The following is a 72089-nucleotide window of genomic DNA, read 5'->3' on the forward strand; positions in this document are numbered from 1 at the left end:
TGTTAGCCCTTTCCACAAGGCTGTACCCATGGTGGAGAGGAGGGTTTGCTTTGGGTTTGTTGCCACATCTGTGCTTCCAGAAGTAAACATGAATGAGCTCAGGAGAAGCTCTCACACCTCACTGTGGAAAGCTGGACAGCTGATTCACAACAGGCAGAAGCACACACAAGGCTGTACCAGGTCAGCTGGGAAGGTGCTGTGCTGCCAGTGTCTGTGTTCCAGCGAGGGCAGGTCAGGGACTGCTTTGAGAATATATTTTTTCTGACATTGAATTTTATTCGCTAGGAGTTTGTCGTCTAGATTTCTACTCTGTGAGCACAGACACTATCTGAGGAGACAGCTAGGTCCTGTCTGCGCTGTGCAAGCAACTAAATGTAGCACAATTTTTTTTTCTTTTCTTCAGGTAGGATGTGGCTGCTTTATGTTTACACATCAGCCAACCCCATCGTTCTGGATGTAATAAAACACTGTTTGAAATGGTCTGCTAAATCTTGCTCTGCTTTAAGCTACTAAAACAATTTTATCCAAACTATAATGTAACAGGCAGGATTTACAGAAGGACTTTAACTAAGAACAATTGTTTCTTTTACAACTATATTTGCTGTTAAAATACAGATGGAGACAATTGACAGAAAAGCTTAAAATCTCAATGGTCATAGAAAGGCTCAGATTTAGTGGAAATAAAAGAATTACATTAACAGCAAATAAGAATCTGGATCATGTTCATTTTTCAGTTACTGAAATATAACATGAGAGAAGCTCCAAAGGTCCATGTAGTTAGTTGTTGTTCTTCTGCAGTTCTGAAAAGTCACAAATGGCATCATATGAATTTTTCCATAAACTATTCAAATCCGATTTCAAAATTGTTAGGATGTTTTGCATCTGATATCCTTTTTGGGAGACTATTTAGGTAGCTCAGGCTGCCTGTGGTTGGAAACATATCTTTTTGCTTGAATTTGTTATCAGATGCTGCCCATCCATTTGCTTTTATGACAACACTGTTTTTAAATTGCATAACGATTTGTCTCTTCCATTCGCTGTATTTATAGAGATCAGCCACCATCACTTTCAGCCTTTCCTCACAGTGCTAAGCAAGCCAAGCCTTTCAGGACCTCTTGGCAGATGTGCTTTTTGGTCTTCTGTCTGTCCATGCAGCCAGTTCTCACCATCATACTCTTCCCAAGAACAAATCTGAGCTGAGCTGTGTATAATGGGCCAGGGGACCATCTACAAAGACATTAACATTTTTCTGACTGTTGGCATACATAACAGGATTCATCATTTTCTTTTTCACAGCCTGGACAGTGGCAGCTCTTGAGAAACCTTTTGTTTAGTGAGATTTCTTGTGTTCTCCACTTCTTTTAGTATTTTCAGAAGATAATCTTTCAATTTACAGTGTGTTTCTATTACTTGCTCTTCAATCCATGGGCTTGCATCTAGTGATGTTTATATGTTTTATTCATGTAGTTCTCAAAGCTACAAAGTTATTAGTTCATCCTCTTCTGTTTTGTGCTTGTCTCTGACTTTGTGCTACAAAAAAATTTCATTGCAGACATCTTTCTTAGTATGTAGGACATATCAAATCTGTCTGGATTCTGGTCTGCATCTTTAGATACAGAGATGTGCTTCAAAATCTTGAAAGGGAACAAGCTCTCCCCAGACAAATGCTAGATGGGGCATTACCTGGGGCAGATACTGTAACCAAAAACTGGACACCCCAATTAAAGGAAAGAATGTATTTAGTTAAATTTCTGAGAAAAAGGTTTGTAGAGAAAAAAGGCATTTGGTCACAACAAGGAGAGCTGCTCCCAGAATACTGGTAAAATGCAGAAGATACTCATTGCTACAGAAATGTGATTCTTATTAAAAAGATGGTTTGGGTTTCAGTGTGGTGGGTAAGACATGTTTCACTGAAAACTGACTGCACCAAGTAGGTGGAAGAAGTAGAAACTGTTCAGAAACATAAAATGTGCTATAGTTAGTGTCTTGAAGGAAGGCATTTTTCTCACAGTTGAAAAGGTTACTTGAAGCTACTATTTTCTGTTCCACGTAATTCTTTGAAGTTGGAACATACAGAACATGTGGATGATATACCAGGCCACACTGAAAGAATATTATTAAAATTCAAAAGTTTGGTTGTGCTACCACTGTGACTGCTTTGTTACTCGAGCCAGTTCCCTTACATACAAGCATTATTGCAGAGGAATTAATGGCTTAAAGGCTCTGTTTTTTCCAAAGGGCACTTTTTTCTTTGGCACTCCTGGAGCAGGATGGGCAGCGCTCAGGGCGCAGGCAGGGAGCCCGTGGCTTGTTTTCGGCTGGTTGTTCTGTGTGTGGCTGCATGCCTTATAACCCTCCTTTAAAGGCAGAATTACTTGTTTCCATCTGGGCTTCCCTCACTGCTCTGTGAGACTGTTTTTTCGGCACAGGCTTGTGGATCTGGATGGTTTGCTTTTGCTAAAGCACAGAAAAATTAAACTGAAAATATTCACTGATCAAATGGAATTCTGAAGGAACTGGTTTTTGACAGTATCTTACAAAACTTTCTATGTTCGAAGTGCAGCTCCTCACTAACTTAATTCACAAGTCATGACATTTTTTTTGAAATCTGATCCCCAGTACTTGTTTTGGACAGTCGGACTTCCAGCTGTCAGTGGGGCAACCCCCTTGCCTCAGAAGAGCCCAGGGTGGTGGGAGGACCACAGGAAACTCTGGGTTTGGCTTTTTGCTGCCTTTCCCTGCAGTACACATGCTTTCATTAGCACCAGCTTTATGCAAGGGTGGAGAGGAAATGTTTACTGCCTTTCTCTTCAGAGATCTCCATTTTTTCCTGGTGTGCACATAACAGGGTGTTTTGCAGATCTTAAAAAAAAATGACTTAGAGCAGTAAAATGCTCCGTGGCCAGGCCTAGTCCTGATTTACACCTTCAACACTAGTAACAAGGGGAGACTCAATGTATATATTAAAGTTTGCTTCTAACTGCAATGGGTTGCTTCATTTCAATTGTCCCCATTTTCCCTTCCTCCCTTTCTCAATTCCTCCCTATGAAAGCATGTTCTCTGCTTATGCATATAAGGGAAAGTTTTCTTTTTTAAATTCCCTTTTGAAAGTCTTTTGGGTTCTGTGTTTGAGGTATGTCATATTTGGAAAATTTTCAGAATTTCCCATATTTCAGTACCATGTATATTTTTTTTTACTATTAAGCCTTCCTATGAGAGTTAAAATTCTTACATTTTGCAGTTTTTTAAAGGAGATAACTTTGTCATTAATCCAAGAACCATGCAGCAGGCTGTTTTTTATACCACATCACAATTCTCCTCCTACTCATTCTTAAAGGAAATCAAAAATTCCAGATGTTTTCCCTGCAACATCTGGCTTCCTGGCACAGGCTTCTGAAACAGTGTTTGCAGCCTTAAAGTCATGTCTTGGTTTTGTCATTTAGTTTACTGATGGGTTGTTGGAGTCACTGGTGACACAGGGACTGGTTTGCTTTGACAGCTCTTTCAGTCTGAAAGGAGATAGCCTGGCAGGTCCATTGGGATTCTGCTCAGAATTTTTTGGTGCTCAGGAATGTGACGAGCTCAGCCACCTTGGCTTCCTGTCTTGCGGAAATACGTGCAGCAGTTTAATGCACGTGGACTCAGCAGTGTTCCCTGCTCAGCCTCAAAAATGAGGCTACTCATGTCTCAGCAATGAGCTGTATTCCTGCAGAACACACTGTCAGGCGTTCAGAGCCACTCTGCCAGACTGTCCTGAGGGAAGGAAACAAAACATAATGGGAGGGAGCTAGAAAGGGCCATTCTGACATGATTTTAATCTTTTTTCATATGTCTCTTTTTGGGACCTTTATGCATAAAATTTTGCTTTTCTCACGTCCTCCACACTGCTTCAATCAACAAGTTATATCTTTCAACATGCTTCTCATGGGGGTGTACATAATGCAACAGGCCCCATAGTATACCTGCTTTCCCTATAGTTACTAATTGGCTGATTGATAAGGTGACTCTCATTTAGGATTTAAGTGCTGTATGTACTGGGAGCCATGACAACTAAGGTGAAATTCCAGATGAGTGTCCTAACTATTAACTTTTGCCTGTTTCAGGAGAGGAGAAGATCTTTTTACTTCTTCCCTTAAAGATCTAAAAAAAATTCCTTGTTCATCCCAAAAGGGAGAGAAACAAACATTGTGCTGGTTTTCCTGGTGTGGAAAAAACCCCTTTCTCCCTACTTGAATGGTAAAGCTGTTTTTATCAAATGCATATGCTCCTGCTAGAAATATGTCTCAGCCAGGGGCACAAGCTGCTCACTTTTCATCAAAGAAGCTGAGGGAAATGGTTCCATGGAGCTTGCTTTACAGTTGCCTGCTGAGACCTCTGAGACTGGATCTGAATTTCCTGCTTTGAAACATTTTGCTGCCCCAGCAGAATGGTTCATGGAGCTGTCATGAGGCAACCACACCTCTCTTCTGGGTTCCAGCATGTTTTCCCATATGGGCAGGATGTGGCTCTCTATGTCCTGTCTCCTCCTAGTTGTTTGTTTGTGTTATTAAATCTTCTACACTGACATAGAGTTCTTGCATGCTTTTATGTAAGACATGATTTATGGTCTGGAAATACCATCATCCCCTCATTTTGCAACGTGTACGTGTCCCTCATGTCATAGTTGGTACTACCTGGGCAATGTCATAAGGCATGCAGAGAGGGGTTATTCTGCTGCTTTTAACCTTCATGGGTGGCTGGTGCTGGGGTACATGTTTTCCAAAGTAACTGGGGATTTTAGCTTACACATATTGAGGGATTATAAATGGGATGGACAAAGCAACAACCTCATCTGCCCATCATGTTTGTTGAAAGTTGGTCCCCTTTGTAGAGTTCTCTGAAGTACTCATGAGGCAGGCCTTGAAATTAGTCTGCTTTAATAAATTTGCTATAAATATTACAGCATCACCAGGTCTGCTCCAAGAGTTGCTCAGTTTTCCCTGTGAGGGCAGCACCCCCTGCTCCTCTAAGAAAGGGTAAGACTGATGACAGAACATCATGCATCTTTCAACCATCTGACTTTAATCCCCTGCCACATGGAAGTGAAAACCCTTAGATGTTTTACAGGGTCATTTAGTTTGATGCCAAAAAGCACAAGACAATCTTTTAATGTACTAAATAAATTGTCACTAATAAGACTTCTGGTATCTTGGAATGGGAAAATGGTGTAGTGAAATGGAAAAGTAGAACATGAGAAAATGAATCTAGAGACCAGATTCATTTGTAATGTATCAGATGTAAAAGAGTAGGGAATGAAAAAAAAAAAAAGGAGAAGACAGCAAACGTAAATCAGAGGTGAGGCTGTAGCCGTGAGGTCTGCTGCTCGTAGGTGTAAACTTGTTCCACACTCCTCATCCTCTGGTCAGGTGAGGCCCCACTAAAGGTTGCTACTTTTCAACCTAGACAAAAGCATTTGGAGGAAAAGTGGATGCATTTTTTCCAGCTCTGAATCAGCAGAAGCAGAATTCATCCTCTGACAACGGAAGTTAACCAAGCATTTTGTCTTGAGGGATGGTTTAATGTCCTATTCCTCATTTAGTGTCAGGAGTCTAAAGCCAAAATTCCACTGCCTTGCAATTTTTTGTGTGCTGAACAAAATGGAGTGGAACACAGACTGGGACCCAGGCTGGACTATTACAAAAGGCACAGTAAAACATACAGGGTACAAGTATCTTTACTAACAACATTTTCTAACAGCACTGTCAATGAATCCATGCAAAAGAATGGGAAGGATAGGAAGACTAAGAAGACAAGGATTCTGTGCAAGTGAATGCTGCAATGTAGATCTGAGCAAAGGCTGTGAGTAATGTTTTGTGCTATTTTACAGTAGTTAGAGCTTTGGTAGAAGCATTTGTGCACTGTAGTATCTGTGTCATTGTGAGATGTGTGAAATGGACTGCTTGTTTTACTCCAGCACATAAATTCAATACTGAATACAGTTTTTTGTTCTGACCAGTACAGATAAGGAGCCTGCCACTGATATGTCCTGGGGATGAGTCAGGGTGGTGGTGTGACAAATTCTTTATCTGATCCACAAACACATAAAAATGTCCATTTCTTCTGACTCACAGTTACCAATATTGGGAGTCCTGCTCGTTCACTCTCAGTACTGTGTCAATGAGGAAAATCTCTTACTTTCAGCAGATTTAATTGTTATCTTGCTCAATATGATACTATGGCAACATGCCTGCCCCAGGATTCCCTTTGCTGCTAGGCCTGGTGCAGCTGAACTAATAGAAAAGGCTAATGGGAAAGTCTAATGACCATTTTTAAAGCTTAAATACCAGTCATTTAATCTGACACTCTACAGGCTGCCAGTTATTTCCTTGGGATGTTCACAGAGCAGTTAAATGCAAAATAAAATTTGCAGTCAGTTGAGCTGGTTTATAATTGTTGTGTAATGCAGGAAATCTTCAAAACTCCTTGAATACAATATTCAGAAAATGATACCTGACTGGCTTTGCCCCTCCCCCTCCAAAAAATTTAATGTGCACATGCACTGCCACGATGCATAGGAAAAAATCCTATGGAGCAATCCAGCATACACAATCTGTCAGACCAAGAAGAAATAAAGGTCTGTTGTTAATTCAGAGAAATGGTCAGCAGCTGCAAAATAGTTTCCACAAGAAAAAGAGCAGAACCCTCTCCGTTAAGGATAGAATTTTTTATGATTTTCTGTTGCCTTTTCTAGGGCCAAAATCTACTGCAAATATTCCTATGTAACATTTATTTGTATTATCAGCTATTCCAGTGCTGTAAGCCATAGCAACAAAAAGTCCCTTTGAAAGTGAGAAAAGCCCAGTAATTTTTATACTGTTTTTCAATATCTTAAAACCAATGAATTGCCACAGAGATATCATTGCAGAGAGTAAATCTGATCCAGCAGCATCACTGAATGTTGGTATTTTGCATCATAAGAGTTCAGCTATGGTGATGAGCATGGGTGCACTTGCCAGCTGAGGGTGCCTCTCTGATGGCAGTGGGAATATGGTCACCAAGTCAGGGAATCTCATCATTACATTCCAGGATATCTATCACTCTCATTGTAACAGCATTCCTCAGCTGAGTCACTTTTTGTGTGACTCATAAGGTTAACTTACATTTCTAATATTTTGCTACTTAGGAGAACAGGGAGAATTGTAAGAGTTCAAATTCAAAACATGTAACAAAAACTCCCCCTTAAACACACTGTTATTCAGAATCTTTGCTGCTGTTATGATGAATTCCCAGTTTCTGATGCAGATTTCTGTACCTGAGGGATAGTTAACAGGACCTCAGCAGTATCACAACTTTAATCTCTCCTTGTGACTTTACAGGTACTGGCAGAAGTGGCTGCCAGGAAGATGGGCTGGATCAGATGGTCCTTTCTTGACCTATTAAGGTCAGTGTTTGAGTCTGTGTTACTCAGGTCTGCATTTTCAGGTGATGTAGAAGCAAAAGCCTCATAAATACCATTTAACTCCTACAACCTGAGTGGCTGTTTCTAGGAATTTTGTTAGAACAGTGTGAGTGTTCCCCTGCACAAATTCCAGAGTGCAGTCTAGGCCTATGTTATTTAAATTACACACAGCAAGCTGAGTTTTATTCTGCAAGGTATACTGAACTAAATCTATTTTGGGTATGTCTTTTCTTAAATCGTGATTTAGCCAATAGGCCAGGAGTAACCTGAAAGACTGTAAAGTCATTGGAGATTTAAATATTCATATTGTTGATGGTAATCTAACAAAGAGCACTGCAATGTTTCACTCTTTCAAGAAAAAAACCCCAAAAACCAAGCAACAAGAAAATAGTCTTCATTTGTCCACCTGAGATATGTTCAGTAGAGCTCAGGTGTGAATTTGGCTGTTGAATAATCATACATGTCCTCCAAGTTTAGAAACTGTGGTCTCTTACCCTTGCCCACTGCTGACTACAGTGCCTGGCAAATTTTAGAGTTTCTACATAAACCACAGGATGTAATTGTTTCGCTCTCATCTGTGTCAAAATTTTACAGGAGAGTTCTCTGAGCTGAGTGTGTTGATTCAGCCTCAGAGCCATGCAGTCTGTGAGAACTGCATGGAGCAATGAAGTAAGAGGATTTAAAGAGAGCTTAACATTTAATAGAGGCAGAAGCAAGTGAGCTGCAAGCACAAAACATTTCCTGAACTGCATCTCCAGCATCCCAAAGCTGCTTTTACCAGTTATCATCAGCTATTTTGAAGACCATAATTTCTATATAAATGAAATTACATCATATAAGCTACAAGAGTATCAGAGACCTAATCACACATACATGTTTATGGCTGAAATTAAATACTTGAGACTAGTCCCTCAAGAGCTGTGGGTGTGTGAGGATGTGTAGTCCCCTCAATTCAATAGGATTTATGTTGACATAAGTTCAGCCTTGTGGTTTGGTACTGCTGAGCTGATGGGCATTTTGCTTCTGAAACAGAGGTGGTTACGGGCAAGGTCTCTTATAGGTGATCTCACAAGGAAGGTGAACTTTGATATGTGCAGTCCTTGTTTAAGTGTCTTAAAAGGTCTCAAGGTGTGAATGGTTTCAATGCCATTCTCGGGAAAGGGTCAGCCTCCTCCCCTGAAAGGTTTGAATTAAAGTGTGTTGTTAGATCCTCATGTCAAGAAATCCTTTAACTCCTCTGGACTTTTCCATGCATTTTAGTCTCTCTTACTACACATGCCTCTGCAGGATAGCAGCCTTTGATTCTTCACTGCTTCCACTGTATGCAGTCACACACATTCTGGCACAGAGAGAAAAAAAGAGTATAGAAGAGAATGCTGATGAAATAACACATATTCAAGTGGAAGATAAAGTTCTGTGTAAAGCACTCATCCCAACTCCAAATCAGACATAGGGAGTGCTTTAGGTGGCTCAGAGGGTTATGTCAAGAACATGATTCAATTTCTTTCCCACAGTTATGTGTGTTTTTCACATTCTTGAAATACTAAAATATTCTGTTGCCTATGTTTTAAAGGGAAAAAATATGTTACCATTCTGATAAAAAAATTTATGAAATGCTTTTGCATATAAGAGTAATGAGCCAGAATGGGACTTGAGCAAAATAATGATGATTAAGCTTAAAAGTTTGTTGTCTGTCTCCAAAGATGGGGTTTATACTGATGGATTCCCTGTGCTTTGCATGCGGGGGAGCCTGTGGTTTGTAAGGAGGATTTGCAAATGATAGGATACTGTATGGAGGAAATGCTGGAGACAGCTCTGCCCCTGAAGGTCTGTCCCTCAGAAGTTTAACTCAGTGCTAATACAGATATCTCTGTGAAAATGGATTCCCTGCCCAAAACCACTTTTGGCACTTTGGTATGTAAGGCTCCTTTTCAAGGTGGCAGTAGTAGAGTAAAGGTGTGCGAAAGTAATGGACAACTTTTTATCTTTCTGGGAGCTGTCATGAGCAGTCACCTTAATGATAAGTTGTGTCTGTGAATTATTGCTTGGAGACATGCAAATGCCACCTCCTGAAACTTGTGAGCAAATATTCTCTCCAGCTGTTGAAGTGGGCTGAGTTCCCTCTAACTTCTTGTGTTTCTTCCTTCCTCTCTCTGTAGATGCTGCATGTTTATAACATGGAATTTCCCATTTCTCAGTTGAGCACAAAAGACCAAAAAAAAAAGTGGAAATGTTCATTTTTGTTTCTCTGCTGAGCAAGCAGTAATAATTTTTCTTATTTCTTTACAGAAAAAAAATTAGAAGTTAACCAACCTTTACTTGTTTCATGGGAAACTGCAGCTTTTTAGGCAATTTCGTGGCTTCATATGTTCCTTCTCTTTAACATGGTACAAGACAGAGTATAATATTTTTCTCCCTCCTTTCCCAGCAATAAAATAAGAACATTTCATTTTTTTTAAACTACTGCTCCACTTAAGTATTTCTTAATTTTGTTAGAAGGGGTAGAGATATTTTTTCTGAGATTGTGACTTTACCCAGAAAGGGCAGTGCACCTAATCCTGCCTATGTGTGGTGTGCTGGGAACATGTGTCCAGTGTGCTATGTTTTTTTCCTTCTGTCAAAGAATGGAGGTATCTGTTTGAAGCCTTGAGTCAAATAAACAGTGATCCTGCAGCAGGTCAAATTGTGGCTTCTGTAAATCAGTCTAAAGCAATGGGACCTCACGCCGTGGCTGTGCATCCAGGGCAGGACATTAGCAGGGATGCCATGTGGCAGGGCTGGTTTGGAATTTCCCACAGAACAGCTAGAAATGAAACAGGAAAATTCAGGATGGAATTCTAAAATGAAAATTAAGTAGAAAGCTCAGAACAAGGCTATAACGCATCCCTCTTTTAAGTGAAATTTCTTTAAAATTCTGAGTTTATTTTTCCTCAGACACATTTTCCTGCCCTTAGTAAATTCCAACTCGTGTAAGCAGACTTTGGAACTTAATCAGCCCTAGTTGTAAAATCTCATTGAAGACATAGTTCTAATTCTTCTACAGTGATATGTTTGGAGCTGATAGACACAGATATTTTTGTCTGATGCTTTACCCTTCTAAGGAGTTTGCTATCACTTTATTCCAAGTGTTTTATAAAACGTGCATTTGTAAAACAACCTGTGGGATTTTAAACGTGCCTTCCCCCACCAGCCCCCAAATTCCTCAATCCCTGAGCTACAGGTTAAAATGAATAAATATGATAATTGTTCTACCATATAAATGGCTTCTGGATTTAGTAAATAAATGTTGTTGTAGTTTTCAGTATGGGTGAGCAATAGATGCAGTTATTTGGAGATAATCACATTAGACATCTTTCAGAATCTACTCCATCAAAAAACCCTCCAAGACCAGCATGAACCTAATTAAGCATAAATAATACTCTTAATTAAATCTATTGTGATTCTAAAATAGTTTTATAACATCTGCTATAGTGTGATTGCTGCCTTAGTACAGAGCATGAGAAGTGATTCTAGCTAGCATCTACAGAGGAATTCTGTCTGGAGTTAAATAAAGCAGGCCCCAAAAATGGGCAGGTTGTGAGCCACAGCAGCTCAAAGCATCTCTAAGCATACTAACATTTGATAGAGGGCTTTGCATGTTCATATGCATCTCTGCTTTACAGGACTTTGGCAGATGAACTTGCCTGGTCTTCCCATGGCGGTTTTGGACACTTTTTGCCCCAAACTATTTGGTTGGCCCCTGTGTTGGATCCTGTTTCTCCAGCAAGGAGCCAGCATCTGGGAATTCCAGACACTGCACTGCCAGTCTCACAGGTTAGAGAAAGCTGTCTCACTATCCATCAAATTAGGCCAAACTTTCAACAAAATGGCTGTGACACAGCCATATGGTCTGGTTCTGTTGTCTGGGGGAAGGGTCTTGGACACTGGAGCAAAGTAAACTTCTGGGGAGATGATTAAAATCTATATGTTTTCCAGAGCTGACCCCTTAATTACCTGATGGTGCTTTATACTTCTTTATGAATTTTTATTTTCTGTTCATTATTTTTCTATTACTTATTTCTCCCTTATTTCCCAGCAGGCATATTAGATCTGAGCCTTCTCTTACATACCCTTACACTGATGTGATTCTACTGAGTTCATATTATTATGGACTCATGAAAGTTAAAGCAAAGAGCCTGGAAACTGTGTGGCTTCCATTTCTATTTTTATCTTGGTAGTTTTAATTGGAGGAGATATTTTCCTAAGTAAGACAAAATTCTCTTTATAACAACCAAAATAGCAGCATCCTACATCAGTGGCCTTTTCTATCTGAAACTATACTTTCCATAAAAGTGTCACAAGACACTGACATATTAGTGTTTTCCCTGTGACAGCATAAAAAAGTTGAAAAGTCCTATTTACTTATCCTTGCTAATTTTGTGCTCTACATTGTTTCCCCCCCACCCAAAAAAGGGAAACGTGCTGAATGTTAATGGACCCTGAAGGAAAATGTATTTTTATTTGTGAGACCTCTTAGAAAGTTAGAAGTCAGCCTTAAAAAGCAGACCTTTTGAAACTCCTTATGAAAAGAAAACAAGATTTTTTTTTTAGCCTTCATGGATATCAAAGGAATTTTGTACGTGATTGAGAGCATCTGGCTCTAATTGTATTAAATAGCCTTAAGCATCTGACTTTAACTAGAGAAGCTGAGAAATTCCACTATGGGTACCACTTTTTCATATACCTTTCACATATAGAAGAAATCAGGATGCTGTTTTCATTTCAACAATCAACCTTAAAAAAGGGAAAAACATGACAGAAGCAGAACGTAGCAGTAACTTTTTTATTTTGGGAAAATATTTTCTGTTTGGAACAACAGGAAATCAGAGCCTCTTTTTAAAACAAATTGTTTTGGCCTAATTATTTTGCATTTTCAGTCACAGACACTATGAATGCAGAGTATTATGTATATATTCACATTTTTTTATTAGCAGTATGAGCAGCATAGCCTATATTGCACTCAGTGTAGTTTTCAGTTCCCACACATTACAGCACTACCAAGGTGCTTTAGACAATAGTATTTCTTTAGAACATACCTGCAGGTATTAATGAAATTCTGTATGCTTAGAGAATTATATTTTAGAGTTAGGATAGAGGACTGAGAGAAAAAAAAGAGTATAAAATAAGATTTAATGACAGGCTTCCCTTTAAGATGAAGGCTTTTCTTTCATTGAAGTGTTCATTCATTGCCATGGATGTGAGTAAACAGAAAGGAAATAGCTTTTGGCCTGATGAGCACTGAGAGGATGTTTCTGTACAAGAATACTTTGTATGCTGTACATCCAGACAGTTTTCATTGCACTGGCTGGAAGAGATTGCCAGGCATCAATGTTATTAGTGAAAAATGCTGAAGCTGGAGAAGATAAATCCTCACCTAAATTTTATAGCTCAAGCACTCAAGCACAAGTCCAGTGAAACTGTGATACAGTTTTAAAGTAAGGAGATCGTGAAAAATCAGTGTGCAAGCAGAAGCTGTCACTATATCCAAATTACTTAAGCAGTCCAAAATTATACCTGCTGTAAATGTGATTCTACAAAATAGGAGTGTAGTGACCCTGAGTGTAGTCATCATATCAGTGATGATATGATTTCATATCCCCCATGCCCCACTGATGCAATCAATGACTGACAGTCTTGATGCACACAGGAAAACTGAACAGCATTGCTTCCTAGCCAGCTTCCTAGCCCCTGCCTTATGATTCTAGAAAAAAAACTGTGTTTATTTATACACAGACCAGGACACCCCAACTAAAGCAAGATGGAATTAAATGACAAAATCAGAGGGCTGTCTGCTTACTACATTATTAAAGATTGCACTCACTGCACAATAGTTTAAACAAAAGCAATAGAACATGACAATATTTTTGCTACTACTTGTTTTCATATGGACAATCCTTTCTGTTTGCAGTGAGTTGTGTGGATTCAGACAAGTCTGGGCTGAGCTGTTTGTCCTTGTGGTACTTCAGATTTCACACCTCATGCTGTAAAACTTTCCAGGACCAGCTCTGTGCTTTGAAGTATACAGTGTATGGCAGTAAACATTAACGAGTCATAAACATATTTCACCCAAAAAAATGTTTTACAGATTATACTTGCCTTAGTCTGTGGTGATATTATTCACTATTCTGTAATTTCAAGAATGTGTAGGATGGCAGATAGCTCAAAATCGTGCTGCTTTGATGAAGCAATCAGACTTTATGGAAAACTTTTGTCTTAAAGCCTTAAAACAAACAAATAGATATTGAAACAAATTACTGTGGCTGTGTGTACTTTTTGGTCTAAATGATTAAAAGTTTTTTGCTGCTGTTTCACCATGAATGAATTATTATTCAAATTAAATTGTCATGATACCAAACAAACTCCAAGGAATACAACAGTTAAAAGTGTGATTTTCAAGAGCGAGTATTTTTATGAAGATAATGCTCTCCAGCTTATGTTGGCAAGGGCTAGTCTTATGAGAGCAGAGTGTAATTATTTGCCCTGGATGCCAGCTGTCAGTGTATAGATACTGTATATTTAATTATAGTGAGCTGAAGATAAATGTGTGATACCTCTAATAGATATTTGCAGCTATACAGCAGCATTTATGTGGCTGTATGAAGCTGGGTTTCAACAGATTGTGTGAGTACAGTTCAAAATCACAGCCCTGCTGATTTCAGGAAGTCTGTCCTGAGAGTCACTTGAATAACCCTGGCTGATTCTCATCAGGGTGGGGAGAGGTTTCAGTGCAGGCAAGAATTAAAAGTCACCACAGGGCCCAGGTATTTTCCTTCTTTCAGTTTTCTCACCGCCTGTAATGGCAGCAATGTCTTCTTCAGCTCACTCCACCCATGCATTGCTATTCCTTCTGTTTTTCACGTCACCCTGCTTTTCCTTCTGAGCCCCTGGGTAATGTTGAACACTCTGTTTCCTATCTTAATTGGTGTGGCCTCCTCACACTTATTTAAGGTGTCACTCCTGTGATTGGAGTCTTTGCAGGCTGACTCTAGAGAGTTCTGTAGCCTTGCTGGGAAATAGATTGTCCCTCTGCATGGGCCCACGTGCATAACTGTGCATTAAGTGCAAAGCCTTCATAGGAAGAAACTGCTTAATTATGAATATAGTGAGTAATACCAGAAAACTGAAAAAATGCACATACAAGTACACATACTGAGGTTGGTATATTAAGGGGCAATCCTTCCAACAAGACAATACCTATCACAAGAGATTTATTTTTAATTACAAGGAAAATATTTCAAAATTGTCTAATTGATGGATGGGGAGCTTCAACAATGTGCTGAACATAAGGAAACCTGACATTAAATGGTTGGTACACTGCCATGACATTTGCTGAATTTTATTTTTATGTTGAATTTAAACCATCAATGCTGCTAAAATTGATTCTTAGAGGAATAATGCACAATAATGGAAACATAAAATATAAAAGAATGTAACTCTTGTGCATGTGGTCAGCTACTACATTTTATACTTCTGAAAATGATAAAAAAAGATTTATTTTGTTTTGCTTTGAAATTCCTCTATGCACAGAGTGGAATGTTCTCTAAGAGTTTGTGGGTTACTTTAAAGAACAGTCCTTTAGCTCTCCGTCATTCTAAATCTAGGCTTCACAGTATATTCATTTTCTCTCTTTCATCTTTTCTCTTTGTGGAAGGAGAAAATAAATACCGCTGATTGATGTGAACATTTATATTAATCTTAAAGATGCTGACATTCAGCAGGCTTGATCTGCTCATTTTGTGAAGTTGCAGTAGTGGTAAATTATTAGCATCCTTCAGAACATGTATTTGCAGATGCATCTTAGGTAAGATAAATGCCTTTTTGGCTTTTTTGGCTTTACCTGTATTAGGAAGATAACTTGTATTGGCCTTTGGTTTTCTCTCATATATGTCAAAAGTCTCTAGGAAAGCGAAAATAATTTGGGCACTAAAGTATGCCATACTCTTAAAGAACCCATGTGGTAGGAAAATGACAAGAATTAACATTGGGCAAATAAAATAGGAATTCTGCATGGATTACTGGGCAGTTTCCCTGGAAGGTAACCTAGTTAAAAGGACAAACACTTACTACGGGCTGCCTAAGGCGTTTGATCAGTCCAGTTCATTAGTCCATTAAGAGGCCCTTGGATGTGACACGGACTGGGTGAGTGCAATATGTTTTTTAGCTAAACATAGCATTACAGAATCATAGAAGGATTTGATTTGGAAGGGACCTTAAAAGGTCATTTAGTCCCATCCTCCCTGCAGGAATTCTTAGCCATTGGATCAGGTGATGAATTATCATCACATCTCTTACATCCTTGAGTGTGAAATACAAGGAGTAGCTAAATTAGAAGTCTGTGAGTGAATCTGAGAGGACAATCCTTTGTCTCAGCTTTATTTGGTGTTTTCTTGACCTTACCTCACTTTACCTTCCCAAAGTTTTTCAATATTTTGTCACCCCATGGTATGATTTTAGTTTGAAGATACACATTGAACAGTGTGGGGAACAGTGTCTGAGCTATACAGTGACTACTGATGATTTCCAATTGACTTGAAAAAACACATGGTGAAATATTCTTACAAAAGGGATAAATCAATTAGTGACCCTTGCTGATCAATTAAGACCATCTGACCACAGATTGGTAGAACCAGATCAGTTTAAGAAGGTAATATTACAAATGGGACAGAGTTATGATCACAGTATTCAAGCACTTTCCCTAGGGAATGTTTCATATTTGTGCCATGTCTGCACTAGGAGAAGAAAAAAGATAGTGTTTTTGAACTCATACATCTTCAAAGTCCTAGAGCAAAAAAAACCAGCAAAAGCAAAACAAACCTTGATCATTCTTAATATGGGGTGAAATAAACAACAGAAAAAACTTTATCAGTTATGACTTTTTAAAAATTCAGCTTGTTTTGCCTATATTAAAAATTTTACACACATTAGGTAGGAATTCACCTAATCTGTATGAAAATATGCCAGGCTGTGAATCATACAAGATGAGCTAATGCTTTGATCTATAGAAGATTCATTGGTCCTCCGAACACAATTAGGATGCCATCTTTCCTTTGGAAAAAAACTCTTCCTAAAGGACTTTGGGAGTTTGGCAAAACGTTGATGTTTAACTAAATTAAAATTGAAGACCATGGCAAGAAGGTAGGTCAGCTGTCTGTGCCTTCACTCCCAGGATGCCCTCTGTCAATGTTATTCTTTTGGGGACATCAGTTCCCCAAAGAATCAATACACACTTATGTCCTGGTTTCCTTTTGAAGGATGAAATGGTAAAGATAAATGCTGACATTATTACACAAGTCCAGCAATACTCAGGGAACTTCTGCTCAGCTCTTCCTGAAAGGACAGCCTGCCTAAGGAGGAAAAGTGCAATCCCCTTCCAGCACAGGGTCTCTTCTTTGCAATATATGAGGATACACTGCAGCACTTTGTTCTTCCTATACCTCTTTCCAAGCACAGGAATCTCAGCTCTCCACATGCTCCTTTTTTAAAGAAGAGATTTTCTAGGCTCAGGTGGAAACACTAGATTTTACTCTCCCTGTGCAGCAACTACTCTCCTTCTTGCTTCTAGTCAATAGTGACCAGAGAAACAAAGGTTTGCATCTTGGAGAAGGGCAGGATTTCAGCCCAAATCTTCTGTGTTTGCAGACCCTGGTATAATGCTGTAACTGAAGGCACCAGAGTGATCATGTGCTCACTTCTGGAAAATAAACAAAATGTGGAGTCTTTCTTCATGGCGAATGGTAGTCTCAAGATATGACTGAACCCCAATACAGTACATCTTTAATATAACCAAACTTTGGCATAAATATCTAACACAGATTAAACTATCAATGAAATGGTCTTTAATTTGGGTTAGAAGCTCAGATTCTGCTACATTTAGCTGCTCATTGGACTGCTCAGCATTATTATAGCAACACAAAGTAGCAAGTGAATATGTCCCAGCACATTCCTCATGGAATCATGGATTTATTTAAAATAAGCTAACTTGATTTTATGAGCCACCTCAGTGAGACAGCAGTAATCTAGGGAGGTTTGCAGTATGACAGCTCTAAAAAGATTTTTGCCTACAGGACCATCATGTATTACAAAACTCATGAGAGAAAACCCTCAGAATGTTTTCTTCTGTTTGATTGCAGTTTCAATAGTTTCTACTCCAAAATACACAGGCCTAACATTTCTCCAATTTTCTATAGGGCTTACTTCCTCATCCCTTCTCACTGTTTTACCTCACAATTTAAATCTATAAGTACCCTGTTGAAGGTTGTGAAAATTCTGTCTAGAATAAGCACCCCACGGAGCCAATTATTTGCATGATTTGAAATGAGGAATTTATCATACGTAACCCTTTTTCCCAACCCTTAACTGACAAGCTCCCACAAATATGTTGCTCCTTAAAATTGCCTGTCAATGTAAAGAAAAAGTCTTGTTAACAAGAGCTACTGCAAAGAACCTTGTACTTTCTTAACATAACATTTTGGGGTGTTGAGGTTTTGTGCCATACATATTTTGAGTTCTGTCTTATTTCTGAGTCAAGTATTTCCCAGGACTTGCTCTCACATGGCAAAATGGTTACTAAAGTGCTATAAATATGGTGGATGCAATAAAAATGACAATGCATAAAGGCAGCTTAGAGTAATATGGAACTAATTTATTGAACTTAAACATAATTTTCCACGCCAGACATTTTATAATTCAGCAGTTCTAGAAACTACATATACAGCATAAAAATAAGAAGGCAGATACCTTACTGAAATCAGAGCAAATTTGTTAACGGCTTCAGTGGAAAGGTGTTGAGGCCAGGGATTGTTTTTTAAAGACCATTAATAAACAGAGAAGCACATTCCAAAATGTGATGATTAGAAGTACTTGGCAAACTGAGTACATAATTTGCTGAGCATGGAGTTTGTAATATATGAATTGGGAATGGGAAGCTGCACTTTAGTCCAGATAAAATTGAAACCTTTACAGGGAACAGATTTTAGATATCTTTTTGCCTTCTACTATGTAAGCCCAGTCCTCATATTGTTTGTAAACTGCTTTAATTTTATGACACTTTATGAACATATGATAAGTTGGTCTGACCACTTTTTTTAAAAAGCATGTAGGCATGTTTGAATAATGTACAGTTATTTAACAGGTCCTATAGTGCAGTCATTAAATCTGCTTAAACCCCCAGGGAATAAATAAGCTGTAGGCTGCTATTTGGTCAATTGTTGGAATAGAGGGTATGTTCCTCTGTTATTATTGGCAAAACATGAGCTGCATAATATAATCTCTCAAGATAAAGTAACTACATTCTTTTGCAATTAAGCTGAAAACAAAATCCTAATTATAAAGGATTTGTAGTATTAATTTGCCATAGAATGGTAAATACAGCAGGAAGAATTTACACTCTTAAGATAAATACTCAGTGAAACCTAAGGCATTTTGCACAGATGTTCATGGACTGAAGAAAGGCAGAATTTGCCAGTGCAAAAGATGCACTTGTCTGGTAACAGCTGTTTGCCACTGAATCTAAAATTACCAGACAAGATGTTTGGGTCTTAAATCTCCCTTGCATGAACTGGTCTTCTCAGCTTTTAAAAGTACAAGATATGAGAAGGGTGGGAGAGGGATGCTGCGACTGCATCTTAAGAGAAATGGTGTGCAGTGCTGGAACCCCCAGGGACACTGCATATATTTCTGGGAAATATTTCCTTGTAAGAATGAGGATCAGGTCTGACTTCACTATAAATTGCAGGCTGTCAGGCCTTAATCTGAAATTCTCTGTTTGTTTCACTTTGTTTCTCTTTGTTTCACTTCAGGCACTTGAATTATCCAGTTTTAGGCCAGCCCTACAAATGATGTTAATTTTCTGCTTATCTTTGTTAAATTTATTAAAAATCAAACACACACAGTGTCCCAGCTGTCAAAAAGGAGATTTGCATTAATAAAACATAAGTGATGTTTATCCTGATATTTGGCTTCTCCTCTGAAATTGAGAATTAGTATAATGAGGGATAGAGGCTGTTCTTTTTCAGAGTCAAGCCAAATCAGGACAGAGGTATATGGACTTGTGATTATACACTTCAGTAGTTGGCTTCAAATAAGGTGATGATTTAGAAGCAGTCAAAAAATGAAGGAAAATTCCTTATTGGGTGGTGTCCCTGACATGTTCAAGAAATTGTCCATATAGAGTCTGTATTTGAAATATTTTACTTCTGCTCTGGAAGAAGACTGGTGTTTAAACAAAGGTCTCCTTCAGCAAATAGATAGAAATGATTAAAGCAGTTAAAAAAAAATAACCTTCTGACTTTTTGGATAGTGCCATCTTCCGTGATTACAGGGTTTCTTGAAATCAGTTTGAACTCTGCAGGTTGGAACCGTGTTCCAGGTGTGTTCTATTACATCTAACTATTTTAATAATTCCCTCTGTTAGCAGGTATTTTAGCAAACCATATACTGTGAGGAACTGTGACCACAGCCTCCTCAATAAAGTTTCACATGAAGAATTTCCTTTGTGCACAGTTTGGCTGGGGCAAAGCAACATCAATAAAAAGCTGGGTATTTTTTATATTGACTGTGTAAGAGTGCATGTAATGGAGTTACCTTCTCTATAACAAAAGACCTGTTTCTCATATGCCTTTGTGTGAATGCCAAAAGAAGTTTTCCATTGTATCAAATACTGAACAAATATAGTCCTGCTTAAATCAGATAAGTTTTAATTTCACAAAATTCTAATGTATTATTTAAGCCCCACTGCCTTGCACTATTTAAAAATAATTTATTTTCCTTGTTTTGCCTTTTTTTTTTAATTCCTTTATTTTTAGGAGAAAGCATCATAAAAGGAAAAATGAATGAAATGGAAATTATGACAAAATAAGCATAACCTTTAAAATATTTGGCCTGTAAAATTCACGCTCTCTTGAAGAGCTGAAAATAATGTACAATTTAAGTTTCTTGGTTCCCATACAATGAATCACTTGGACTAATTATAGGGATGTTAAGGCAGATTACAATCATAGCCTTGCTCTGTGATACTTTCCTGATCAGAGTTAATGCACATTTCCCTGTATCTATCTAAGCCACACAGCTTATGTAGTGTGTATAAAATGCACTTGCAGCCTGTTGTATACACACATATATATACAAATATAGAAAGTTAATCTCAACAAGCAGAATGTGCAGAAGCCACAGATGAGTAAAGGGCAACCAAGGTGGCAAAGCAGAAGGCTAGTGCCAAGTAGCCTTGGCATGCATAGTTTATTCTAGGCAAGGCCTAAAACTCATGGATTATTTTATTTCTATTAAAAAACCATACATTTCCTGCATTATTGGTGGAGGATATGTTTCAAGACACATTTATGGTGGTGAGTGATGACACATTTGTACAGAGCTTTGAAGTGGCTTTCAGGCATGGCTGAGAATCAGTTAACTGTACTTTAAAATGATAGTCCCATGAAAAGCATGAATGTTGAAACAGACATTTCTGAGGCATATTTGTTGTGGGGTTTGCTACAGGACTGTACTGGCTACTCAGTCAGATGGTTGTAAAAGTGCCAGGAGCCAGCCAGTTGCTGTGACAGTGTGTGAGTCAGCCAAAAGGCATCTGACCCTAGTTTTCTGGGACTTTTCATGGATTGGCGAAGACTCTTACTCTATTTCACTAATGTATTTTTTCCAGTTAAAGTTGCTGCTGCTGTTTTCCTTTCAAAGTGGTTGGTAGCTATCCAAACCTGACACAACCAATGAAAATGGAATTTCCTATCTCCCTGGTAACATTATAGCCATTTGGTGTAATTGAGCCTCTTCCTTATTTTTTGGGAGAATATTTAAAAACTGTGTGTCTGCTTCAGGTTTTAGTGGTATTAATGTTGAACAAACAAAACTAGAACCTGGAGACATAAAAATTCTCCCACATGAAATGCTGAGATTAAAAGCTGTTCATATCAGACAAGAAACAACTATAGTGGCAATGCAGACAGAATATGTAAAACACATTTTGAAGTCATTTTCCATCCCTTTTCTGTTCCTCAGCCCCTATGGCCATTCCGAGTTTTTAATAACAAACCTCTGCCTTCAGTGGCTGACCTTGAGTTGCTGTCAGGCTTGTGGGTGTTGTCTCTTTCCTTGTCTTGGTGCTCTTTCCCAAGGTGGCTGATGGAATTTGAAGTTGGCAGGGTTTTGTGGGTAGCTGTGGCTGCAAATGAGGGTGGCTGAGCAGTCAGTATATATTGTACTTGCTGCTCCTGTGAGAAGGACAGAAGTCTGGTATGGTCAGAAGTGAGATGAGCAGCAGGAATTGTCATGTGCACACTCACCTGTAAAACCCAAAGCAGGCTGCAAGTCAGGATCATCAATCTTATGATAGGTAAGCAACGCTTAATTATATGTAGTCAAAGTACTTTTTAAAATTATTATCTTAACAGAAGGTTTTTCAATAACCAGAATCACAGAATATTCTGATTTGTAATGGGTCCACAAGGATCATGGAGCCCAAATCTTAAGTGAATGGCCTATACAGGGATGGAACTCACAGCCTTGGCATTATTAATATCCTGCTCTAACTAGCTGAGCTACTCCTAGTGGCACCAAGCAGCTTTAACAAAATCCTTCTCCAGAGTAAGCAGTACCTCTTGGACTCTAGGAGATTTAAATTTAAGTTCCTTGTTTCACTTACATATGTCCCCATGAAATGGTTTTGTTCTAACAAAATGAACTGTTCCACTGAGAAATTTCTGACTAACTCTAGTCAAAATACATTCAATACAACTGAACTCCTGAATAAAGAGGAATAATTTTGTAGACTGTGTACCTGAATCTGTAATGCTTCAGAGGAGATAGATTTGTGGTATTTTTGGGGTCCCCTGGACGAAGGGAGGAAATTATGAATCTGACTCCATGTTCTTAGAAAGCTAATTTATTATTTCATGGTATTATATTATATTAAAGAATACTATGCTAAAACTATACTAAAGAATAGAGAAAGGATACTTACAGAAGGCTTACCAAGATACTAATGAAAAACCCGTGACTCTTGCCAGAGTCCTGACACAGCTGGACCATGATTGGTCATTAAGTAAAACCAATCTCCAACCACATTGCAAAGCAGCAAAACACAGGAGAAGCAAATGAGATAATATTGTTTTCCTTTTTCTCTCAGGCTTCTCAGCTTCCCAGAAGAGAAATCTGGGCAAGGGATTTTTCCAGAAAATATGACAGTGACATTGATTTACACAATTGAGTTACACAATGTGTTTTCTAGGAGAAAACACAGCAATCCTGAATTATTGTATACATGCAGCATTTTGATAATTATAAAACTGTGAAGCCAATGTCATATTACACTTAGCTTAAGCTATTGAGTCCTACAGTGTCTTCATACTGTTATTACTCTCCTCCCCACCATTACCACAAAAGCAGACAAGTCCTGCACAGCAAAGGGCTGCTAAGGTGTCTATGAACAGAAATTTCCTCACACTTGAAGTGTATGACACAAACAGTTGTGTAGGCTTTGAAATGATGACTTGCAGAGATCCTGACAGAAGCCACCCAACTGCTGAGTTACCTGCCAGGTTAAGAGTGCATTACAAAAGGCCTCTCTTTCACTTACTGAAGCAATTTTGCTGCACAGATACACATTCTGCCTCTATTTCTCTTGCTGTCTTGCAGCCCATGGGGAGAGGTGTGAACAATTAGCTAATGAAGAGCACACTCTGTCTAGACAGAGCTAACTGTTAGCAGATGAATGCTGTTTATATTTGTCAGCTAGCTGAGTGACATAAGCCAGAGAGATGTGCATCACATACCACTGGACTTCAAATTACTGCCTTCCTGGAGGTGTTTTGTTCCCTTCATTGTCAGAAGAGCAGATCATGCCAAGGTCCAGCTTCATCATTTCTTCAGTGATGGAGAGGCATGATGACAAAACCTTTGAACTACTCACCACCTGCACAAAGTTTCCTTTTCTAGTCTCATATTTTAGAAATAGATATAAGATATGTAATATGTAATATGTATTGCTTTTCATCCACTAGGGATTTAAATGATCAAGGCTCAAATATTGTATTGTCAACAGTGTGAGAAATCAGAACTACATTTGAAGACAGGTGCTACCTTGGCAGAGAGGAATCTCCAGATCAGTTCCTGGCTTTGTCCCACATTTCCTGTTTGACCTTGGACCGATAATTTTGATTCACTTTGCTGTGCTTTCTCATCTGTAAAGCGTGGAAAAAGGTGTGCTGTGCAAGGGCAATTGTGTGAAAATTATTGTGTTACTGCAATCAGGGGAAGGACTTGCAGATATTCCTGTCAATAAACTTTCATGTGGACTTTTGTAGTACATTTCTTTTACATAATGATTTTGTGGAAGGTAGGCACAAGCAGGAGTGACCACACAGGAGTAACAGTTTGTCATTTCACATATATTTTTGCTGGCAAGGCTTGAGACCTAGATTGTTTTGTGGTCTAACAAGTATTAAATAATGTTTTAGCAAACTTTCAAGAAACCGTATAACTGTAATCCTTAAGTAGCATCAACTAAAGAAAGCCCTTGGGACAATTATCATCTAGGAGTGGAGTTTGAGGTATAAAGAAGAAATTTGTGGTTCTGTCTAGTTTAAAATAAAATGGGTGTGTTTTTAAAGGGATTGCTATTAGGAAACATTTTGACTTTTCTTTCTAGCTATAAACAGATGCTTATTCATATTACACCAGATTTACTAGCTAAGGCTGCTTTTCATCAGCAAGGCATAAATCCCTCTTGACTGACTGGCAAGGCACAACAATCAAGCTGGCATACAAAGGGCAAGCTTGCTTACTGTCATTGCAGTGATTTCTTAGTCCTACTCCTGCAATATTCCTATTGACTCTGGAGGACCCAACTCAGTTTTTATGATCTGTTCACAAGAAGAAATCCAGAGGGATTGGACTTTGTCTGTATTGAGAGCTGGATGCAAACTACACCATATACAATACAAAGCAAAATCCACACAGACAAGAAAAGACGGAGCACACCCTGTCTCTTTTGTGGACAATACTTCCAGAATAAATTACACTGTGGATAAAAAAGAAGAAGGAAATGTTATGACTTTGCTTTTGTGGCCCTGCATTCTCTGTGTAGGTTTTTGAGTGGCTGTCTATCCAGCCCTCCAGGATATATCCTTGCCTGAGAGTGATCTGAAAAATGATGCAACAAAAAAGTGCGTCAGAAATCCCTAAAAGATTGATAATGACTGAAAGTGATCTAGGCTCTAAGGCTGCTGTTGTTTACTAAACTGTAGACTGACTATCAGAAATGGTGGCATTGGTAGGTGTGGTAATGGAAATCAAACACCCCAGAGCCTTTGTGGATAGGCCTTGGAAATGGAATTGCAAAATCCCCTCACCCCCTGGGGTAATCTTTTCACCCAAGAGCTGGCATGTTTCCATTCATTACAGACACTTGGTGATAAAAGCCACAGACATGAAGCCTGTTGCTGGCCCAGAATGAAATCCAGTCACAGTTTTGAGCTGAAAATGTTAAGTTCGGATATTTACAGGTAGATGTCTACATCCTAAGTCACCACCCTTTGCCCCTTAGCTGATTTTTATAGCTGTGTGAGGAAGAAAAGACAGTCATGATATACATGATTTATTTAGTTCCTCTCTGTTAACATGAGGCAAATACAGAACTAGAAGTACCGTGCTTTCTCCATTGGCTGTGATGGAAACCAAAAGTGAGTCATTTAGATGTAGATGGTAACACTGAAATCCTCCTCTAGATTTCACCAATGTGCCTCAAAATGTCTAAGTTATTCCAAAATTTGGGAATCATGAGAATTTTTTAAGGTCAATGCAGCTTTCAGATGTCTTCTACAAAGGTCACAGTGACAACTGAATTAAAAGACTTGTGTTTGAATTGGAGGAATTCTCTCCTGCTTGCTGAGCAAGGTGAGGAATTCCACTCTATGTGCCCATTCTCCCTGAAAGAGCATCAGAGGACCTGAGACTAAATTCTGTTCTCTAGATCAGTCTGTTTGTTTAACATATCTCTGCTTTGACTTAGGGGAACTGAGTTTTTATTTCGTTTGTTGTTTGGAGTTTTTTGTTTGTTTCAGTTTGGGTTTTGGTTTTTGTTTTTTTGGTTTTTTTTTTAAGTTTGCCAATTTTGCACATTGCAGAGGAGTAGAAAGAGGTCAGCTACAGTTCAGTAGGAAATGAGTGTAATGCCACTGGGTTCCCTTTACCAAGGATCACTTACAGACATTTAGTCAGAGTGAATTTCTCTTCAGCCTCATCAAGGCTGATAAACTTCATGAGAAGACCAAGACATAAACCTCTGCTATTAAAATCTTGAGATTTGGAGAGGGCCTAATCAAGGGAGCCTTCATTATTTGTATTTATATAGCATACACACTGAACTATTATTAGCTTTCGTGTTGTATTCTTAACACATTTGAAGTATAGAAGTGGAAACTGGGAATAATTTGTTTGTGAACTACATGCCTGTGGGGTGTAAGCTAAAATGCCTTCTTTGATCTAACAATGAAGAGAATTTCTGTCACGGACCACACACTTGAAACAAGGCAAGCAGTGGAAAAACAGAAGGAAGGGTACAAGCACTAATGCTAAGGTCCATGTACAGTGTGTCTTTTCCTCTCTACTCAGACCTAAGATTACAAGGCAGTTGCTGGGGCATTTAGAAGAGTTCTGTGTTGCTGTGGAGCACAGCAAGACTTTGAGCTTAGAACTAATGCACATTGGTAAAGAATAAAATTATTCCTTATTACTTCGGTGCCTGGTGTCTGTGTTTTGACAATTTTTAGTCTTTCTTGAAGTGCTCTTTACTCAGAGGTGGGAGAAATCCCTTCATTAGGTACTCTCTTTAAGTGCTTTTAATTTCTCTAGTTCCTTTTAATTTCTCTAGTTCACTGGGTAATGGATTTCAGGATTTTCAGTCAGTACAGGGTGAGTTTTCAGGCAGATTCTTTGTGCTAGTGGGGGGTTGGTGTGTTTTCTTGGTGTTTTTATTTTTGTTTGTTTGTTTTTGCTGTGTTTTGGGGGGGTGGTTGTTTTATGTTGTTTGTTTTTTAATATGCTAACCTTATTTGTCACAGACTAAAGTGTAGGTCTATGGTTATGCAATGTGGGTATAATCTTTAAAACTGTTTGCATTGAGATACACAGAACCGTACTCAACCCTGATAAAATTGTCACTGACTTCACTAAGGCTATATGAGGGCTGAATTTGCCTCTCTTTGAAAGCCAGCTGATAGTTTTCATCATGAGGAGGAGGCTGAATACATTTGTGTCACTTTTTTGGGATATCCTGCCTTTCCCCTCCAGAAAAGTCAAAAATATTGCTTTAATAGTGATTTCATTGTGTTACTTCCCATTAGATGCAAGCCCTATCTTGCCAGCTTTAAATGTTGGGTGTTTTTTCATCATAAATGAAGCATAAATTAAACACTGTCCTTATGCTAGAAGGCAAACAGAGGAGGATATTAAAAGTGCTCTAACTGTGATCAGAGAAATTCTTAGCTGTCCCAAAGTGACTTAGGCTTACTAGTCTGATTAATTTTTTACAGTAGCTATGCTCCAGAAACACTTAGTGTTTTTGGAAATCTAACCTACTCCCAAATGCAAGCACATGGAAATAAGAACTCTGCCCAACTCACTGCAGTAAATTAAAATCAGATGTCAGAAGACAGCCTCTAGCTGTGTGCCTTGCCTGTCTTGTAGATGGTATTGCCCACAATCTCCTGTAAAGGAGCATTTGAATTGCCCCAGTGATTTCTGCAACACAGTAAGATAAATGGAAATCAGAGCTGGTTTACCTTACATGACCAGCTGAAAACAGGAGGTGACTTGTAAGCAGCTTAGATGATTCTGTCCTTGACAATGCCAGGGTGGGGTGGGCAGCTCAGGGAGTGAACAGCTCAGCTATGCAACTTTATAATGTCACCACAAGTCTGTCAGGAGCTCTAGTTGAAAGAGCTTTAGCCATGCAGCAATAATCATTCACAGAGGAAATCACCATCTCAGCAGGAGGCTCAGTCCTGATCTCTTGCTCCTCTCTTTACTGGAATTTTGCCTAAATAAGGATATCATGGTTGTATCTGAGGAAGAGGATATCGAAAAAGTTTCATATAATTTTAGAAGGGCAGAAGACTTACTTTATTGACAGCTTTTGAACTTGAGTCTCATGTAAAGCAAAAAGGTAAACTAAAACAATGAGCAGAGATGATATCATGCACTGACCCCAACTTGATAAAATGATTGATATTAAGAGGATGCTAAAATTACCTTCAGCCCCCTAATGTCATTCTATTCCCTTCCCAGTACAAGTGATCTTGAAAATGTCTGTGGCCGATTAGTAGGTCTGTCCAGAATGACAGAGCCATGGGAAAGACAAGCCCAGTGGTATGCCCATTTTGAGAGCTGCCTCATGGAAGCATAAACCATATAAAGCTCTGGGACCACCAGCTTGTGCCTCTGTGAACTGACACAAAATCTAGGGCTGACTGTGACAGTGCATGTCTAGACAGAAATGTGCAGGTAAGAGAACACCCACTCCCCCTGCTCTGATAGTGACCAGTGTCCTCTGCCAAGCACAGGGGGCACGTACACTGTCTCCAGAGACAAGGTTTCCACAAGGTTAAAGAAGAGAAAGAAAGAAAGAAAATCTCCAAAATTTATCTATTTTTTCTTCTTAGTTTGAAGGAAGAAGGAGCATTGGAAAGAAAGGCAAGAAGGAGAATAGGAAAGAAGGAAAGCATGTTATTAGAATTTAATTACTAGTGAAGATATATTTTCTAGGGAGGCTGTTGAATCAGCTTCAATAACCTATATCTAAAGACCAAAAGGCACAAAAAGTGTATCAGGGCTAAAAAAACTGTAAGCTAAAAACAATTAGAAAATTCAGTTTTAAACATAAAACCCTTTTCAGTTTTAATGCCGTTCTGTAATGGTACTGACAGTCACTCTGTCCCTGTTCTTCTAGCTTTGTTGGATAGCAAGGTGACTTTTGAGAAATAGCCTTTGAGGTGGTATCACTTTTGACACTTAACACAATATTTGGACTAAACATCTGAAATAAAGATCAGCAAAATTCTCAGAGAGTTCAAACGTCAGAAACACTTGCAAACATTTGCCTCTTTCTAGTTTGAGAGGCCATCAGCTAGGAAAAATAGGTTTTTGATTTCTCAATCAGCCTAGAACCTAGAATCAGTCAAACCAACCTCTAGGGACAGATTTAGAATTGACTTCCAGGTCTGAAAAGCTCTGAAAGACTGAAATAAAACACAAGGTTTAAAATCAAAAGGTGGAAACACAGTGCTTTCATTGCTCTTTATAAACATGATTTTCATATAATTAGAGCTGCAGGTGTACTTTTGATTATGCAGGTATTCTGGTGTGTGGTTCTGCGTAAATAATATGTTTGCAGTGCCTGCTGGCAGATTATTCGTTATGAGCTCATTTATTTGGGTTCCTTAGTTCAAATGGGAAAACAGAAGCCAAATTCTGGCTTGATTTTCCTTGTGTGAAAACCTGCACAGAAGAACAAAGGAGGTGTTTTTTCTGGGAGGGCACAATTTCCCTGCTTTCCTTCCAATATATCAGATAATTCAACTTTTCCAGCTAAGCGATACCAGAGAGCTGTAGGCACACATTTTGTGGTAATTGGGAGTGGGGCTGTGGCCAAGCCTCATCCCCAATGAGCTACAGCTGTGCAGGACAGGTGACCAGCATTGAAGGTAATGAGACCTGGAGTGCTGAGGGGCACTGAGCCTCATCCCCAATGAGCTACAGCTGTGAAAAGCAGGTGAGCAGCATTGAAGGTAATGAGACCCAGAGTGCTGAGGGGCACTGACCAGTCACAGAGGGGAGCAGAAGGCACACAGGTGCAATGCATCAGCATGAGGGGTATAAAAGGTTGGGCTGCAAGAAGGGCAGATGGTTGCAGCCTTCTGAAGTTGGGTGCTGTTGCTCTCTATGGGTGGACACCTGAAGCCTTCTGATGAGGTATGGTATTCCTCTGTATGGGTTGAATCCCTCTGAAATTGTATGACAATGCTTTCTGTGTTATGGCTGTCTCAACTGTGTTGTATGCTGGGGCAGAAGGCTCTCAAAGGTGATGTGGACTTGTACACCTTAAGTTCTCTATTTCCTGGAACTCAAGAAAGTGGCTCTGTTAGAGCTACACAGCTAGGTTTTTCCTGTATAATGGGTCTGGTCATTTATGTTCTGTAAGTCCTGAATAATGGCAAAGTCTGTGCATTTGATCTCAAATGGAAGCTGACCCCTTCAGTTTTCTTCCACTTGATCAAAGATACCTCAATGTTTCAGATGTAACCAGTGTGGGGAAAAGGAGAAAATTTTAGGAGTAATGTGCCTGGTTAATCAGAATTATTTACATATTCCTGCAAAGCTTCTGCCTTGTACTGTATCAGTAACTCAATTCCAGCTTTTAAAGGTACATGTGCTTGAAAGCCTCATCATATATTTTGTACCAGGTGTTCTCTTTTGCCTAGTAACCAGCACATGTTGATTAGTCCTTTGGGCCCTCTGACCTCTAATAAGATAAACTGTAGCAGCTTATCATTCAGTGGTCTGGATTTAAACATTGAAGCCATGGCTTAAAATTTCAAGGCTCCGTAAACTGTATTTAATTTCAGTAGATGTCTGTTTTTGCTGTCTGCACCCTTCCTTTCTCTCTCTATCCCAAAAAGGAATATTTAAAGCAATGTGAGAAACAATAGCATCTCTGTTATCTAGGTTCAACTATTTTAACTGCTCATTCTATTAGTCTACCTCAGAAGACACCCCTTTAGACATAACTTTTATATCCAATTTTGAAGTAACACACAATTCTACATCTGAAACAGTGCTAAGAGATGACCCAATTAAAGAGCTGCATATTAATACTGTGAGTACAAACCATCTTTTTGAATGCACTGATGAAATTACTTTTCCATTGTCATTAGATACTCTCCTTCTGACAAAGAGTTAATCACAGAAATAATCTTTTAAATATGTGTTAAACCATAGCTATGCCTAATCATCCCATTAAACATCATCAGGTCATTCTTTGCAAAGATAAATAGCTTAAAGAGGGTTCTTCCTTTGATCATGTTCTCTCCTGATGCTTTTGATAGGAGGGAAAACGCATCTTCCAGATTTCATCAGTCCAAATCTTCAGTGAGCAGCTGCATTGTGCCTGAAGTTTCCTCAAGTGACTGGGGTGTGCAGTTCTTCACCATCACACAGTGAGATGTGCATGTGAATTTTAATGTATGACAGCCTGTACTAATAGGTGTCCAGACATGGATTGTTCATCAGTGTGGAGGGGATATTAGAGCACAGGAGTGGGGAAGATGTCCTGTTATGGCAATAGGCAGGGGCTAAGTTGTAATAATTACTTCAGCCACTGCATAAACAAAACTGATATTTTACTTAGAAGTGTGTTAGATTGAATCAAATTGGACCTTCACTACCCAAGGAGCTCACCTGCCTTCTAGCTCAGTAGGGTGATCTGCAGTGACCAATCTACTTCCTTCAAAGCAAGGGGATTTAGCTCTTGTCTGTCAGCCAACATAAAAATGAGGCACTCAAACCCCCTGGTTTGGGCCAGTTGTCTACTTAGGTACCACAGTGTATAAATTAGGTGGTGGAAAAGCAGTCACTTGCCCTTTCTTCCATTATTCTGGGCTAGTGAGAGTTCAGAGAGCATGGTGTCTTATAAATTGAGGAGTTTATAGAATCATAGAATGGCCTGGGTTGTGAATCATGATTTTAACAATTTAAGATTGTTAGCTGAGGGTTAGAACCAATTCATATTGAATTTAGATACACCAATGATAAATTAATCATTATCAGATGCTTAAGTTAAAGCTAATTGTCATATTGTGAACTTGTTTATAGAAAGAAGTGGAGCAAGTGAACCATTATAAGAACATATTGAAACCAGTGGAACAATGCCCAGCACCTGGAATCTGTTAATCCATCATGAAGCAGCGGGCCTTGAATTGTGCCAGAGTCACAGAGACCTGATGAAGATGTTCCTGTCTTCATCCCTGGGACCACTGACCCAATTCAAGAGAAGAACTGCACATGTGTAAAGGACTAATAACCTCATTTTAATACAAAGTGGGGATGGGAGGTACTGGGGTGGTACATATGTGTTATTTTGGGAAATAAATAGAAGGCAAATAACCTTGTGTGGCCCAGTCACACATTTTGGGGATGACCCCCATGGTGCTGCCCACCACTTTCTAACTTTGACTAGTAAGAAAGTCTTTGTCTGTGATTTTTAGTTTAATGATTTTGAGGTACTCTAAAGATATCTGGTTCCAAGCCCCCTGCTGTGGGCAGAGACACCTTTCACCAGACCAAGTTGCTCAGAGCTGCATCATCAGACCTTTTCTTTGAGACCCATGCTGTCTCAAGATCTGAACTGGGAAAAGGAGTCAGCCAAGTGCCACTTTCTGTGAGATGGTTATGCAAAGCTGGGGGGTTGTTTGCCAGCTGCTTTTTTTTTTTATTAGAAGACAATCCTACTCTGGGCTGTGAAGAGAAATGGGGAAAATTTGATCTTTGGCACAGAAACAGATATACAGGTAAACCCCACTGCCTACCTCAGTGTGAGGAATGTAAGCATGCATTCTTTATTGATAAGGTACAGAAGAGCACATGTGCCTGCTTTAAGATTGTGAGGAAGAATGAGAAACAGAGCCAACACGATGACAGAAGTTATTGCAGCTCTGATAGCCCCACTTAGACTGTACACTGTAAATGCAGGCACTTCCATATACTGATGTTGAAAGGATATTATTGCTGGCCACTGAAAGCCTGTCTTTGCTTCTGTCATATATTTCTAGCAGACTAGCCCTGGCAGGGCACTGTGATACAATGTGAGCATGCTATCAGAAGCAAAGCTCCAGGTGAAAGGCAAAGTCAACTCTGCCACACAGACAGCAGCTGCATATTGCTCAGTGATGGATGCCAAGCAGCTTGGCAGATAGGTAAGTCAGTGTGTCAAGGGGCAGTAATCACAGTATTTTTGTGGTTTCACAACTGCTAGTACAGCTGCCCACCTGCTTTGCTTTGCAGCTATTTCATTGGTTTGTCTACATGAAGTGAAATATACTTGCATCTTTTTATGTTATATTTACTGTTTTATAGCCCAGTTTGGCAGATTGGAAGAGTAGGTGGAAGTAAGGTCATTTCCCTCCTTACTTCAGCAGGGATTTTGAAATAAGAGAATTTCCTTCGGTGTATCCCAAAGCATTAAATGTCAGTGGAGCATAAGGAGAGCTGGAACTGGATCTTTTGGAATGCTTAATTAACACTATGTGGGACAAAGTAACCTTTTTCATTAGCTAACAGTTTTCCATTACTGCTCATTTAAACTTTTCAAGCACTGGGTTAAAAGGTGCTTGTCTGAATAATTTGAGTGATAAAATGTCAAGTGTGCTTTCAGCTAATGTGCATTAGGAGAAGCATGGCTTATGGCTAGCTGGGGCAGTAAAGTCTTGCCAGATGAGCTGCTCTTGTCTGAGTTCATCCGGCTATGTTCTTTGGAGAATACATATGACACAGCCTGTTATCTTGTAGCATTGTGTTGTGCAGGAAGATGACACTCTGCCTTTCAAAAAGCAGCTGTTTCCCTCTTTGTTCCTGCAGCAGGAAGCCTTGTCTTTATGTCTGCCTTTTCAATACTGTTGTATGATGACATGATTAGAAAGGTGCAGGTTCTCTACTGCCTGGTGTAGGGAAAAAAGCCACTTTGCTTACATTTTCCTGTTTTTCTAGCAAAACTTTTTCAACCACTGTTAAGTGGAGGTTACTGCTTAAATGATGGCCCTTTCTCTACTACCAGACTTGGCTGTGCATTTCTGCAGACATAGTTCCAGCAATGCTAATGAACATGTGGCTGGGCCATGATCTGGGTCAAGGAACTGACCCCAGCAGAAATTAATCTGCTTGAAAAAAAGGAAGTGGTTTTGAAGCTGCAGCCTCAGGAGCTATGAATTGACACCTCTCACCTTATTGGATTCAGGAATGTGCAATTTCACAGTAAGGATGATTGCTCTTTCCTTTTCACTGCTAGGCATTTATTAAATTCCAGGTATGCAAAGTGATACTTGTAGCGCTTTAATTAAAAAATATGCTGGGAGTTCCTCCAGGATAGGGATGGACCCTCTTTATGTGAGATGAAATACACTGGGGTCTGAGGAGGAAGAAAGATCATTTCAGCAGTAGTGAATGAGAAGGTGCAATAGGTAGAATCACTGAAAGTAGTACTGTATCAACTTAGGAAATATTAATATTATTGCAAATCATGCTAAAGCTCTATCAGGTTCCATACCCTCATGATTGCCTTTAAGGTAATCTCAGAGAAATAATTTAGCAATATATAATTATATACAGATTATTTATTGCATATCACACCTCGTGACATTCTCCTATCTTTCCTCTGATCCTTGTTTTGGGCTTCCTGGTTAGTAAATAGCATTGTATCTTCAAGTTAAATAAACTGCTTTTCCATTAATTTGCTTAATAGCATTCAATGCTTGTCTTAGATTACTGGCATCTAAACACAGCATAGCAACACGTTCTGTTATGTAAGCTCCTCATATGTAAAAATAAAGGGCTTTTGCGTGTTCAGACTCGCTGTCCAATTTCCCTGTGTTTCTCATAGTATATATTTTATGAAAAATTGTGAGTAATCATTCTGAATTTATTTTCACTAGACTATTTGTACCTTCATGAAGCTCTGACAGTTCTGCCCTCAATCATCCCTTTGTAAAGGTGAGGATTTTTGGCCTGTGTAACTTTTCCTCAGACAGAAGCCACATGCCACTTCTGTGTCTTGTTTTCAAACATGATCTACATTGAACAGACTCTGCCAGAGCTGCCATTCTGACTTCTGCCCACCACCTGTGAAGGGCTTTCAGTGGGGCCTTTTGGCTCTCATCCCCCAGCAAGGACAGTGAGTGTGGACATGGGGGCTGTGTCCAGGCAGTGTGCTTTTGTCCCCTGCCAGTCACTGAGCAGTTGCAGACACTGAATTTCCTTTGCTGTCTTGCTGCCTTGTTATGCAGCAGTTCTGTATTGCAGCTGTGCAGTGGTGAGGTACAGCTACAAAAATGCAGTTTTAGTTTTAATGCCATGGATAACATTCTCATTAATGACCTTTTCCACATCTGCTCTCACCATTTCCATGTAGTTTATGAACTACATGAACATATGTGAACACAGATTCCAGTGCACTCCCTGTGTGCAGTCTGCATCCCTGGCAGACCCCATCTGCTATGAAACCCTCCACCTTTTACTATCCCCACTTCCCTTTCTCAGTGAGTTATCTTCATCTCATGATTTATTTTTTTTTTTAACCTGTGACATAGGAAACTTTAAAGGGGAAACTTTAGCAGAGTTGCCCAGGCCCTGAGAGCACCCCTGGGACTTGTCCCTGCCTGGCTTCTGGGTCTGTCCATTTGATGCAGGTCCCACGGCTTCCCATTAGCTGTTGGGAACTTCAGCCCCTGCTCCACTGATGCCACAGTGGGCCTGATGTCCACCACCCACAGCCCTGCCATGAACCATGCCCATCCTGGCCACAGACAAGGCCTTGTCCAAGCCTGGCCCCAGCCTCAGCTGGTCCATGTTCCCCAAGGTGGTGCCTGGTTCCCCAGGTCTGGAACTGCACCAGCCCCTCCATTTTCCCTGCTCCTGGCTGAAGCAGTGGGATAAACCCCTGCCCCATGGACTCCCCCACACTGCTCTGCCCTGACAATAGCACTTGTCAATTCTCAAAACTGCCCTATATAAATTCCTTTTCCAAAGGCTGGATTGACTGCTCTTACTGTATTATGTAATTATCTACAAATGCTATTCTTATTGTAAATGACCAATTTAGCTGGTATGGAAATCAGCCTCATTTGTCAGGATTTTTCCTCTAAAACCTCATTCAATCTTGAAACAAAACTCTTAAATCTCTTAAAACAAACCTCTTAAGCTTTAGGACCAAGCTGAGTGACAAAGCTATGCACTGCAGTTAATAGCCAGGGTATTCACAGCTGAGATTGTTTTAGGACAGCTGTGACAATGTTATTTGTGATAACTTTTTCTTAATTTTGTTTTCTAAAGCTGTTGATATTTTAAACACCCCCTCAAACTTCCCTCTAGCAGAACCCTTGCAAAGAATTCAGTGGTGAATACTGATGCAAATCAATAATTTATCTTTTATTATACAACTCTATAGAGTGTCCTCGTACTTCAGATCTGAGTGCTGAAGACTCCGTTGTTACCTGGTTGGCGTTTTCAGAAAATATGAAGCTTCTATGTGACTAACAAGCTCTTTCTCAGAATAATTTTTGACACTGTGTTACACATTTACTGGCCTTTTTATTTGTCTTGGTTTTCTATTTCTTTCACAAAGTTCTATTTTTGAAGATGTCATGATGCCTTTCATAATTTCTTGTACTCTCCTTCTTAACTATACTAACTATTCTGAAGGTTGTTAAAATCTTTTGATTGTGGTATGCATTTCTTCTGAACATCTCATTTTTATTTTATAAACTGTCACCAAGGCAACTGTAAGCATTTTTATCTTTTTAGCTGCTTCTTTTAATTTAACAAGCTTCCTAATTTTTAGTGAAGCCCGCCCTTTTTTTTTTTCCTCAGAAGTAAGCTACTACAGGGTTGAAAACCAGTGGAGTTTTTGTGGTTTGTTTGGGGTTTTTTGGGTTTTTTTTTGGGGGGGGGGGTTTGTTTTGGGTTTTTTGTGTTCTAGCACAAATGCTGAATCTGAACAGAGTGAATTGTTGTACAGAACAGAACCTGGGTACAATTCACCACTAAAATATGGGTATTTTCTTTTTTTATGACTTCACCAGCTAGTTACTTCAATAAGCAATTGGTTACAGAATCTAAATATTTTATTTCTGCATCACATCCTGTCATAAAATCTGAAGACTACCTCTGTTATCTGCCATCCTGCTCAGTCACTGGCATAACTCTGATGTATATATTTCAATGTCAATATAGAACTCTAATATATAGGTATTCCTTATAGTTCTCAATGCATTGAATTTATTGGCTTTCATCTCTTACAGTGCTCTGGACAACTGCACAATATTTTATCATTTGTTTACACTGTTATCCTTATTATCAGTGTTGCACAGGTTGTCTTGCTTTCATTTGCTTTCAGAATGCCTATTACATGGAAACAGATGTTTGAGTTTATTTTACTTTGCTTAAAAACACTCACCTAGTGGTTTTTTTCAGCTGTTGCTGATAATCAGTTAACTTCTGCATGATCATGCGTGAATAATGCTGCTGTCCTATCATCTTCCCTTCTTCTGTAGCTTAAAAACCACCCTGAACATTTCCCATTTCTGGGAACTCTGGTTGCAGATTGTTTTGCAATCATTTTATATTTAAATCTGTGTTAAGATGCCTTCCCATTTGTAGGACCTCCGTGCCCGCAGCTTTAGCACTGTTCAGGTGAAGAGTTTGTGCAAAGTATCTGCAGAAGCTTCCAAGTCATTTGGCCATGGAAGAATTGTTCAGTGGAGACAGACTGCACTTAATAGCCACCTCAGCTCTTGTAATAGTGCTAAGCCTCTCTCTGTCTGTTGATGACAGCTTCAGCCTAATTGCTGGCTACGTTTTCTATGCACTGCTATTAAAGAGGCACGGGTTTCTCTGCAGTTGCCTGGCATGTCAAATCATTTCTTTACAACAGAGCTTATCATTGTAATGCCTAGACAGCCCCACTGATGTTTCCCAAAAGTCCCTTTAGCACATGTGCAGTTCTAAATCCATTCCCTGATGTGCTGGGTGCAGCAATTGCTGGAGAGGAGGGATAACTTGCTGTGCCCCATCTGCCTAGCATGCTCTGACAGCCATATCTGGCAGCTGGGTCATGGTACATGTAACTGAGGGAGGGTGGTTCCTGGGTCTTTTATTTATTTCATACTTGTTGTGGGGCATTAGAAATGGTTGAAGAAGTGACAAGGTGTCACTGTTTTCACTGCCTCAGCTGCTTCTGGGGGCTTATGCAGCTGCACAGCTGGATGTCCAGGGGATGAAATGGAAGCTGTGCTCTTGGCTCCTTTCCAACTGGCTCCAAATGTACTTGAGAAACTTCCATGTGATAGTTAATGTAGCACCTGCTCAACAAACAAAACCCAAGTTTCCCCTCCTCTGCTATACTGTACATCTGTTATTTTGCTGACATGGAAACTAGTGTAACAGTTAGATTCATTGCTTGCCCTTAAAGCTGATTCCAGCTAAGCTGAAAAGACCTTAGTGTGTTTCCTCAGTGATTGTTTAGGCTGCAGCACAAATCAAGTAGTTCTCCCTCCAATGAGATTTGTTCTACACTGCAATTGCACTTGCATGTGTATGTTTGTGCTCGATGTAAGACTGAGAGGCAGCATTTTCTCCTGGCCAAATATAGACTCCAGCTCTCAGCAGAGGCATGTTTACTTTTGGAGTTCTGGGCCCAGGTCTAATTAGAGATCAGAGAGACCAAGTATGCAAATGTCTGAAGAAGATGGGCACAACCTCACCCTTCCTTTTCCCTTTATGCCTTCTCTGTTGGGATTTACTGGGACATTCTAAGTATCCCAGCAGTTTCAGGCAGCTGTTATTAACAAAATCTGCCAGAGAATGCTTCCTTTTTCTCCACAAACTTGGAATTTCTCCCTTCAGAAAATCCCACTACTTCAAGGTCAGGACAGGGAGCAATCATTCCTGAAGGAGTGACAAGGTTAAAGTCCAAGTTCTCTCTCACTCCTTGGGGCCCCCATGGCTGTTATTTACTACGGCTCTGTGACTGTTAATAACCTGCACTCCAAAGACTTGCATTCTGTAGGGTCACTCATGTGCTAAAGACAAATACATACCTAAAACTGGACGCTAGGTGGTTAATTACTGGAAACTGTCTCTTTCTGACTTCACTTTAAGTAATTTCATATTTTTGTAGTATGTTTTAGACCTTCTGCAACTCAGAAAGCTTAGCTTTGAAATTAACGAGGATTAGATAATACTCTGAAGCATAAATCTAAAGCATGTTGCATTTTGCAAGGTTTTGATTCCCAGTATAAGCACTGTGTTTTGCATGGTTCCCTAAAAGATATATTGTTCTCAAGTTGCTATTTTGCAGCAATCAAGTACAGCATGGTAAGAAAGATGCAATGAGCAATCAGTTTGCCTTTCTTTTATTCTTTTGCATTATTTTGTTTTAGATTAGTACTAAATCGCCATTTTATTCTGTGCCCTCATCAGGAAATCATCCCAGAGATACTTTCAGAATGTAAACAAACCCATTATGGTCAAGTTTTTTGATACATCAAACAAAAATAAATTCCTAAAGACTCTCGTGGCTCTGGAAATTAGTAGAATACCTTGATATCAGTTACACCAAAATTAGAGCTCCTCAGTAAGTGTAAAAATTTTCTTTTTGGAAACTCTGAATAATACAGAAAGGGACTGAGTGAGAACAGTTCTGTACTTTACAATAAATTTTCACTCAGATATCAGCATTGTTTTTCCTTCTTGCCTGTTTTTGGCATGGCTGCCCTGAACCAAATGCAGTAGTGAGAATTTTCTTATTGCTCAGAAAACTGTCTCCATGAAACCACTTACCTAGGATGTAAAAAAGTCTTAGTGTAGTCCTAACAACTGGCAAACAAAGAATGTGACTGCTTCCCTGCAAGCCTTCATGTGTAATGAACCAGCTCCAATTCATTTTGCATTCACTTTTGTTAGAAATCATGAGCTCTGGTTATTTACGAAGTTTGAGCACCCTATTTTGACATTTAAATTATTTTGGCTCTTTGAAAGGCAGGAATTCACTTCTAGCAAAGGCAAAATTTTTTTATTGTGCTTTTGTTAGAGAAGTTATGGCATGACCCCAGTGGCTCAGTTTCAGGAAAGATTGTGTTGTTCCCTGCCGTGCAATGAAATGCAGTAGGTGAAAAAGAGGACACAATCTGGGGACAAGGAGCCTTGAAGGGGCCTGTCCAGGTACCTTGTGACCAGCTGCTGAGGAAAGGTACAGTGCCCACCATCAGCTCAGGCAGACACTAGGGAATTATGCAGCCCTGTTTAATCTTCAGGGCATCAGTCCAGCCCCAGTGGGACAGAAAAAAATCTTTGCAAGTGCTTTAGTTAGATCGCAGCACAAACCTGCAGCTTAGTGACTCTTGCTAATTAGGATTCTGTGCTACTGTGTGGTTTTATACCCTCCCTACCAATAATGTCAATCTATGCTAAAAGCAGAATTTGTTCCACAAAAAATTTCCTTTTGAAAGCAGGGTGGTTGAAGAGGCACCCTTGCCATTTGTTCATGCTGCTTAAACAATGGTGTCCCACTAAGATGGAAACATTATTTTTCTTCCCATTGCTATTTTTTGCTACCAAGTGTAATAGCAGAGCACGAGCCATCTATCTTTTAGCAAGAACTTGGTTTTTTTTTCAGGATATGGAGCTTAGTTATTCAAAAGAAAGCAAGATACAGCTTTGCATAACTATTGAGGTTCTTTTCAGAGGTTAATTTGTTACGTCACATAGATTATCTGCTCAAATACTGTACATTCCCTTACCCTAAGGCACAGAGGTTCATTAAATGAGCTAGGCAGTGAAAGAACCAGACTTTTTCTAATACAGTTTCTAAGCCTCCTGGCAGTTCTGTACAAAATATCCTTCCCATGCTCTCAGTTATGCAGTGTTCCAAAAGGGACCCACTGTGCATCTGTCATAAGCATTTTCCAGTGTCACTAGTAATAAGGATTAACCTCTCTATGCCTAGCTCCTGAGAGCTGGCTTTTTATGGAGACATAAAGAATGTCTGGGGGGAGAAAGCAAGGCTATACTGGTGCAGGATCCTTGGCTTTAGCACCCACATTCCCAGGTGACTGGACAGACCCTGAATTAGTTGACCTTCAAGGTACAGTGAAATGCCAGTCAATTTACTCAGCCTTGTGCCTAAGGGAGGTAATTGTAGGATTTGGAAACATATTAAATAACAGTGCTCAAGGATGAGACACTATCTAAACCATCACTTTGTCAATTAACTATGAAAATTGTCTGAAAGTTTTTCAGGAGTAGAGGAACTGTGTGGGGTGGATTATACAACTCCCCAAACAAATAAATAAATAAAACTTTATGTTCCAATGACAAAGTTAGTGAACTCCTGCTGAATTGTTAGAAAACCATTGGAACAGTATAATTTGTTAATATAGCCCATAAAACTGGACAACTGAAGTTGCCTTATCCTAGCCCACCCCACAGTATTTGTAGTGCGCTAAATTCACTCTCCCCTGGCATAGGAAGCAGCACAAAAAGCTACCAGAAACTGATGTTTCTGGTGGTTCAGCACTGGCTCTCCCAGCCTGAGCTATGACCCTTCTCAAACCAACAAACTACAATTTTCCCTAAATGTGCCAAAAAAGCTACTCCTGCATTGGGGAAGGGACTCTGAAGGTGCCAGAAGGTGACGTCTGCTCCTGGGTGAGTCTCGCTCAGTAACAATCAGAGCTCGAAGCTGGTGTTTGTGAAGTGAACTTGGTCAGCTTGTGTGCAGCATTTTTGTTTCTCTGCTCTCCACTTTTGTTTTCACCATTCTCCTGAGCTGTAGTCCACAGTGGGAGGGAGTAGGCAATTTCTCTGAACCTCTGTAGCCCCAAAACTGGGCATAGCTGCAAACATTTTGCTTCTGGACTTACTCCCTCTCCCCTGCTTCCAAGGTCCTCAGTTGCTCCAGAAGAAGTTTCCTGTTTGCCATTCAATCACACAGGACAGAGCAAGGTCAAAGTTTCATCCCCAGAGTAATTAAGGATGCCAGGGCCAGTGAGTAATGCTTCAGGCATCTGCCTGGACATCTTTGCTGGTTTGTAATGCATTCTCTAGGGACAATCTGCTTGTTAGAGCTCAACTTCTCTTTTTTAAAATTCTTTTGGTTGAACCACTTGAACAAATATTCTTTAAGAAATGGACTACTTTGCTTTCTTGAAAATAGCAGTTATGCAAGCAGGAATAACTAGTAACTGTGGCAGCAGAACTGTTTTGCACGAATGTGACCTAAATTTCTTTAACCTGAGGCTTTAGTTGGTTTCAATACATGAACCTGAAGGCAAAATGAAACTATGATATTTCTTGTTGTTTCATGAGGTATTTTCACCTCTTTAAAATCCCATCAGAAAAATCAGGCTTAATGTAGGAATCTGTAACTATGAAAAGCTGAAGTAGTAAAAAGGAAGATATTTATAAATACCCTGTTACCAGTATATAACCTCCATATGAAACCTCTGAAGGTATTCTTATTTCTGATTAAGGAGTGGCTGGACTAATCACAAATAGTCAGGGATTGGTAGTTTGATTCAATTAAGCAGCATGTTATAAAATATGTTAATATTTTTCTGTCTTTCTGAAGGATCTATATAAATATAGCAGTGTTACTAGCTGTTGTACTCCTCACCGGCAGCTCATCTCTTATTCAAATGGATGAGTAACAGTGGGTGGAATTCTCAATTCTTTATTCTTTCCAAGTTCACTGAATTATTCTTTACCTCATTTTTTTGATGAAAATGCTCTCATTATGTATTCAGTGATATGCATTCATAGCAAGGCATCCTCTGTGTTTTGATAAAGTTACTAAAATGAAAGCTAATTATTGACCCTGCTGAATAGCAGCTGTATGTAGATCACGAGCAAGATACATTGATGTATCTCGTCTTTTTTTAAAGAAACACATACCTTCCACATCAGAATCCTCTGGCTGGGAGTTAATGCATGCACAGGCCTTCAGTTCTTAACACTAACTTGTCTGAGTAAATACAGGTTCAGCCACCACTATGTTAATGAACTCAAGCACTCCTAATGATTTTGGAATTGGTTTATATACTGAGATACCTGGACTGCTTTATTTACTGGAGCTAGCTGGCAGGGTTTGCTAAGCCTAAAGGCTGTGGGCTTTTGTGTATGTGTGCACTAGACATCCATGGCAGATTCTCAAATTGCATTGACTTTGTTGCCAAGATGGCAGGCAGCTGTCAATGTGGACACTGGCAAACACAGATGGAGCGAGTCATTCAGGAAGGGGTGTGATATTTGACAATTCAGACTTCCAAGGGGCTTAGCAGTTCAGCAGCTACCACAGCCCCATGTTGTCTCATTCTCAGATCAGCATAACGAATCATGCCTGGGAGACCAAGCTAATCCCTTTCAGGTTCCCTGGACTGTAGATCTTTCTGAATTTTCCTTTCTTTAGCCCTTTGTTTTCCTTTTGCTTTGTACTGAAAGCTAGCTACAACAGCAAGAATGTATTAGGCTACTTGGAATACTGTCTTCAATTCATCTTGTCCTGCTGGCACATGGCACAAGCTGCACAATGAAGAAACTCCTGCCTCACTTCTGGAATGAGTCAACAAGAGGGTTTATAAAATGCGGCGTCTATGCATGCACACATGCACACAAACACACATGCATAGGCTGGAGTTGCTGTTGTCTTGGCTTGAGGGTAGATGCAAATCTAGTTTTTGAAGCCACCATTTGCCAAAAGGCTGCAAAATCTGCCCCTGTCAATTCAAGGACTTATTAACCACTTCCCAAGTACTTCCACGTCTCCCAGCGTATGGCATGCAGGTGGCCTTCTCCAGCTGGTTAGATGCGCCATTCATCACTTCAAAAGCAGTTATAATGCCCTCTTCTGCACTCAGTCAGAAGGAGGATCCCATCCCATTCCTGGAAAATGCAGCTTGGGGTGGGCACTCTTCTCCTTGTATGAACAACTCCCATTGTATCTTATAGCAAGGAGGTACGAGATGTTTGAGGATTAATCCTCTCCTCACTAAGACACATCTGTTGTCTACTAGATTAGAGAAAGGGGCCTCAAATACTCTCTGCACCTCGGGCCTTTGCCTGTCAGTACAACTCTATCCTGCCTTGACTCTGCAGTGATTTCTCCCAAGCATGTGACTATTAGGTAGATGTTGGGTAGCAAAATGCACTGTATATCCCCTGCTATGATTAAGCAGTGTCTGAGTAAATTTGGATGGCTGGACAAAATACTGGCTTTATTACACCTTGGCTGTGGTGGTATAAGCCATCAGCTGCAGAGAGTTGTTCCATGCTAAGTAGGCTTGAATATCTCATTTTAAAAATAAAGAAATATAGAATTCCTAAATTAAAGCCAGATTTGGATTACCCCATAAAGATTAAAGGTAATTTCAAGCCTTTTACACTTCTTCAGCATAACTTCAGCCATTTGCAATTGGACTAGAATTCTCCAAAACCTCTCTGATTTGTATCAAACTGTTCTCGTTTACCCAGTGTTTGAATCTGACACAGAATATTCAATAGCCACAAAGCTCCTGGTTTTCCTATTCAAATAGTTGGGAGGGTGTGCTGTCTGCTTTAGGAACTATGCTCAGAAATGTTGCTATCTACTTTTGAAGTGGTTATTTCCAAAACTCTGCCCTCATGAGAGTGTACTGACTATAAAATCATATCAACTTTGCATGCCAACTATAAGGTTAAAAGGTGATAGTCTCTGAGATTCTGATAACAGTGATAGTGCTCTGGGAACCCCTTCTTTGCTAGAAGGAGGCAACAAGAATCTTTGTAGCTGAAACTAGGCCAACATGAGTAATTGATTTTATTGGTTCAGCAGTAGAATTTAAAAATAACAATAAAAGTAGAAAAGATCAAAGGGAATTTAAAAAAAAAAAAAAGTGACAAAGCAAAACACCCAAAAATGTCATTTTGTGTTGCATGGGCTGTTCTATTCCACTTGAAATGAAATACTTAATTTTTTCAGGAATATGAAAAATAATAAGCAAAGCAGGATGCATTAGTGTTACAAAATGTTCAGAAATAATTGCCCAGCTTCACTTCGATGGTTAGATGAAATGCATCACTAGTAAAAGTGAAAAACTGAGAATAAATGGCCAAATGACCTCTGAGAAAGGAGTTTGGAGCAGCATTTAACACTAATACACTTGATTCTATCATTCTTTAATACATAAGCATAAGAATGGATCTTAATATGATGGAGAGTCTCCATGATGGTATAAATCACAACAAACAAACACAAATAATAATGATTAAAAACTAATTTTCTTATGTTGTGTTCAGTAAGAATTTCCTATCTCCAATTAGTTTGCAGACAAAGCAGGTATTTTCAGTGTGGTTATACTTTCGCTTCTCAAAGGATTTGCACATTAAAAATAGAAAAATTCTCATGTTTGAATCATCAGAAGAGTCAGGCTTAGTATCAATCTGAAGCCACATCTAGTTTCAGAGGGACATTGTCTTTATGAGCCTCATAATGGAAATTTGAACAAAGCTTGAATAAAGATTTTGTGCTTGTTAAAGCACATTGAAGCATTGCAAGTTAGGAGGAAGGGAATTGTAAGCCACATCATGATTATATATGAACCACCATACTCACAAAGTTTCTCTCCTGCTATTCCTTGTTTAGCAACTTGTCTTAAAAGAGGAGGGCTTCAGGTCTGTTTGATGTTGCTTGTTGCCTAAATTTTATTTAGGTTTAAATTACAGAACCAGAGGGAAAAAAAGAGACTTCAAGAAATCCCCCAGTGAACTCCATTGGCCCCAAACAGCCCATGTTTCTGAGACAATCAGTCCGTGGTGTGGGCAACAACAGAGGCTTTGATATTACTTTTTTTCAGGGTTATTTGCTATGCTCATTTAGCTGGTTGACTGGTTCCACCTCTTCTCCTCTTTTGTCATTAGTTGCTACGTTAGGGAGATTGTTTGTTTGTTTTCCTTCATTGATTCTGTGCTGATTTTGCACTGCTCACTTTGACTGTGGGAATCTGCCTCAGATAAATATGATTATTGCCCTATGAGTATTCTAGCCAGTATTAGGCCAGATTCACTATTAGATGTTTGCAGGGGAGCAGCTAAACTATGCATGAATATAATCTCTAGACAAAATACATGCTGGCATCACAGTTTTTAGTTAATCAGTGCACTTGTAAAAGAGTGTATTTTAAAGTTTGAGATGATGTTGAAGTGGACAGGGTGAGGTCTAGTGCACCTGAAATTAGTGACTGGATTGGCTACAGTGGTTAGCAAAAAAAAAAAAAAAAATTAAGTCATTATACCTGAAATAATGAATGAATATATTCCAGCATTGCTTCCATGACTCAGGCCTGACATTTGGTAGAAGAAGCAAATTAGGGAATGTAGTCAGAAAAAACATACTGGGTAGAGGTAATTTAAGAATATTGTCATGTTTCATGCAAAAACTTTTCAGGTATGGAGGTATAGTGCAAAAAGAGGCTACATGTGACTAAAATGAATGGCTTAAAGTGTCAGCAGAATGAAGGGAAATAGTTCTGCATTCATTCTCATCAGGCTTTGTCCTTTCTTAATGTTATAAGAATGTCAAGAATGTCAGAAATTGTAGTTTTATCAGTTTGTCTGTTACATAATTTATTTCTCCTTCTTTAGAAAAAGGAAGAGAAAGATGAATGTATCAAATTGACAGCAGAATCATTGTACTGTACCATTGTATTAGACTTTGAGAGGAGTTAACTACTGTTTCTAATCTACTTTCAAGCCTACTTCATGTGGGTCTTGAAAGAGCTTTGTCCTCTTTCCATATTGTCAGTAAATGTTATTTATCAAGGTATTTACATTTGTTGGGACAGATTTCTTGTGGAGTTTCCCTTCATACATCTAGTAGAAATCTCATTCTCTCTTAATTATGCTATATGTCAATCTTGTAATACAAAACTGATTTAAAAGTGAAAGGCAACAACTATTTAATAAATTTTTGCAATGTATTGCACAGAATTACACAGAACTTTTGATGGTAGGAGGGATCTTTTTAGACCACTTAGTCCACCCTCTCTGCTCAAGAAAGATCCCCTAGGATAGGTTGCCCAAGTTTTGCATATGCCCAAGAACAGAGACTTCTCAATGTCTCTTTGGCAGGCTGCTCCAGTGTTTGAAAACCCCACAGTGAAAAAAATGCTGTCATTCAGAAAGATTTAATGTGTTTCATTTCTTGTGTGAAGAGTTTCTCTTCCTTCTCTTCATGTACTAAAGTGTGCTAACTAAAGGTAGGATTCATCTCAGCTAAATCAAAGGTCCAAAAGACATAAAAAGGATATAACCTATTTCTCTCAGTGTGTGATCTCATTCTAGAACAGGCCAATATAATGATGGCCATTTGTATATGGGTTTTTTTTAATTGATTATCAAGGGAGTCTATGACAGTAAGTGTAGACAAAAGTAATTATTTCTAAGGAGGTGAAGTTATTTCTCTCTTTGTGTTTGCTTTTGTTTTGATGATTACCTCATATACATACACATATATATATATATATATATATATATATTATATTTACAACTTTTTGCTATCTTCAGTGGATTGGTTACAAAGGGTTGGTTATTCTTCCTTCAAGCTACAGTGGTTAGCTATGATTCAGCAAGTCAAATGCATGCACTGCTGCACTTTGGTACTCCCTGAATAACAGTGTATAGCAATTCCAGCACAAATAATTGAATATTTAAAGTAAAATGAAAAATCTTGTGAGTAGTAGAACTAACATTCTGGAAACAGGATGAAGGGTAGCCAGCTATCATCTATATCAGTCTTTTCATCCAATATAAAAACTCACTTATCATTCGCAGGTGAAAATGTACTGTTTACATTTTTTTGAATGGTGGCTTCCATCTGCACATAGCTCTAACATATAATATATAGGTCATCTGGTTGAGTTTTCTGGTTTTTACAGGACATTTTTTTGAAGAAAGGGAAAATGCTACTTTGATGAAATATAATCAGCTCCTGAGAAGGGTTATGAAGATCTGCAGAGCCTAGTAGAAAAGATGAATAATGGCTGTCTTTTCATATGGACTTGAATGAATGGGCTGCAATGAACAGTTTCAAGGCCTACAGTTAGCAGTACATAAGCTGTATAAAGATAAAATCAAGCTGCGAGCAGAATGTTACATGAGCCAAAAATAGGTCATATTTGAATCTTTTCTAGGGACCTTATCAAAGTTACTCATTCCCAAGGATGTTGAAAAATTATTTGCAACGTGTGCAGCTTGCCACAGTCAAACAATGCTGATTTCTAGCAGTGTGCAACAGATGACATTGTAAACATTGTGACAGAAACATTGTAAACTCAATAGAATTCCAAAATTATGTTAAAAACTCAGTTTATATTATGTGGCATTGAACACTTCAGGGCTTTTTGGGAAATGTCTGTGAGGAAAGAATAGTTGCTGAAAGCCTGGCTGTGCAGCTCCCCAAGTAGTAACAGACAAAGGAAACATGCTGCACAAGGTGGCAGGTGGTTTTCCATTTAGTCACCTTTAATAGCCAAAATTCCCCTGAGGGACAGCACAAGCCTCCTTCCTGTGCACTTTCTCTTTCTGGACAGCAATGACAGATTATAATTATGTTGCACATGCCATTTCCCAGTTATCATTGTTAGATGGAGGTGACAAAAGACCACACAGTGGCACTGGGACTGTTTTCTGTCAGTGGTACTTTTCCTGAAGATGAACATGGACTGCTGCATGGCTGTGAGAAAGAAGAGCAGGCATTTTAAAAAGCCTGAAACCCTTGGGGCTTGTCCTGAGCCCAACTAAGATCAGACTTCTGGGTTAGAGAAGAGGTAGCACAGAACCTGCATGGTCCTGCAGATGTGTGCAGTGCTGCAGGCCTCTTGCTCTTCACCCAGAGCTCTTTCCTGGTGGTTTCTGAGGGATTCTTATTTTGCCCAGTGATATTGCAGTAAATGGGCCATATTAGTTTGAAAGAGCTTAATCAATCAGCACTCACAGATACAAAATCTATTTCCTGTACTTGCAAAATTCATTGCAACTCATTCATTTGAATAATACCATTTGCTGATCAGATATTCTCCAAGATGAATAACGACAACACAGAGCTGCTGTGTTCCTAGGCTGCGATTAGTTTTATTTCACTCAGTAGCAGTGTCTTTCTTCATTGATCTAATCCTTCTGACTTTTCATCTGTGACAACAGAAAGGTATGGATCATCCTCCACAGTAAATGGTGTGGGTCTGATTTTCTATTTCTGTTTTTAAGAAGCCATCTTCCAGTGCAGCATTGTGCCTGGCTCTAAGCTTCCTGCGGTGGACTGGTGGCCTTGGATGCAACAGCCTAGTATTTAGATCCTCATTTTTCTACCAAACTGACATAGTTTCCTGATTGCTGTTTTAAGAATTACTTCACCCAATAAAACAGAAGTTAATTTACATAAGTACCTGATTATTGGGAGAATAGTCTGGTTAATTTGCATCAGCATCTGATTATTGGAAGAATAGTCTGGTTTAGGTACACTGGGTGGGGTATTAAGAGTGTTTAGAGCTTTTACCTTGCATTTGTAACCTTGTATCATGTTGACCTTTGAGATACAAGCAACTCTTTCTTCAAAGCCTAGCTTGGAGAGCTGTAAATGATTAATTCAGCAATCATATCTAAGTGTTGTCTGCAGAGAACACGCCTGAATGAGTACACAACATATTGTGTAAATGAAGAGTAGATGGAAAGTTGCAATGCTGTTGTATGAAGCAGGACCTTAGTTTTCATCACATAAAATAGAATCTTTAGGGTTGGAAAAGACCTCCAAGATCATTGACTACTAATTTTGACCAAACATCACTATGCCAACCAAACCATAGCACTAAGTGCCACATTCAGTCATTTCCAATGCTTAACTCTCCTTCAGTGAAAAAATGCTTCCTGATGTCCAACCTGATCTTCCCCTGGCAGAGCTTGAAGCCATTTTCTCCTGTCATGAACTGCCTGGAAGAAGAGGCTGCTCCCCACCTTGGTACAATCTCCTTTCAGGTAGCTCTGGAGAGTGATAAAGTCTCCCCTGAGTCTCCTTTTCTCCAGGCTAAAAACACAAATGTCAGAAAACCTGATGAGAAACAAATTTAAAGCATAGATTAAGCTCCTAACATTAGATTTCTAACAAAAAAATACATAACCTTTCAGATAAAGATCCTGACTGTGGTTCTAACTCATGACATGAATTTTGATAGAGATGACAAGTAAGGTTAGTATGAGTCAGGTCTACAGGGATTTTGTTCATAAGCCTTGAGGAAACAAGCGTGAGAGCAGTAGCTCTATCACACTTCAAAATGTTTCTGGGCTGATTTAGATTTGCTGTCTGAGGTGGTGGTGAGGACACTTTCTTACAATTGCTTCCACACAGGGCAGTTTACAGTCCCTTGGGATTTTCACTGTCTCTCCTGCAGTGAAAAGGAGACAAACCATGTCTCTCTGCTTTTTCAAAAAATTTATATTTGAGGCTGAGACATTTGGCCATCCATAGAGGGGTGCCACTGCTTACAGCATTTTTACTACCTTAATTTTGATGGGAAAGCTACTGAGGGATGTAAGTTTTTCTTCTAACACTTTCCAGAAAGTGGTTTAAGGTACAAACATACTTCCTTTTCTCTTTCACCTCCAAAAGCAATCGGACTAGCCTGGGAAGATTATCAACTGCCAAAACTAAAATTACAACCAGAGAATCAGAAAAATCTTTTACATAATTAAATGTAGATAGCACTCATCATGTCATGTATTTCAGAATGAGTCATTAAAGTTCAAAGCCTGGAGAAAGCACAGCTAAGGCCTGGTTAACAGTAGCGTGCTTACAGTGGTGCTACGTACAACAAATAATTTGCATGCTTTAAATGCATCCAGGCTAGGAACTGAGCTGAACAGGGATGAGGCTGAAAGTTGTATGGTTAGGCAAGAGGCAGCAGTCCAACTCTAGCAGCTGGATTAAAAGACCAACATGTTTTGCTTTTCGGTCATCCAAAGTTCATCTTGTAATTCACTGATGCAGCCGCTGCTATGAGGGATTTCTTCGATAGGAGCTGGAGGGGCCTTTCTGATGGGGTGGGTTCCCAGGGACAGCTGAGGGCCAGCCACCTGCTCTCCAGGAACGTGCTCTGCCCTTGGTGTGTGAGGAAATCCATCAATACATGCTCCTTCTGCATAATATAATGCATGTGTGTGAAGAAACGGCAATTTAATTAAAGTCTGCAGATTCTATTATTCACTCTGCTAACAAGCACAGGTCATTTCACCTGTGAGGAGATAATTTCTCTAAATCAAACATCCTCTATGTCCCCTAAGTGTTTTCATCATTTCATAATTGGATCTCAAACTGTTTTGAAGCATCTCTCATAACCAAACCCTTGTGCCAGCTGGATGTTCCCTCTGCGGGGGATGAAGTGCTTGCGCTGGAAATCCTGCTCCAGTCATCACAATAAAGTGGAGACCGGTTTCGACTGTAACACTTGTGAGTTAAACTCCTCTCCCTGTCAGAGAGCAGAGCTGGATTAGGTGAGTAAATCCCCACCTCCACTTTCATCTCCTTGTGGACATTAAAATAACTCAGCTCCAGTAATTACCCAATATAAACCACAGCTCATAGCTGCCAAAAATTCCTGAAGACAAGAAGTGAATGTGCAGAGCAAGCATATGGGACTGAACAGAGTAACACCCCAAGCCTGGAGAAAAACCTGTGTGCATGAGGCTGTGGTATAAAGCAGACACAACTACAGACTGTAGTTATAAGGGACAGTTTTTCACATCTCTTCTTCCTTCTTGGTTTCCCAAGGCCCTAGACTTAGGTTTGTGCTTGTATCCTTTGTGCTGCCACTAGTATTTGTGAGGACATCCAGACTGGTGGATGTGAGAAAAGGGAAAAAAAGGTTCCTTTTTGACACATTAACTTTTATGTCTCTAAATGAGGCAATTTTTAGTTGTCAAGTGACAGAGAAATAAATCCATGCTCTAAATTTCACACTAAAATTCATCTGGAGTGTTTTTCCGTTTTCTTATGAGTTTCTAGCTACAATGCCCTGGTTTCTAGCTATTGCAATATTCGCCACTGCAATGAAATGTCCTATTTCATCTTAAACAGTGCTCAACTTAAAATAAATGTACCTAATGGCTAAATTAAAGGGCAGTACAAGTGCCAAAAAGATCTAATACCTTGTGTCTTTTCCTAAAATTCTTGTCTTTTGAACTATGGCATCAGTTCCAAAGGAAAAAAAACAAACCAGCCTTACAAACTTCCTCTTCTCTGAGGAGTGGATCCTGGGATAATGCCACTTTTGCAGTTCATAGGTGTGTCTTAATCAAAAGGCTACAAGTACAATGCATTTTCCCACAAAGGGCAAAATTAAATAGAGGCCTGCAATGCTTAGGTCTAGTTCTTTGTGACACTGCCAAAGGCATTTGATAAAGCTATCCTCAATTACTGAGCTCTATCTGATCATAACCCTGTAGACATATCACCGTACCTGCAAAACCTGTACTGTGGCGCAACAGCTCTCAGGAAGCCTACAAAGCTAATAATTCTGAGAGAAAATTTAAATAACTCCACTATATCTTTGTTGGCAACTCACGCCACTTACAAGAGCTGTTAGCTGCCAACAACATATAAAAATATTTCAGACACAGAAGAGTGGTTTCTGTTATCCTAATTTCTCAAATCTGTATTCCCTTTCAGGAACAGCTGGACTTTCTAGCACTTCATGTTTATTCTATTCTGTTCTATCCTATTCTATTCATTGAGTTAATGAAGTGGCATTTTTCTTCCACTGATTTTTACTTAATTAGATTTTGAGATATGACATTAGGAAAAGAGATCTACATTGAGCATTTTGCTGCTGGAAAAAAGTCACAGTGGATTTTGCACTGGCACGTGGACAGCTATGAAGGTGATGTTGCCATTCTCTGGAGAAAACATTTAAGGCTACAGTACAAAATTAAATTTATTAAACCTAAAATTGAAGCTCACATTTTGGTGGTGAAAATTATTAAATCTCAGTAATTTGCGGAGATTTTCCCGGTAATTTTAAGGATTCTTTATCACTTAGGTTTCAAAATCTACAGCTCAAAAAAAACCGTTTAATGCAAGAATTGCAAAGTGACATTCTGTGTCACTTATTCAGTTTCACTGTGACACTATGATGTCCCTTATTGTTTTCATAACTAGGAGTTAGTACTGTTCCAGGCTAAGGAAGACCTGCAGCTCCTCTATTTTTGTGTCTATTGGGATTAATTTCAAATTTTTCTAGGAAGAAGGGGAGAGCAACCAATGGTGTCCACTCCCCATACTTACACAGACCATCCAGTGTGTGTGCGCGTTCTTCCTCCTGCAGCTACCCTGGCTGTCCTGGACTCACACAAAATGGTGTTGGGTTGGACCAGTGCTAAGCAAGCCATCAATGGCCAGGGACTTTCTGAAAGCTAAAAAAAAGTGATGAATAAACAATGAATTTGAACAGTGTTGTGGAGCAAGCAAATTTGGGAAGTGAATCTAAGTGGGAGGGGTATAGGTGTGTACAGAATAATGGAAAGCTATTGTAATGTAAAATAGGTAATTACCTGAAAAGAATTCAGAAAAAAAAAAGAAGGAAAACATTTCTGCAGCTCACATGGTATAGAAAAGAGAGGAGGGTTTTTTGTTTTTTATTTTTTATTTAAACTAGATGGAAAATTTCAGAAAAAATTTAAAACAGTGACTTTTTCAACTCCTGAAACTTCTTCAGATGAGTTATACTCCACCAGCATTTCAGTCAAACTTAAATCTTCTAATCCTTTCCCTCTGACAAAATCTCAGAAAGTGTGTCTACTTAGTGGATTTAAAAGTGCTGGTGTTAAGTCGAGTGCTATACATTTGCATAGAAATGCAGTTACAAAACAAATGCAAATGATTTCAGGGCTTTACAAAGTTTATTATCAGGCCCCTCTCAGTGTCTGACACAAATCAAAAGTTGTGGGAAGATAATAGATTGCTGCTCTGAACAAGAAAAACACCTTTCCCATAAAAATAGAACTGTTTTTTTCTTTCTGTAAATAATATCTTAAGTATACAGCCTCCTTTAACCGTGGTGTTATTAAATCTGGGATTGATGTCATAAACACTTGGTAGGACTGTTAATTTTATGAGGTAGCTTTATTTCAGAGTAGAATTTTAAGATCTAATTTTAAGGATCTCTTTTTATGTATTGACATAACACTGAAATATTAAGGCACATGTTTGTATTATACTCATTGTTTCCTTTGGTAATTTTTGACATGCAGTATTTTTCTCGCACAGTTTTTATACAGAAAAGGGCACACCTCCTGAAGGTGCAGAGCAAACTCTGAGTGGAACAATTCTGGTCCCACTTCCTGGCACAGGCTTGCAGTGGGAAAAGCAATTTTTAAATGGTTTAAATTATTTTATAATGGTTCTAGACTTTGTGGCTGCTTTGTCCTGAAGCTGTTCACAGAGTGCAGCAATATGGATAGACATGAATGCTCTAATTAAGGGATAAGCTCTAATGCATCCTTAAAACTCTGGCTCTTGAGTGACAAATGTGGATACTGGAAGCTTTAATGAAAGGCTAACTTGCTCTTGGAAATTTTATATAATTTTAAATCCTGACGAACCAAACTAATGTGATACTTACGTACTTTCTATGTAGTTTAAAATTTGATCACTCTTTAAGAGGCAATTTTATTGTTTTTAATATAATGACAGTACCTTCTCAATTCACAGTAGGATTTCAACCTTATTTAGATAGGAACAACATGCATGGAACCTTTCGCTCTAATTTCCCTCATTTATCCACACAACCAATTTTTAGTCCACTCCCAAGAAAAAAAAAGGTTTCTGAAAGTGTTATAATCTAATTAAAAACCCATAAAACAATCTACTAAAAACAATTGTGTTGGAACAACAGTGATGGAAATAAGTGTTATGGTGGATGAAACAAATACAACTTGAAAAACAAGCAGTTATTAGAGCTTGTACTGGGTTTTTTTGTGCTTGATTTTGTTCTGCGTATGAAGTTCATTTACAAGAGTAAAATAAACTCCTTCTTGGATATGTGATGGTGGTAGCATCTGCCATTCGTTACACACCTGAGCAGGTAACTCCTGAGTTATTCCTTATATGCCTGTTTCCCAAGCATTGGTAAGAAATTAAATTTGGAGATAGGCACTACTGAGCCAAAATTTTGGAAAATGATTGAGACAGCAATCCCTTACTTCAACATGTAATGTGGTATTCTGTAAACTGATCTTTTTTTAAGTGCAAATGAATCCCCTAGTTTTACCATCAAGTTATATAAGTCATAGGTAGGTCTGTATTTGGGAAGTGTCAAGAATACAGACTTTTACATCTCCTCTTTGCCTTCTCAGAATGTAAATCTCTAAATCGTCTTTATATACACTGGCTATGCGCCAGTGTCAGATTTGTCCTCTGCATGTATATGAAATTTTCAGCCCTCCCTTTCTGTGAGTTTAAGAAGCTTATGTGTTTCTTCCATGACAGCTAAATGAAATTTTGGTGTCAGGCACCTTATATAAAGTTTGCTTCTCTTCTGAATTTGACCTCATATGATTCCTCAGCAATATTGAAAATATAATGCAACAAAAAGATTGACAGTAAGACAAAAAAAAAAAAAGGAAGAAGTCCTGTTTTTCTCTTCTAAAAATTCCAGTGCCCATAGAAACTCCTTGAATGAGGAGAAATAGCTTTGGTAAGCATTTCACTTTTTTAACATATTGAAATCAATAATCGATTTTAACATATTAAAATCAATAACTAATCATCCTGTTTGAATATACACAATTAAAGCAATTATACCATCTTATAGATCTCCCTTTATTTTGTCTGCTTAAATCATCAGGTTTCTGTGTACAGCAGTAATTTTTTTTTTTCAAAAGTAGTTTAAAATGTCTTCATTATAAAAAAAAAAAAAAACAACTTAGTTGGTATTCATCCTATTCTCTTTTCAGTTCCCTATAACCTTCTCCATCAGTAGCCACAATAATTTTCTGGACATTCACTTGTCACCAATGGTTTACAGGGTAAAATGTTTGACCTTTAAAGTACACTATTTATAAGGCCATGGAAAAAGTTGCAAAATCAAACTTACCATTTGTAGATTGTCAAAGCTTTCCTTTTTTCACATTTGTTAATGGAAGGGTTTTTTTTATTAATGATAATACACAATCTCTCTGTGCCACTCCTTGCTCAACACCCCTGCCCATGGCCTGGCCTGTCTCAGCTGATCATGTTCTGTCCAGGAGTGAGATGCTAAATGTACAGTGCTGTGCACCTGATTGCCACTGATCTGCACACTTAGCTATCTCATACATAACATAAATAACATTCCCCTCCTCTCCCCCCAAAGTAGTTCTTAATTGGAAAAGAATTTTTGTACTCAAATTCTGTAACACATTTAATTACCAGCGCTGTAAGCTGCTCAGGAGCATTAGCAATTGCAGGCACACCAGGTAACAAAGCTAATACTTTAAAAAGTACAGGAAATTCAGGAAAACCAGACCAATCTTTACTAAATTAGGCTTTAACTTTTGAGGATTTTATTGTCCATATATCTGATAGATTCAGAGGTTAAGTAATAACATATGGGTTCAGGCAAACACACAGATGTACACAAAATTATGTTCTTGAGGAAAGCACATTAAAAGGATTTGGTTCCATTTTCACAGCTGTAATTTATAGACTACCCAGGGCATTCTTAATGGCTTGTATCAGACATCACCAGGCTCCTGTATATGGCTGGATTCAGGTCTCAGCTACACCAGAAGAGCTATTGCCCAAAGCTTTCTGGTTTTCATTCTCCTTGGTTTCTAGAACATGGTAATTAAAGATACAGTGGCAATCCTTATCAATACTGCCAAAATGCTGAAAAATTGGAATGACTTTAGAGAGATGAGAGGAAGGCACATATTTTCTGTACACTTATTTTTCACTTTATGTCACTTTATGTCAGCATTTCTCTACTTTTTGAGCTGACTCCTCTGTAGCCCAATCCCTGCTAAACAATTCTTTTCGTCAGATTTCCATATTTTACAGCGAGTTACCTACTCCTTGGGTAACCTAATTGGAATCCAGCAATCTCTTTACACGTTTCTCTTTACAGTTGCAAATGCCCATTTAACTGTCAGGTAAAGACAGTCAAATGGAGCCCTGATTGAATTAACTCCCAAATGCAGAGCTCTTTAAGCTCTAGGTGTTATTCACTGCACTTTGCTCCCTAAAAGGACTTAGAAAGTACAGAGACATGATGAATCTCTGTCACAGAGCATGCAGGGACCTCAAAACAAGCTGAAAATGCATTGCTTTAAAGCATTTCAGACATGACCTTAAACAAACAAACAAACAAACCTGCTCCACTCATTCACCTCAGCATTTCATGACTTGGCTTAGTGATGTCCAGACAGCATCTCCAAGGCAAAGATCAAGGGCCTAACCCCGCCTCTGCCTTTTCCATGTGGAAGGTCTCCAGGTTGCACAATTGCTGGACCATGGGAGACAATCCCAGGGAAATGCTGTGATCTAGCCGTGCCACTAACTAGATAGGAAGTTAAAGATATATGGGTTCCAGTAATGATGGTGATAATAATTAAGCTATGTTATTTTGGTACCAATTTTTCCACAAGGAGAGATGTTAATTAGGCTACAGTTTTCTCATGTCTCCAGACTTTTACTTTTCTCCCCAGGCGAGAAATCTCATTGTCATCGCTGACCCTGAACTTTTTCTTCCACCAGTATCTCCCTCAGGTTTATTACTATGGTTGGACTCTTGCCAGAATTTGCCCTCACCCCGACCTTGTCTTTGATGAAATACTTGTTTATACCTTACTCAGTTCTCCACTCAGCTAATGCAATCCCCTTCTTTAAATTCCCTTCTGAATGGTCTCCTTGAGTTGTCTGGATTTAATTCAGTGTCGCCAGGAGAGCACAAGATGCATACTCCGGTTGTAACAAGCTTATTTGGTATGGGATAAAGAGTGGCAAGCTGAGGATATAGAATTACAATACCTTTTCATTTTCTTTTCTTTTCTTTTTTTTCCCCCCCCTCTAACATGCTCTCTTGTTTCTGCTGTCAGAGCCCTGTTTGGACAGATTGTTATTGAATGTGGCTGGGGTGGCAGGGACCCAGGCAGACACAGGAGCTGGAGCTTGGCTGCTGCAGGAGGAGGGAGGCAGGTGGGCAGGCTGGCTGAGCAACAGCAGCAGGCTGCAAATAAAAGGGCAGGGAGTGCTGGTGGCTGCTGGGACTGAGGGGCTGTCAGCTTGCACAGCTAGTTCAGAGACCTGCAAGCTCAGTGCCGGATGTTGTTTGCAGGGGAGAAGGGATCTGCAAGAGGACCCTGTCCTGGGGCAATTTTTGGCTGAGGAGTCATAGTAAGAGAGAGAAATGGGTGAAGTGGGAGGATCTGGAGGAGTTGGGTATTTACACTGAAAGCTTTCTGGGACAGGTAAGAGACGGTATGTTACTCATAGCAGTGTGCTTTTGAGGATGTTAAGTCTTACATTTAATTTAAAAGAATTGCAGTCACTTTTAAGTTTAACTAGCTTCCATGAAAAAAGTCCATCTCTGGAGTGAAAGAGAAAAAGGGAGGGAGTTATTGAGGTGAAGGAGAAGGACTAAGTGGGAATAAGTTTGATAAAATGAGAGGAAAGTCTGAAGACATGAACAGTGTGTAAAGGGTGATTCTGGGAAAATGTCTGTGGAACTGGGTAACTGTGAGACCTAGGAAGGAAGGGTCAGTGAAATTAAAACCTTTTTTTCAGAAGGGAAATAGAAGAAAGCCAAAGGCATGAGGGCTTCTGCCCTAGAAAAGACTGCTTCTCTGCAGCACTAATATTTTTTAATTGGAGAAGTGTCTAATCTGTGTTCCACCCACAATTAGTTTGGATGTCCCTGTAAAATATTTTCTTCATTCTTAGTTACAATGACAGACTGACAGTGAATAGGGTCTTGCAATAGGAATTAATTCACTTGGTGCTTTTTCAAGCCCAATTTCTTTGACAAGACCATTTCAGGGACCAAGCCAAAATTAAAATATTCCTAGTGATGCTAAAAGGCAGAGAGTGCATCTCTCCTATTACTCCTCTGTCCTATTGACTCCAGTGTGCTCTGCACAGCTCACTCTTTGATTCTTCTACCAGGACCTCATTTCTGATTTAATCCAGTCTACTACTCCTGGAGCAAAACTTTTCCAGAAGGAGGCTAGACAGTATCAATGTCTGAACACATTGCCTTTGTTTTAGAGTTCAACAAAAATCTTAATTCAAACCATTGCATTTTATAGAATTAGATCACAGCTCCTAAGCATCTGTCATCTCAGGTTATGTTTAGATCTACAGTCCTTGATGTTTTAGTACCAGAAAGGTGTTTGCTCAGATACTTTTCTTATTTCAGTTTACAGAGAAAATTCTGAGCTACTGTTTTGGACAATCTAAAGTTTCTGCATGTATTTTCTTGAATCCATCCCTCCCTATCTAATGTATAAGGAACCATCCTATTGCAATCCTGCACTGAAAATAAATGGGAAAGATGTAAGCATTCATTTAGTGAAATCCTCTCCAGCTCCTGAAGGACTTTTTCCCTACCTTGTAAGCCTTCTGTCTTCTACCCTGGTTTAAATATTGTACAAACATCATCTGACCTTTCTATCACCATCTCATGCAAGCCCGTCTGAAAATGTATTTACATGGTGCTAGGTGCATGCATCCAGGGAGATTTTGGCTAGCATGATTTTTGAGTTTAAAAACATGTAAAAAGAAAGCAGAAAATGCATTTTAAAAGCATTGAAATGTGTTAAGTGGGTATATAAATCCATGACATTTTATATCTTCCACTCTCCAACTCTTTCTACTGAATTGTAGGAACATTCAGTAAAACCAACATTTTTTTCTAGAGCAGCTCCTTGAAAAGTTAAAGTTTTGTGCCACAGAGTGCCCAGAATCACTTTGGATTATCAAGTTTTTCAACTCAGTGTCCTCCTTAGCCCAAGCTTGTCTGGTACCTTGAATGTCACTGGAGACACTCAAAACTCAGCTGGACAAGGCATAAAGCAACATGATCTCATTTTGAAGTCAGTCCTGCTCTGAAAAAAGGGGTGGACCCTTTGATCTCCAGAGGTGCCCTCCAAACTAAATTGTTCTCTGATTTCATAACTGCTTCCTTGCATTGTCTATAATTGTCCATTCCACACCCCGATTTTACTCAGTGTCAATGGATATATTCCTGACTGATTAGCACTTAAAAAGAGAGTGAGCAGTCTGGCTCATGACATCTACTGACAGGTATGAATTTTGGCCTGTCCGGTGTGTGAATTAAGCTAAAACTGGTAGGGGACACTTGAAAGCTGTACAGAAAAGGAGTGTCTGTTCAGGATGGTAACTGATTTCTGTCCCCAGGCCAAGCCATAGGTCACAGCTGAACCAGCAAATGGACAAAATGATGTAGGAGTCATTTAGTTCAGCCCCAGTTCCTTCCAGGGGAGACTTGCTTAGTCTCCCCTAGCCATTGCCAGGGCTAGCAATATGTTAAATCAACCTAGTTGTCTGGACTACTAAAAACCTTTCCCATGAACTTGTCATTTTGTGGTATTAATCAGCAATATATGCACAAACTTTGAATTGCATTGTTCCCTCTTCAACACAATACACATGACTTTACAGAGTAAAGCATAAAACTAGGAGTTAATGAGATGGCCTAAAAGGATATTTTCCGTATCCAGTTATAGGAATCAGCACAAGTGCAATCCTGTTTGACACATTTACTCTCTTGTGCTCATGGCTTTGGACATGTTTCCAGGTCTGAATATCTGACATAGGAGATCATCCTATTTTTTCTCATTCTCCAGTGGATCTACAAAATCCACTGAGTAGATCATAGAACCAGAATGATTTGGGTTGGAAGGGACTTTAAGCATCATCTAGTTTCAGCCCCTCTGCCATGGGCAGGGACACTTCCCACTAGATCAGGTTACTCAAAGACCATCCAATCTGGCCTTCAATACTTCCAGGGTTGGGGAATTCACAGCTTCTCTGGGCAGCCTATTCCAGTGCCTCATTACCTTCAGAGAAAAGAATTTCTTCCTTATATCTACCTTAAATTTCCCTTCTTTCAGTTTGAACCTTTTACTCCTTGTCTTATCACTACAAGTCCTGAAAAAAAATCCCTCTTTGTCTTCCCTCTGGGTCCCCTTCAGATACTGAAACGTTGCTATGAGGTCTCCACAAAATGTTCTCTTCTCCAGGCTGAAGAGCCCCAATTTCCTCAGCCTACCTCCACAGTGCAGATGCTGCAGCCCCCTTAGAAACTTTGTGGTCTCCTTTGAATTTGCTCCATGTTCTTTTTATGTTATGGGCACTAGAGCTGGATTCAGTACTCCAGATGGGGTCTCACAAGAGCAGAGTAGAGGGTCGGAATCACCTCTGTAAAGTGACTCAGTGCAGGAGATAGGAAGGAAAATGAGAGTTCAAGGTCCTCATTTCCTCTTTTCCTGACCAGGGTTGTATCTTCATATGCAAGACATGGAGAATAAAACTTCCCAAGGTGCCATTCTGCTGGTGATTCAAAGAGCAACCGTGGGGAATTCTAAAGACTTATTTGAGGCAGTACCCTGTATTACTGGACATTTCCAGATTAGTTGTCTAAACATCCTTGAAAAGGGTAGGCTCATTTATTCCTTCCATCCAAGGAAAACTTTCAGGATAAAGACCAACCCATAGGCTTGCAATGTTTATTTTCAAAGTGTGTATCTTAGGGGGTGGTCATACAGTTAGGATCACTCTCTTAAGTACCATATAAGATCCCCCTAGGAACATGTCTTTACCTGTCTTCAGAGTATTAATTTCCAAAGAACTGATTATGAGAAAGTACTTCAAGAAAATGTCTTCTTGGAAAAGTGCTCTCTTTAATTCTACACATTTCTTCAAATTGCCACAAATTATAGATATACAGAAGAAAAGCTGTAAAAACTAACCCTTGCAAAAAGTAAAAGAAACCCCAAAGACCAAAAGAAAAACCGCAGACCCCTAAATCAAAACCAAATAAAAAACCCCCCAAAACAACCAACCAAACAAAACCAAAACAAAACAGCAAAAAACCCCAAGCAACCAACCAAAAAATCCCCAAACAAACAAACAAAAAACAAATAAAAAAGGCCCCCCAAATACCCATCCCTATAAACTTTTCACAAAAGCTGTGCTGAAAAAAACCCCCTGTCATCAAATTTATTGTATCACTTCGCCTAACACTGAAATCTTAATGTGATGTCTTTCTCACCTTTAGTATGTACACATTCTTGTGCACACTGTAATAAAGACATGGGGCCATGAGACTGTCAGAAGTTTTTCTGATCTGATGATATAAAGTTCAAGTTTTTCAAGTCCTACACTCTGCAGACCTCAAATCAGTCTCAGATGGCTTGATGTGCTCTAATACTGATTCTGTATGTTTGTGAAGGTTCAGTGACCTGGCTACTACTTATGCTTGGTAAAAAAAAATCTGTGATCTGAGAAATTTTTGATTTATTTGCAGCCAGTGTTTAGGAATTTCTTCAGCAGGAAGATTTATTTATTTTTTGACATTATAAGGGGTATTTTGCATTTTGCTGCTTTTTTTTTGTTTTGTTTTTACAACACTGCTTTTGGTTCTTTTAGGCCCTGGGGGTTGGTAGTCTAGTTGTTTACTTAGCTCTGGTCATTCTGAATGCCTATTCTTCCATTCCTCCTCTTATCTCTCGAACAGTATCCTCTCCATCTGTTCAGCAAGCACTAACAATTTTCAGCCTTATCTTTTAAGACCATCTTCAGAAGCAGTTTTGCAATTGTTTTCTGAAAAGGACTTGGCACTTAGAAAGTCCAGGTGCAAAACCATTTAACTGAGATTTCAAGGGAGAGCGCAGAGAAATGAACAAAAGTATACTGTTGCTATTTTCTTTTTCTTGTGTAGAGATCTTCTTGGTATTTTAACTGAGCTTTAATCCCCTCCACCCACAAATAGGCAACATATATTTATATTTGCTCCAAGTAAAGCTCTCATCTGAATTTATTCCACCAATATGGATGTAAACAGAACACTATTAAAGGAGGAATAAGTGACCTTTAATATGAGTATCTTTGCGAGCAGCAGATGTAATTTACAATAAATATATAATAAAGAAGAATGAACATAGTTCCTCTTTCCTATTTTCAAATGGAATTCTGAAACTGGATTAAATCCTGTGGGATGGACTATTTATTTAGTTTTATGTATATATTTTCTAGCAGGCTTAGCTCACCAACATGATGTAGGTTTGCACTGTAAAGCTATTAATGTACTGTAATTAACATGCAGCATAATCAATCATCTGTCTTATTGCTGGGTGTCTTACATACTTTGACTTGTCTGAAGGAAGGAGACTGTAACAGTAAAGGACACTGTTATCCAGATCACCATCTTTCCAGTGATGGGTGCCATAAATTATAGAAAATGGAGAAACAAGAGCTGCTCAAAATTCCTCTAAATCTTATGAGAATTATGGCTTTTCCAAGTATGTCTATATCCTGAATTGGTATGAAGAAAAGCTAAAATTGCCTTGTAAAGGAATTAAATGTCAGTTTAGATAAATGTCTAAAACAGTGGCTCACCAAACTCTCATGAAGAAATGGTAATGGGAAAACAGGGAAGATTTTCCATATGGATTAAAATGGTTAAATAGAGGAAATTCAGAATAGAAATATATGTTTGATTTTAGGTGGAATCAGATCATCACTGAAGTTCCACAGAGATCTCTGCTTAGGCCTGTGTTGTTCAAGAAAGAAATAAATTATTAGAGAAAGGGGGTGTATGCATATGGGAAAAAAATCCTGCTCTGTTGCAAATTTATGGTCTCTTAACTGATTATTACTAAAGAATTAAATCCTAGACCAAAACAGGAAAAATCATAAGAATGTCAGCTCAAGACCTGATCCTGGTCAAAAAGCCAAATTGAACATTTCAAGCTGCTTGTGGAAATGAGGGCAGCAGAAGAACCACCACTACTCTGCTGTTTGAATTCATCCAGGGCTCTGAATGTGACAGCAAGAGAGAAGGCAGCAGCTGACCACAAGGACTCCCACACCCTCCTGGCCACATGATATTCTTTAGAAAGGAAATTTATCTTCAGCCACTGACATTTGTAAACAACTCATGACATTCCGGAGAACCACCACAAGAGTTAAAATCTTGGCTTTCCTCATTCACCCAAGTGAGTGAAGATCCATACTGATTGGGGAAAGCCATACTGAGAAGTAAACAAGCAAACAAGGGCAGAGAGGCCCTGCAGAGAGACCTTGACAAGTCAGAGAGATGGGCAGTCGGCAGCTGTATGGAGTTTAGCAAGGGCAAATGTCAGATTCTGCACCTGGGACAGGGCATAGAATGGAGTTTTGGGCAATAACTCAGGTAGGAGAAAACCTGAATATGGAATGAGAAACTGGGGATTCAGCTAAAGTGTGCAGTGTAGACTTCATAAAGAAGGTTAAACTAGTGCGCACCTCAGTTGTCTAGTCTGCTTTTGGGCCTGGACTGATATCCAAATTTTGCTGTTTTGAACCATGGAGACACCAGTCACAGATGTTTTCACAGTGTTTCAGAGTTGCTGCTTTTGCAGTGAACTTGAACTCCAGTCTAAAGATAGAGTCCTCTGTGTTGATTTTAGTACTGTCAGGTCTGTCATGGTCCTGTCCTTCAACTCTTTCAACTGATCTCCAGTTCTATCACCAGCTGAGTGTTTCAGCCTTGAACACTGAAGCCTGTCTGACTCCATGTTGCACTGAGTTTGAGAAGAAAACAGAAAAGCACCGGAGTGAATAGAAAAACAAAATGGTGGGGTTCTTCTTAAGTTCTTTTAATTTAATCTCTTTTAACATTCTGAAACCATGGTGCTTTCCCAGGCAAGCAGCATGCCATCATCTTGGAAGAAAAAGAAAAAGAGAATCATGGAGAAAATCATTGTGGGGCAGGAGTACAACAGCTCTGGTTTAGATGGGTTTACGTTGCCAGAGAGCTGCAGGGTCACAGGGTAACACAGTAGTTTGGATTACGATTTCCTTTGCCTTTTCCCCATGTGCTGTGCTTTGGTTTGCATGGCAGAGCAGTCTTCATGCCCAAACCACATTCAGGTTAGATCAAATTGATATTGTACTCCCAGTGCACTGCAACCATGGAAAGACAGTCAGCTGTGATAAGTGATTAGACTTAGGCTAAAATCTTCCCTCTAAACAAAACTTTCTTTTTCTAAAAAAGAAAGTCTCTCCCATCTGCATGCCATGGGCACCAGTTCTTCAGCATCAACTTTTTGACTTTGCACGTCTGCTCTTCTGGTGCTGAGGCATGGAGTAACAGCTTCACTCTTTGGACAACTTAGAGTAGATTGGGAGACTTTTATTTCTGGTATTATTCATCAGCTTTCTGGAGGGAAACAGTGCTCTGAGGAAGAACTGTCCCATAAAAAGAGCTAGTAATTTCATTATCCCAAGAAGCTATTACTACATGGCCCACACAAATATTCAGCAAAGTTATGAGCCAGGCCATCTAAAAAAGATTGTGAGATTAAGACCTTATTTTTATTTGGATTTTGACTCTCCTGGATATACGTTAAACTAAAAAAAAAAAAACAGTTAAAAAAGAAAAAATGTAGATTACTTTTTATTCATGTGTTTCTAGTACCTCATTTTCAAATTTTTGTGAGGTTAATAACAAAATCTCAAGATCTGGCAATGCTGTTTTAAAAGAAAGTCAAGTATCTAGAACATTAAATAGGAATTCTCACAGATATAACTTTGTTAACAAAATAGAGAGAAGTTATGGTAGTTACAGTGATTAATCATTTTCCCCTAGTCCACTGCCAGCACTGAAATAGCAGTGAAATCAATGGTTGCTCACTCTGAAAAATGAACCTTGATTATTCAAAATACTTTTTTTTCTGAATGTACACAAACTCACTATAAGAAAACAGGACTAACTCCTGTCTTCCAGTAGCAAATATGTACTAACTTCTCTATTTACCTTAAGTGTGTCTTCCTTACTCTCCAGCCTAGTAATGTAGGATTGCAGTCACATGCACAGCACCTGAGTCTAATGAGTTTACTGGGTACTAACCAGAGGAACAGTAATTCAGAGCAGATGTTAACTGACACTGATCATATTGTTCTAACAGTGTGATGTGAAAAGGCACCTGATTATTTTAGATGTATCATCCATATCCTTAGATGTTCTGTTAGATGTTTAAAGTCTGTAGTATTCTGAAGGCTTGCCTTAAGTCAGAGACTGTAAAAAAAGAGTAAAAAAACACGTTACTTCTTTATGTTGTAAGGGAGCACCATTTAACTGATATAATCTTTGTATCTGCTGTTCTTCCTCTCTCCTGGGAAAAGAAACAAATTTTTATTCCTACTCCATGGTTTGTTTCAGTTGCCTGTATTGTCAGCAAGTACTTGCTTTGCCTGCAAACATACTGTACTTTAGTCTCAGCCAGTTTTTAGGTTATTTTTCCAACATAAACACTTTGGTCATGACTCTTGCACTCTGTGTTTTGTTTATTGACTCATTTGCACTTGAAATATGTTCTTGGAGAGACTTCTATTTTGGTATATTAGTTCAAAACTGTTCCCAGTCAGATGATTTTAACTTGTGCAGTAGTTATTTGATATATGTTCAAAGACAGGTATTGAGGATTTTCTTTTCCTTTTGTTGATGTAAGTTCAGTGAGTAAATTAGTACAAGTCACAGAGCTTTCTGGGATTTCTTTTTTTTCCTGTTTAAACATTTCTTAGGGTATATATATAAATGATTTTGATCTCCTCATCTGGATGATCCCATATAAGTGTGAATTGTTATAAAAGATTGATGGGGTTAAGACATGCAGAAGTGATTTGAATAAAAAGAGAAGAATTTCAACAATTCATGAAAAGATTTGATATTTCTGTTGCTTCCTTACCAAAGTTCTTCATCCCGCCTAATTGTTCAGAGGAGAGCTGCCTGATTTTCTCAGAAGTAAAATGTTAGACAAGACATTAGACAGCTGCCCAGAGGTGATGTCTGTAAGTCTGTCTGCAGGGTAGGATCTTTAAAAACAAGACTATTTAGTGTTGAGAAATATTTGTGAGAGGCTGTTTGTTTTTCTGAAGTTTTGCGTTTCAACATGAATCACTGGAGACCAGTCAGAAGAGAGAGTTTTTTCATCTCTAGACAACTCTTCAAAGAGGTGGATGGGAATTTGGTCACATGATGGGTTCTACTGAAGGAAGATGTACAATTAAATCTATGTATTATTTAACCAGTGGTTTTTGACCTTTGCCAGTCTGTGAAGCTGTAAATATTTGCTGTGGTAGATGTGGTCACTTCAGAAATTTCACTGACATGGGTAGTTCCCTGCATGTATGAAGGTGTTTTTCATAATCAACTTTTCCTTTTGCATAGAGATTGTATGTAAGCCACTTTAGCCATCTACAGGCCATTCTCCAGAGGAGTTTCATGAGCATTTTCTCTGTATCATAATTCTGTGCAGCTTGCAAACATGAAAGTGAAAAATTAAAAACTGTCTTGCTCATTTAGCCCTAGATGTCAGTTTGCTGCAGCACTAAGCAAGTATGAGTTTATAAGCGAGGCAGAACATTTTTTTCCATATTACTCAAGACCTGTGAAGGAGGAGAACCTGTAGGGCCTCAACCAAAATATACTGAAACACCTGTGATATGTTTTGTCAAGAAAAACTTTCTTGGTACTCCTGCTGAATAAAAATTAAAAAAAAAAAAAAAAAAGAAAATACTTCCCTTCACCTAGATTTGTTTTTATTAAAAACATGGTCTGTCCTCTGCCTATAGATTCTACTGCTATAATAACTGTACCCTCTGTTCTCATCATGACAATTAGGCTTCATGAAAATCTTTTATGAGGTCTTCTCACCAGAAGAAGGGAACTTTAATGTTTACTCAGGACTGCTAAGGAATTTTGCCTCTTGAATGACTCTCTTAGGCAGCTTTCCTGGTTGATCAGCACTTGAGGTGCCTTAACTCCTTGTGGCTTCCTAGCAAAGAAGGGATTTCAGAGGTACTTGTTCCACCACAGAATGATGCACACTTGTCTGTTACATCTTCTGCTGTGCCTGTAAGGGCTGGTACAGCACAGAGCTGAAATGGTTTTGTGTTTGGCAAAATGTGTCAGGAGTCTTCTGCATGAAAGTTGTTCTCCAGTAGCAGCCCCAGCAACTCTACATAATTTTCTCTGCTTACTCTCATTAGAATAACTTAGCTAGTTGTAAGTATAGAGAGAATGAATTTAGGTCGTTGAGAATGCCTGGGCTGGCATTTGGCCAGGACATGAGAGTTAACAGCATAGAACTTGAAAAATACATTAGTGATGTTCCTTTATTTCCTCTCATTGTTGTAAAGAAATTGCTGCTTCAGTAGTGACTGCTGCAGGTGACTGCACATCTGACATTTCCCTTATAATGCAATATAGCTTTGTCTGAATTTCTACACTGTTAGGGAGGAGATGGGTCACTCTGGGTTTTTTTATCACTGATTGAAGAAGTTTAAAATGTGGATGGGCTACAGTTAAAGGTAAGAAAGAAAAGATTGCTGAAATAAGAGCTGCAGCTGTGATGAGGAAAAGAAAAGTATAGCTGCTTCATGTATGGATGGGTTTGCTCTGGGGTGACAGGGCTTAGCCATTTATCTGCACATAGCTAAGTGTAACATGAATTTAGAGGTGAAGTCAGCCAGCACCACTGCATGCTAGCATGCTCCTTTTGAAAAAGGAAACACTGAAAACTTGGGTATTAGGATGTTTTTAGAGGTTAAGATTTGGAAGACCTAAATTCTGTCTTGCACCAGAAGTTCCCTGTGTGATTGTAGTGAAAGCACATTAAAACTTGAAGATGTGGATTTTGGGCAGGAGCCAGACACGTAAAAGTGATTTGCTGTGCCATGGCGCTATTGCAGTGCTCAAGCACACTTTGTAGAGTGGAACATCAATCTCTCTGCTCCTTAGTGTCTGCTCCTTGCAAAACTGTAAGTAGTCCCTCCCCACCAAGGAAGTGTAGTGAGAGCAAGTGCCACAGGTCAGAGCTACCCCTGGCACCTGTATAAATACTGTGCTTGAGAGAAGTGGATAAAGACAATGATTCAAACAGAAAATTTGTTTAGTGTTGTGGACATTCCTTAATAACAAATTTGTTTTGTACTTTCTGGTAGCTGATCCATACACAGGATGGAAGCCTAGTCCTGCTTCCAGAAAACAGGATGACATCTGTCTTGTTTGACTCAGTTGACAATACAAGTTGTCCTTTCTAAACTCCACATTCTGTGTGTAGTCAGGGAAGGGGGCAAGCTCCTCCAGGAGTCAGCTCATACCATCTTAAAATGGTTGTTTAAGCCAGAGGGGGCTGAGGACAAGCCCTTTTGAGGATTCTGTCTCTTTTCTCAAGCTAAAGAGGAGGATTTCTGGATATCTGTTTGATGGCTACATAAAGTTAAATGAATCACACTGTGGACTCCCTCCAGATGACAGAAGATCCTTGAAGAAGTTCAATGTTTAATCTTTCCTCCTGATTCACAGGATATAATGATAATAAAAATCTAGTTCCATATAACATTCCTTTTTATAAAAAAATTTTAGTAGGTAGTCTGTGATGAATCTTTTCTCCTTAGTTCTTGGAATTGTTTCTTTACATGCCATAAATAGAATTAATTTGGTTAAAATCCCAGTCACTAGGAAAGAGAGGCTAATGTGATTGAACTTTCTTCATGTCCATGGACAGTGACAAATAATACCCCTCCTGTGTCAGCTAAATAATTAGAGTTTGATTGAAATGTTACCTGGAATGAGTCATCTGTGGTTAAGAGAGGAAACATCAGCAACAAGAAGGTAATGCATGTAATTGGAAACTTTTGCCTAAGCCAAAGCAAAATCAAATGAAGCCTCTGTAAGGCAAGCTACTCTCCAGTTCCAGAGCCATGCATGCAGCCTCACACTGTCACTTCTGCTGATATCCAAAGCCAGAAAGGCACGTGTTGATGCTGGACTCCTCAGGAACACAAGGCTTGATCATTTGTCTCAGTTTTCACTCTATAGAAAATCTTCCACTCTGGGAAACAAAGACAGGTTTTTCCAAAGCAAAAATCTTAAACTTTATGCCACAGCTTGAATGGCCTGAAGGACACTTTCATAGAGACTATGATTTGAATAGTTCATGAAGGCTCATTGGCTGTCACTGGAATGAAGTTTATCCAATGCTGCGATTCCAAATGTGGGAGAAATACTGCACTTGCAGTGTCTGCTGTGACAGAAAGACTGAGACATATTTTATACACACTGTTATGCTTCCTTATATTTTGTAACATTTTCAGATCTCCAGTGAAAATATATGTAAAATAAGTATATCATATTTAATGATAATCTAATTAATTACTTTAGTATCACACCAAAATGTATCATGGACAAGGGCATCTGTAGGTCATTCAGAAAACTGAAACTGATACATGAAGTTCCTCACCTTTTCAGTCCTTCTCTTCCATATTCTCTGTTATTTCTTAAATCAGTGAATATATATATGTCTAATGTGGGGACATCTCCATCCCTTTAAATGCAAGATGTGTGAAGTTTTTATCTATATTCCTTAAAGGGCAAAAATAAAAAAAAGAGGAAGAGGGAAGTGATGCAGATGGATCAATATAAACATTTATGACAGTAGCTTGGAGCAGCATGCAGTAGCCTAAGTAAACAGAGTGACAGGATGGCTTTTCAAAACAAGCTTGTCATGTTTATGCTTGTTATCAGCTTTCCTGACAACGATTTTCCCATCAGCTAACTACAGACTTAATTAGGGCATTAACACAGTCCTGCCCCCACACCTCCTGCCTTTCCCCAGCTAAGCACTGGGTCATTACTGGGAAGAGAGAACACAAGCAAGGAAATGGGAAAGAAAGGAAGGAAGAGAGAGAGAGGAGAGAATTAAGGTTAAAATTTTAAATAAATAGTGAGTGGAGGAACAAAAGCAAAGCATAATTTTGAATACATTTCACATGGTGGAAGGGAAACCAGCACTGCTTTTCCGTGTTGTTTTACCAGGTTTTGCAAGAGAGTTCATAGGACCATGCAGGCCAGGCTACTCCGCTGAGAGAAATGAGACAAATTTCTGTGATTTCCACTTGTAAGTGCTTGCAAATGCAACAAATGTGAACTCCTCCACTGTCTGTTAAAATACATCCCTCACCCTCATTCGGAGCAGCTACTCTGTGTAATCAACATTCTTCCTATGCAGAAGACACTACATTGCAAATTGTAAGATGCTTTTGGCAAGCTGTGCTTTTGGGGAATAGAGATGCTAATTGCTCACGTGGAGCCTGTTCAATGACTTCACAGCAATTAGAAGAATGTGGTGCATTCTGCAGTACCCTGTCCCTGTGGGTAATTTACATGCCTGATAACCAGGGCAGAGCTCCATGGCAGACACCAATGGCAACTGGAGTGACCTTGAGCATTTCCCTCACAGTGCCATTTTTCATGAAGACAGATTGTCAAATAATACTACATTTAAACATCTGTGATTTTGCAACTAGCAAAAAACCTGAATTTCCTGTTTTTCTTTATTATTTCAACAATTTCCTGTCATTTATCATCTCCAGTCTATGTGCTAGGTCATATCTTGGCAGCAGGAAATTTTGCCTTGCTTGTCTTTTCTCCCATTCACTGACATAAGATGTTTACAATTACGTCAAATTAATTGTAGCTTATTGCTTCTGACCTGTCAGAATTACCTGGTCACTGGAAGCACTCATCAATTCAGACCTCTTCTTCAGCTGTGCTACTGAAATGCATGGCTGAAGGTCAGTGATATGGCAACCTATTGAACACAGTGTCAGGAGGAGCCCAAGACTGAACTGCAGCGCAGATACCTCTGCAACACTCATAAGCAAATGTTGTATCCATTGGTTATGGATACAATGTTATAATACAATGTTATATGGATACAATGTTATAATACAATGGTTTCCATTTGAGTAACCCTAAGGTGTTAAACAGTAGCTATTAGAAACCCAGGACTTTTTAAATCCACATGTCCAGACATTTTTTTCTTTTCCTAGAGGAGCTCTTGGAATAGTTGTTCATATTTGGTGTGATTTTGGAAAAGGCCTAGGAACCTTCTGAGGAGGAAGTGCAAAAGTCTTAAAAAAAGTAAATCTATGCTGCTCTAGATGTTTGTCAGCCTAGGGCAGAAAAATTAAATAGACAGTCTCAATCACCATTAAGAAGGAGTTAACAGAAGAGAACTAAAGTGGTACCATCAAACATATGGAATATGGAAAATAAAGCTTATTGTTTCTGCTCAGGCTAGTTCATTTGGAATAGATAATAGCATCAATGTAATAGATTTTTGTAAAATGCTGGACTGATGTTGCACTGCTTTTTGATTTAAAACCTAAATAAAATAAAATCCGTATCACAGAAACTAAACTTTTTGTGGCATATCAGAACTCAAATACCACTGTAAATAAGGAACCATCAATGAAAGCTGCAGGGTTCTGAAGACATCACTGTTTTTCCTACAATATTTAAAGTTTTTATAAAGAAACTGGAAGTACAAAAATGATTATTGACTGAGCTTACAAAAACACAAAGATCAAGGGAAGAATGATAAAGTAAAAAAAGAATCAGTCACTGTTACAGAAAAAAACAAGCCAGTATGTGATTTAGGTAGGTCAAATAGGAAAAAAATATGGTAAAAAGAAAGCGGATACATCATATCTATAAGA

The sequence above is a fragment of the Agelaius tricolor genome, unplaced genomic scaffold (genome assembly GCF_023055355.1).
Source record: "Agelaius tricolor isolate 1412-34295 unplaced genomic scaffold, bAgeTri1.0.p SCAF_1, whole genome shotgun sequence".
Lineage (NCBI taxonomy): Eukaryota > Metazoa > Chordata > Aves > Passeriformes > Icteridae > Agelaius > Agelaius tricolor.